Genomic DNA, 71,734 nt, shown 5'->3' with positions numbered 1-71,734 from the left:
CGCAAGTCAGGGAACTTTTTCTCACCCGGATCAAGTTTTTCCATTAGCATCTTCATTATATGGCATTCAGATTGCAGATCACCAGATAAGACATCCCGCTAAGGTTACATCAGCAACTGACAAACTCGGGCGAGAACCAAGGCCGCAGACATCACGGATGAACCAGGAGCAGGTTTCTGAAGGCTCACAGCTCTCGCAGTTAGCTACAACTCTGCCACAAGTGACCCGGACAAATATGTCCACTTCTGACCCATTGCCATCTTCTTTATCTCCAGAATTGGTATCTGCTGCTGGTAATAATTCACCTGCAGGAGAGGAGGCCAACATGGAAGCATCTTCTTCAGATGAACAGCCTGCCTCACTCACAATAGCACATGTCAAGCCAAGCATTATGAAAAGGAACGGAAGCTTCCCAAAATACTATGCCTGCCACCTCTGCGGTCGCCGGTTCAATTTGCGAAGTAGTTTGCGTGAGCACCTGCAGATCCACACGGGAGTTCCCTTCACATCTAGCCAGCAGGGAGAAAGTAATATTTCTTTGTCTCTCTGTAACAACACAGCTGATAAAGATGCCGTGGAAGTGCCTGAAGCAGGGATGATTAGTGACAGCGAGCTGCAGCAGATCTCAGACTCCCCGATAATTGATGGGCAGCAGCAGTCAGAGACACCGCCCCCCTCCGATATCGCAGATATAGACAACTTGGAGCAGGCAGATCAAGAGAGGGAAGTAAAAAGACGGAAATACGAATGTTCCATCTGTGGTCGCAAATTTATTCAGAAAAGCCACTGGAGGGAGCACATGTACATACACACTGGCAAGCCCTTCAAGTGCAGCACTTGTGACAAAAGCTTTTGTAGGGCTAACCAGGCTGCCAGACACGTGTGCCTAAACCAGAGCATGGACACGTACACGATGGTGGACAAACAGACGCTGGAACTCTGTACTTTTGAGGAAGGCAGTCAAATGGACAACATGCTAGTACAGACCAACAAGCCCTACAAATGTAACTTGTGTGACAAAACGTTTTCAACTCCCAATGAAGTAGTCAAACATTCGTGCCAAAATCAAAACTCTGTCTTTACGCTAGAAGAAGATCGCTCCATTCTGCTAGGTGGTGGGGACACAGAAGCCACAGAGACTGATAATGCAGTGTTAGCCTCCATCAAAAAGGAGCAGGAAGCAGTGTTGTTAGACTGAATGTGAAACCTATATCAATTTTTTAAAGTTTCTTTACTCATTTTTTATTAAATCAATTTTTCCTACCCCACCTCTTACCTCACCCCTTGCCATTTTTTCCACCAGCCTCCTTCCCATCCTTTGTCTTCAGCAACCAGAACTGTACTGGCACGTTAGGAAATTGGACTTTGCCTCTCCCACCAAAACAAACAAAAAGCTCTTGCATCAAACCACAATGTAATTGATTTTAATACAAAGGAACGTGTGAAAAAATAATCCAGCTAACTATGTTTATAGTATTAGTTAATCCAAATTTAATAGATTTTAAACAAAATTTAGATTGCTTAAAAGTGTATTTAGATACAATGATGAGTGTAATGAGAAACAGAGTATCAGTTTGGTAAGCAAAGAATATATATATATATATATTAGTTTCCCTGGTAAAAGGCATTTTGAGAAAGATCTGGCAAAGTAAACACCATGCTTTTTAGAAGTCCACATGCAAGTTGATTAAGGTTATAACATAAAACCCTCAGAACTTTTCTCAATGCAAAAAAATATCTGTTCATTGAGTTAAAAGAGCCGAGGGTGTTGGTTTTCTTTTAGCCTTATGTTTTCCTTCAAGTATGCCTTTGGGTATCTGTTTCAGATCATTGAGTCAAGCAAAGTAGTTACTTAGTCAAATTTTGACTTAAGTAGCTGTAATAATAATGTGATGGCAATCTTTATATATATATATAAAATGCTGTATATGTATAAAGATTTTTATATATATATATATATATATAGAAAGTGTTTGTGTGTATATTTGGTACAGGTAAATAAATGCACACATCCTTTTTAAGTAACTGGCCATCTACTCTCAGATTCAGCCCAGAAAGTCTTTTAGTTGTTTGACAAAACGAGTCATTGCACAGGTTATTTTTAATCAAATTTAAAACGTCTTGAGCTGTGTGCATTTTTATTGGCCTGTTGAAGAGAAGCTAATATGTAAGTGGTGTCACCCAAGCTACAAAGGAAACTGGAGAAGTGACATACTGGTGAGCACTGTACCATCATTAGTGCAGCACGTGCATGTGGTGTTAGCTATAGGTTTGAGTCATTCTGGATGAGAGGAGGGAGAAAAGCTTTATTGCTTTATTCAGGCAAGGAATGTCCATGATTTCATTTGGTCTAATGGCATGAGTTAAGAGGAAGAAAAAGTGGTGCAGAGATGTTCTAGCAACAGGGGATCAGTTGGTTTAAAGTGAATCTGTAGCGCTGGCTGGCAAATTCTGCTCTGTGAGAGTCCCGTTCTTTTCAAAGCCAAGACAAAGTCTGCAAAAACTGAAAGGGTGAATTCTGTAGTTTTAGTTACTGCTGATGGTAGCACTGCATCTTTGTGTTAAAAATCAAGTTGCTGATTCTTACTGTTTTATGTAGATGCCCAGATTTTTTGCCATGTAGCCTAAAAACCTAAACTGACAGCAGCAATGAAGCCCACCGAGCAATTACGGGGCCAACGGAAGGCGTAAGCGGACAGAATAAGTGCCCCATCGTAAATGGAGACAGCGTGTGTTTTGGGGGGAGGGGCGGGAGAGGGCAAGTCACAAACCACAGCTCTTCTCTGTGTATACGTTTAAACTGAGTATCATCTTTTTTGTGTATAGTTAAGTTCTCAGATTTGTAAGTTTTTATACATCATTTCATTGAATAAAAACTGAATTAAATGGGATGATTTATTGAGTTGAAGGTGAAAGGTTGCTGGTTTTCAATCTTCCTGAAAGAGCTCTTACTGAATCGGTTTAAAAGCCAAGCAATGTATTCTGTGTATCAGACTAAAGCGTCCGTCATACAGATGACCAAATAGCTCGCTAAAGCTTAAAACAGTAGATTTTGCACAAAGGGTCACTACGTATTTGTTTTTTCCAGTTTATTATAACATGACAATTATTGTAAAATTCATTGTAAGTGGTGTTGAGTTTATTATCTCTCTTGTATTAGAGTAATAGATCTAAAATCAATTGATTTTTACTTCAAAGTATAAAATGTTTTGAGGCAAAAAAGTAACATCTTACAGAATTACTTAGTGTTGCCCATTTTAAAACTTTTTTAGGATCTTCATTTACCAATGTAATTTCTTTAAATGTGTGTTTTACTTCATTTCACTTAGTCTGAAATGCTCTCAGAGCAGGATGAAAAAAAAAAAAAGAATAAATCTTTCTGAATTCAGGGTAAGGTCAGCTTTTGAGGTAGCTGTGGTTTAGGGGATAGTCACAAGTTCATTTCCAAAATGACTACAGCTGCTAAAGGTGCTGCCACCTCAGCCATTAGTTACTGCTTAGTCAGATGCTCTTTTTTTCTCTGAGCTCCAGCCCTGCTCCAGTGCAGTGTACAACAGTTTAGCTCAATTCCCCGGGTGGCCGGTTGTATCAGAAGGGTACACGTGGCCACACCATTTTTTGTGAGGCATGCAGCAGCCCCGGGTCCTTACCTTATCCCTGCTCTCACCACTCCTTCTCCACTGTTTGGAGAACTTGATGTTTGCTCAATTACATGTTGAATTGGCTCAAGTGAACTGATTCCACTGAAAAACAACCGGTCTTAAAAAATACTATTTTTCTGTCAAATCTGTTCCCTATTTTAGCTCTGCAGAGGGTTTCAGACTCATGGATCGTGCAAGGACAGAAGGGAGCAGGGAGGAGGCTTACTGAAGCCAGTGTTGCTGCTGGCAACCTCCAGGAGGAAGAGGGTGGGAAGCGGTGACTCCCACTTGGGCAGGTCCCTCATCTGGTGGGCAGCGTGGCCTGGCCAGCCAGTGTACTGCCCAGAAAGAAGGGGCGGTGCAGGGCAGGGAACAAGCAGCCGGGGAAGAAGTTGGTTATGACAGCACTGCTGCGGCAAGAAATCTGACATTGCAGGCTCGGCAGAGATACTTTCACCTGTTTAAATATATAACACTGTCAGGTAAAGAGGAAAAAAAATCACAATAAAGATATTATTTTTATATGTGTTCAGCTATCATAATGGTTTCTTTTAAATACCCTTTATTGTCTGATGCTCCATAGTGATTTTTAAGTCATTGCCTCTCACTGCTTGAGCAGTTTTGTTCCTCTACAATGAATTAGAAACAGTATAGTCTGGTTATTAACACCTGCATCAAGAATTTGGTTAATTACAGCACAACTGTAGTTTTGTTCAAGCTTCTTTGTTAAATCCTGTCTGAATTACTATTACAGTTAGAGCTAACTTCAGGCTTTATCTTTAAACTTTGGCTCAAATTTGTGACTGAGTTGCTCATCACTCATTCAGTCTGCTCACCCGCTCAAGTTGTGAATCTTCTGCCAAATGAAAGAAGACAGCTTTGCAGGAGCTACTGAATAATCAGTGAAAATCTGCCATCATTCAAGGCTGTGGGCTGGACCTTCAGCCCCAGTATATTTCCAAAGGAGTAACTTCAAAGTTAATTTCCTGGGCATGACGCTTGACAAGACACCTCTGCCTTGACTTCAGAAGTACCAAACACCTACAAATCTATCTGCTCAATAGAAAGAACAGATGATGATAAAGCGAAGATTGCAGTCCTCTACAATCAATATTTTTTGTCAAATCTGTATCAAGTATCTTCTCGGTGACTGGTCTGATAATCATTCTGCTTCTGCTGGGGAGAACTTACTAGAAGATACTAGTGTTACAAACATTGAATAGTTTAAACCGTGCTCCTGTTTACACTGCAGGGCCTTAAGTTCTAATCTTGATGTTTAGAAAATCTGCTTTCTGGCTCTTCAGCTCCAAATCCCATAAAATAATAGCTTCAGTCACAAAAAGTAGTCAGCCACAATAAAAAAAAAAAAAAAAAAAGAGTAGATTTATTTCTGTTTGCTTTAAATAACTTCCTTGACATTACAAAAACTTTTTACATTCATTAACGGAAACCCAGTTGGACAAGAGCAGGTTCTATGGTGCCCAGGGGCATCATAATCCCTTGCAATGGTTTTCCCCAATCTGCTTAACAGCAGGATTACCTTTTAGGTACTTTGCCTTTCTGGAGAGTAATACAGTTCTTCAGTTATCTTCAGCCCAAGCAGTTGAAGACCAAATTGATTCATGCTTAACCAAGTTAAAGTATTTTTCCTTGATTGTACTTCCACACCTTTTAATCTTAAAAGGTAAACACAGCTGAGGGAGAGTTCATTTTGGAGTTCTGTCATTGACCCCGTTATTTATTACTTCCTAAAGTCCACAAATGTTTCTATGTGGCAAGATACTTCATAGCTATGAATGATGAGGAGTATTTAGGCTACTTAAAGAGAACAAATTCCATTTAACATTCCTACTTGAACACTGTAAATATTACACTATTAGTTACAGCAGCATACCTTTGTAATGAAATCTAGGTGATATACTACCAGTGGTGATAAAGGCTGGCTGTTTGAAAAGCCCAGCTGTTGTCCTGCATGAAGCAGTATGTTTCCATTTCTACAGCTCTTGTTTTGTTCATTTGTTTCTGTTTGTAAAAATGCCTGTTGTTGTCACCAGATAATGAAATCCCACTCATACAAAACCAGAACAAAACACAGAAAGAAGCAAGAAGTCTTTTGCAGCACGCCCTGTTAATGTATATTTGGCAGATCATCGATGATCATCTCTAGAAGTTAAAAGAAACTCACTGTCCTTAATTATGGGCTTCTATCACACCTGCCATTAAAAAGGACATATTTTAATGAAATCCAGCCAAAACCATGAAACACACTTCCTCCACAGTACCGCCTTGCTGCCTATGCATCCATGATTTTGAACAGATCATGTGTGCCAAGATGCAGAGTTCAGCACGCTCTTTGTGCAGCTGTCAGTAACCGCTGCCACTCCGTGCAGCGCTGTGATTTTAGCCCTTGTGCCAAAGGAGCTGCCAGCAGAAGGACTTCCTCATATTCAGTCCATGTCTGTTGCCTTGGCCAAAAGTGAAGCTTTTCTGGAACCTTAGGAAATTTACTCAGAGAAGAGAGAAGCAGAGCCACAAAATGCAAGTTAACACAAATGTACACTTACTGTGCCGCTCTGCAGAGTGCGGAGGAGGTACCCTGCCGCTCCAGCGTGCCTCAGCACAGATCCACAGCCTGTCTCCCGTCTGCTTGCTCTGCCAGGCCTGGTTTTGAAGCAGCCCCTAGGCTTTGCAAGGCAGCTTCCTGATAAATCCATGTTTCCTTCAATCCTGTTTCTTAATCTCTCAACCACACAGTTAAAGCACTTTCCATTTTGTTACTACTGTATTATGTAAGTCCAGTTTCAGCAGTGAATTATTTGGTGGATTGTCACAGTTCATTTGGGTCTCTCAAAATCACAGGGCAATGTACGCTGTGAATCAAGCTTTATTTCATGAACTCATTAGGTAAAAATCAAACAAGGCCTCAATCCCCTTTCGAAAAACTAGTCTAAATTCTCAGTTCTCTAAATTGTTGCTTCAACAATTCACACACTCATTAACTCACAAAGGCACTAATCCACGTGTTTATGAGCAAGAGAGTTGCCTGGCCGAGGATGAGGGTGCTCATCTTTCCTCCTGCGCCATGCTGCAGGTGTCCTCTCTATCACCCCAAGAAGCGGGACAGCCTCAGTGGCCCGGCTGCTGGTGGATCTGCTTCCAAAAGCTTTTTGGCATAAGCTGGCATATTCCTGCCTTCCAGCTTGGAAGTCTGGCCTACACCTTTCCTGTGGCTTGTTGCAGTTAGTTCTGAAGACTTTCAGGCCCATGAGAAGCTACCAAACTACCAAACAGCTACTTTTGCAAGGCTGCAGGGACAGCAGACCTCATCTCTTTCTGGCCTCGGTACATGTAGCTCTTCCTGCAGCTGCGCGATGCTGCTCCCCACACACGTCGGGCCTTCCCAGGCCGTGCCTTAGGGCAGCACGGAGCAGGAGCCCGGTGAGCAGCCGCTGTCAGCCTGGGCCTTGTTTCTGCTGCTGCCTTATCGTTGCCTGACTTGATTCAGACTGGCACTGAGTACAGCTGGCAATCTAGGACTGAATCTGCATGTTCCCCCCAGAGCCCACTGAAGCAGCTTAGTATTTCACACGTGCATTTTGTGCACATCCATCACGGATGCAAGTCAGCGCCGTGTCGTGCTTCTTCCTCTTTAACGGCTCTCCAGGCTGGATGGAAGCTCCCCTACCAGGGAAGACAGTGGCTAGAAGAAGCCGCTGCCTTTGCTGCATCAATGTCTCCAGCTTTTGGGGTGTTTATGAAACAGCAAGTATGGTTCTATGCGCATTGGGGGTGCAATCCATGTCGACTCGTGAGAAACCAGTCCTTGGGCTGAAAGGCGAGCGGTGAGTTTGCAGAAGACAGCACTAGATGGTGCAGTTACACCTGCAGCGGCAGGTACACAAGGAGGAGACCTTTTCGCATCTTCAGTGATAAGAAAATATGTAATTTTAAATATTATTAAATTTTATTTTATATTTTTTACATGTGTATATGTATATCCATGTGACATGTATATGTCACACCTGCCATTCAGGACTGACGAAGACCATTTCCCCTCAAAAGGAGTTGACTCCAAATTGGGTTTATTTCATGGTGGCATAGTTAGTCAGCCTCTGCAAGTGCAGCCCTAGATGAGGAGCAGCACACGCTTTTGGTCAGCCCTGAACACTGACACTGGTCACAGCCGCTGTGCTGGCGTTAAACTGCCAGCGTGAGCTCCCCGTCCCAGCAGGAGCACGTCTTTTCCTGACTGCCCTACAAAAGGGTAAAGCCTGGAAAATGGGGAGGGCTACACACACACTGGGTCAGGTTCTTCCACCCCAACAGCAGTACTTGGAGGACGTGAAGGGAAGTAGTCACTCAAAGCATGTGATTTGCATGCGCTGATGAGGAAAGGAAGGTGATGCCCCCTCACCAAACCACCTCCACTCCACTTGCTGGCACACAGGCCTCCACACCCACACACGTACACAGAACACTGAGTCATAATTGTTCAAGAGTAATCTTATTCTGATATGACTGCATTCTTATGCAGAATTTTTTTTTTTTTTAAATCTTATTTTGAGGCATACTTGAGACATCTTTGGCAATATAGATAAAGGAAAGAGACCCAGGACAAGTCCTGATTTGGGTACAAGAACTGAAAATGAGCCCTTGGAGAAACTTCACCCTTGTTCGCCAAGTTTATTAAAGTTCAAAGTTTTCCTGGCCTGCTTACTATTTTTCAGTAAAGGTGTAGGACAATCTGCATTTAAAAAAAACCATGCCCCACGTATGACTTGAAGGGTGTAGGTGCCGCTGTGCCACCCCTCTCCTGTCATATGAGGTCTGCCCAAGGAACACGTTCCTTCCCGCTGCAAGGACGAGGGTCGGTAGCTGCGGTGACAGAGCAGCATTTCAGCTCCGAGCGGCCGGGCCGTGCAGGCCCACCCGAAGCAACGGCAGCCCAACGCGCCGCCTCCCACCCGCCGCCGGGGCGGCGGGGCCTCCCACCCGCGGGGAGGGCGGCGAGGGCCGCCGCGGGGCAGCTGGGGGCGAGGCGCGGCGGGCCCCGGCGCGGGGGCCGCGGGGCGGGAGGGCGCGGGGGCCGCAGGCTGGCACTCACGGCTCGGCGGCGTCCGGCGGCGCTCGGTACTTCGGGCGGGGCGCGGGGCCGCTGCCGCAGCCGCGGGGATCGGTGGGGGCCGCCGGCGCCGTGTGGCGGGCGGGCGCGGGCCGCGGCCGGCGCCCTGGGGGAGCGGTAACGGCCGGCGGCGCCGCGGCAGCCGTCTCCGGGGCAACGCGCGGGCGGGGCGGGGGCGGGGGCGCGGGGCGGGGCTGGCCGCGCACGCGCGGGGCGGCCGTTAGCCCGGCCCCGCCTGAGGCTGCTTTCCCGCTTCCGCCGGGGCCGCCACTTGCGTGAGGGCAGGGGCGCGTCCGCCCCCGGTGCCGGCTGCCTGGGGGGCTTCGTGGGCTCGCCCCACCCGAAACCCGCTACAGGCGTGGGCAGCCGCAATTGAGTCCGTCCAGTTGGTTTGGTGACACCACAGTTTTACTTAAAACTGGACTGACGGGGGGCAACGTACCGTCTTTCCCGCAGGCCAGAGTGATTTTGAGGCCAGAGTACGGCTGCCCTGGGGAGTCCGCGTGGGTAAAGTCGGGTCTCTGAGCAAAGGGCCACGATGTCACCGCGCTTCCCTGAGCTCCGTCTGCGGCGAGCGAAACAACAGCAAGAATCAGCCGAAGGAATCGGCTGAATTCGTCTGCATGCAGAGCTGTGCCGTGCAGAGCGGAGAGCTGATGCGTGGTGAACCAGCAGCTCGAACTAAACAGGGAGGGAATGAGAGACGACTGACTAAGCAGTTACTCAGGAAGCAGCCACCTAAACTGTCACCGTGCCTCTAAGGACACCACCTTTCCTGTTTTGGGGTGGGGTTCGGGTTTTGTTTTGTTGTGTTTTTACATTCTGTTAACTGTTTCCTCTTCAGAGAGTGAGAACGTACAAGGCACAGAGGTAACACCGAGGTATTTTACACTTGCAGAGGACTTTGACATTGCAGAGGTTTCTGTGATAACTTTGCAAGGCAGATAGGTTGGGCAGCTTGCAATGACAACATTTTTCACTATGCAGTCGGACTGTGCCCCCATCTTAAAGCACGAGTGGAGGCAGGGGCTTCTGCCTTTGAATATCTTTCACAGACGGAACTGAGAACACATGGCTTCTGCTCTGCCCACCTAGGGGTAGCAGCGCTCCGACGATGGTGCTCCTCTTAGGACTGGTGCTTTCCCCTTGCCCCTGCCAGCCAGGCAAGAAAAGGTGCTACCAAATGCAGTATACTTTGCCCCAGAGAATGGGAGCACCACCTTCAGTTCTCATTAGCTCGAGGGTCAGAAATCTCTTAGCATGGGATTTAAAATGTGTCTGTGTCTTAAAGAGAAGAGCATAGTAGGAATTTGGAGATGATGGTTGGATCGATGCTTTTTTCCCCTTCAGAAACTGTGAGATGGATCCTCTTGCTCCTAAAGGAGTTGTTTTCTGCTCCAAAAAGAAGTTGTCCTACAGAAATTTGAAGTTATCAAGACCTGTATTTGTGTCTCAGCACAAGTCCTTGGTAAACCCATGACAAAGTCACCTGGTGTTGCAATGTCATAGAAAGCATTTTCCTGCTTCTGATACTCCTGCAAGGGAGGGTGAGGTGACAGCTTACTCCGCGACTGGCCACCCCTGTTGATGGTCTCCTCCAGAGAGCTTACAGGAGCCGAGGTTTTGCATGGTGAGGGGAAACAAGTGCAGCTGCTGCTGCCAAGAGGATTTATTTGCCCCAGCATGTGGCTGCCGGTAGCGGTACTCCCATGCAGTGCCACACCTCAATAGTGGCTCTTGCATGAGAAATGAGCACATTCATTTCCTATGGAAAACACGATTAAACATGGCTCTGAGGACCAAGAAGTAGAGACACAATACCGCTGGCCCTTAGCACTGATGTCTCTGCCACTGAGCATGAGGGAGAGAGGTCATTTGCAAAATAGTAATACTCCAGGCTTTACACTGTCTCCTGGGTAGCATTAAACTGCTCTGACTGAAGCAGGTGGTTTTGCAGAAGTGCCAGCTTGCAAGCACTATAGAAGAGGGCGGTTCCTCAGTTTGTCTTTAAAACCTACCAGGTGAGTGGCAAAATCCTTCTTCAATGCCTGATAGGACCAAGAGGGTGCATTTCTTGGTATCATCCTGCAGTAAGAAATGTATTAAGAATACACAAACGAGTTGCTCCGGCCATTCAGAAACACAAGAGAGGTTCCAGGGAGTAACCTGAGCAAGTCAAACTCCTGCTGAAGGGACAGTTAGGTCCAGGAAGGACACTGCCTCTCCAGCTGACAGGGGTGTTTGTGGCACAGGCTCACACTGCAGCCAGCCACCCGGGACCTGTCAAGAAGGCCGCAACCCCAGCACTCTCTTAGACTGCGGTTTTGATGCAGAAAAGCCACAACCCGGAACAAGTCATCTAAATGTGACTGAGGGGCCACAGTCTGCCCTCCCAAAGAGTTTTTCACCTTGCGCCAGGGCTGGGGGTTTTGGACAAGGCTCAACTCGCAACCAGGGTGTAGTTTTAGGATTAGGGTTAGGACTGGGAGAGAAACAGAGACGGAGCCTCTCACTGGAGTGGGGCTGGAAAGGAGCTGCCGAAGGAAGGGGGAGGCTGCAAGAAGTCGGTGTAACAACTGGTGGAGAGTGTGGGCACGGGATGCTGCCTGTTCAGCTGGAATGACACCAGAGTATTTCAAGCATTGCAGCACTAAACAGAGTGTGTTCTTCTCCCCTTCTTTCTCTGTCTTTTCTTCCGTAATTTCAGCTTCAGTTTTCCCTTTCACCTGAGAGCATGTGCAGGAGACGCCCCTGTTTCTGCCCCTGTCTCCTCATAGGAAAGGGGAGAAGGAGGCGGGGGAGTCCTTGCTGCCCCCCGTGAGGGGAGTGGGTTCAGATATCTGCCAGGACCTTGGGGCAGTTGTGCAGACCTTTGCATGGAGCACACGTGTAGCTGTACTGAGCATTAAAGGCATTGCTTTTTAATGACCGTGACAAAAAGGTGAAGTCTTCAAAAGAGCAACTGTTAGCATCCCTGAATTAATTCTCGTGGATAAAGCTCCTGGCTCTGCCACAGCCTTGGCAGTTGTTCTCTAAGACTGGCATCTCTCCAAATGGCACATGAATGCTTAGTGAATCTGACAGAAAGAAGACAATTAAAAAAGCTTTATTAATGACAACTTACTCTCTCAAGACCATCTTATTTTCCCAAGCAGTTCTCAGAGATGGAGATAACAAAGGTCTCTGTTAAGCAAGTGCAGTAAATAGTCTAGGGGGAGACTACACCTATCATCTTTTCCGATTCAGATTTCACTGAAGTGCAAAAAGCTTTGGGAGTGAGGCAAGCCATGCTTACCAGGGAAAGAAACACTCATGCTCTTTTGGATTTTCAAAAAGCTTTACTAGAGAGGAAGTGTATTTGCCCTCATGATGACCCCATTGCCCAGTTTCATGCTCTTCCTGCAAAGACAAAAATCTCTGTTTTCCTGTTCAAAATTGTTTTTTCTTTTCATTGTTGTTTAATAGTAGTCTTACTGTTATACATGCCTGCATTCTTACACAAAATTCTGCTGTGATTCGGAGCCCCAAATGATGGGGTGTTGCATGGATCCAGGCAGCCCCTATTGCTCTGGTCCCCACCAATATCCCTTCTCTCCCACCTGGACGTGTAGTGAGAGGGGCCATGTAGGGTGGATATGAGTCCCAGTGACTGATACACGTTTATGGTTTCCTTTAGCAGCTCTGGGGGCCTTGTTATGTTGTGGGGTCCATTCCCAGATTGCATTTTTCTTTAGTAAGTTATGGAGTGGTCAGGGTGTTATACTAAAACCTGGAATATGTGGCCTCTGAGATTCTAAAGTCCCTAGCATGGCACATAACTCCTTTCTTATTCTGGGGCAGGGGTAATGATTGGCTCTCTTGTAGCACCTCATTGGGGGCTGTTTTTCTCCCACCTGTGCATCTGACTCCGCAAAAGATGAATTCGTGACTAGGCCCTTGTTTCTGTTCTTGTGCTATCTCTACCCTAGCTGACTGTGGGTGTGTTGTAGCAAGTGTCCCTAGCCTGTTTACAGGTTCCGTGAAGTGGCCACCGCTGAAGACACCACCGATGTGCTGCCCCACAGTGACCTCTTGTGGAAATTTTAACATTTCCAGCTCTTTAGTCAATGTAGCATGAGCTACACATACGGTGGGACTATCGTTTCAGCCTTGTAATAGGCGAGTAGATGTACACTGGAGTCCCTGCCAGATGAAAGCAAACCTCCTCCTATCTGCCACCGGTGCTGGGATCATAAAAAACACATCTTTCACATCGACAGTTGCCATCCATCATTATGAGGATTGACTATATCAGCTACACTGGGAACAGCTGCAGTGAGAGGTTTGGCAGCAATGGTTAGGCCTCCATAATCTGCTGTTAGTTGCCACTTGCCACTAGACTTCTTTCAAGCCATACAGGAGACTTGTAGGGGGAAGAGACTTGCCAATGATTCCCTGATTGCCTGTTCATGGAGTGCCTCCACGCAGATGCCTAGTGGAGGCCATCCTTGGTAAATGCCCTTATCTACCATCTACATTTGGGCTCCTGTGTCGATGTGGAATGTCATAAAGCAGTGGTCATAACTGCCACCATCACCTCGGTACTTGAATCCGCAGCAGAGCAAGTAGTGGCCGCTCTGACTGCCACAGGGTCAAGCCCGGACCTTGTTTTCCTGCATATTCGTGGTCTAGGGTCAGTGCTGATAGATGTAGACATCTCAGAGCTCACATCCCTAAAATCCTCTGCCTTAGTCATCACTTTCTTAAATTGTACCATGTTGCCGCCATCCCTGGGTACGGATCCCAGAGGACTAGCATGAAGAGTCGATGAGGCAAACGGAGCCAACTGCTGTGCAACAGGTGTTGTCAGCCCCTTTAACTGACTCTGAGAGAGCTCTTTAGCTAAACATGTTTTCCACAACCACTTACGCGCAGTAGTGACTGCGGGTGCTCCTCTGTTTCCCCATTTCGCTTTCTCTTTTTCGCACAGAGACAGGCTGGCTCTTTTCTATGACATTTACTTTAGCTGAGGTTCTCCTCTGTTTTTTTTTTTTAATTTGTGGTATACACTAGTATATCTGCTAACATATGCTGGGAGACCTCTTGGAAGGTATTACCACTGAACCCTGGCTAAAGCTAATGATTTCAATGCTCCTTCTGCTCCCTTTCCTATGGGACAGAAATGTCCCTGCACATGCATAACTGCCCAGCGATTTGGCTCTGTGGGAGGGGGTTGTCTGGCACCTGGGAATACAGGAGCTGTTTCTTCCAGTTCAGCTGAACCAGGGATATCCAGTAAGGCAGTCTGCACACTGGCTGCCACGGCAGGCCATAAGGCTGGCATCTAGTAGTTATTACAGGGGGAGGTGGATTTTGTCGCCACTCGCTATTTAGATTTTCATTTGTCATCGTGACACACACACACATATACTTTCTAGACTCACACATAACCAATTGCAGCTGGCATGGTGAAGCAGCTTGTGCCTGCAACACAACATGTCAGAGAGAGATCCAACTTCTGACACTAATAAAATATCACAGCTTGTTTGGGTCTCTTAAATTCATGGGGAACACACACTGTGAATCAAGCTTTTTTGGATCCTTATGGATCCCTTCCAACTTGCGATATTCTATGATTCTATGATTATTTCATGAGCTCATTAGGTAAAAATCAAACAAGGGCTCAATACTTGAGTAGTCTAGACTGTTAATTCTCTAAATTGTTGCTTCAACAATTCACACACTCATTAACTCACAAAGGCACTAATCCACGTGTTTATGAGCAAGAGAGTTGCCTGGCCGAGGATGAGGGTGCTCATCCTTCCTCCTGCGCCATGCTGCAGGTGTCCCCTCTATCACCCCAAGAAGCGGGACAGCCTCAGTGGCCTGGCTGCTGGTGGATCTGCTTCCGAAAGCTTTTTGGCATAAGCTGGCATATTCCTGCCTTCCAGCTTGGAAGTCTGGCCTACACCTTTCCTGTGGCTTGTTGCAGTTAGTTCTGAAGACTTTCAGGCCCATGAGAAGCTACCAAACTACCAAACAGCTACTTTTGCAAGGCTGCGGGGACAGCAGACCTCATCTCTTTCTGGCCTCGGTACATGCAGCTCTTCCTGCAGCTGCGCGATGCTGCTCCCCACACACGTCGGGCCTTCCCAGGCCGTGCCTTAGGGCAGCACGGAGCAGGAGCCCGGTGAGCAGCCGCTGTCAGCCTGGGCCTTGTTTCTGCTGCTGCCTTATCGTTGCCTGACTTGATTCAGACTGGCACTGAGTACAGCTGGCAATCTAGGACTGAATCTGCATGTTCCCCCCAGAGCCCACTGAAGCAGCTTAGTATTTCACACGTGCATTTTGTGCACATCCATCACAGATGCAAGTCAGCGCCGTGTCGTGCTTCTTCCTCTTTAACGGCTCTCCAGGCTGGATGGAAGCTCCCCTACCAGGGAAGACAGTGGCTAGAAGAAGCCGCTGCCTTTGCTGCATCAATGTCTCCAGCTTTTGGGGTGTTTATGAAACAGCAAGTATGGTTCTATGCGCATTGGGGGTGCAATCCATGTCGACTCGTGAGAAACCAGTCCTTGGGCTGAAAGGCAAGTGGTGAGTTTGCAGAAGACAGCACTAGATGGTGCAGTCACACCAGTGCAACCGCCCGGGCATCCCGGCTCGCTGTCCGGCAGCCCCTCACAGGGCCAGGCACTGCACACCCCAAAGAGCATTTCTGTGGCAGCACCCCTATACCGAGGGGCTGCACTGGAAAGCCAAGGGGGGCAGAAAGGGCTCTCGCAGCCCTGTCTTGCAGCAGGCTTGACCCAGAGAGGAGCCCTTTGCATGGTGGGCTGCAGCGCGCTCGAAAGCACGAAGTCCCGAGGCTTGCAGCGGCAGGTACACAAGGGGGAGACCTTTTCGCATCTTCACTGATGAGAATAAAATTTCCTTATACTGTCACACCTGCCTTGCAGGACTGACAGGGACCAGGCTGTTGCCTTGGTGTCACTCAACCATTCATAAGGCAGGAGGTGACACTTTCACTGCTGCTGACCTGCCCTAGTCCTCAGCGTCTTGGCGAGGACACCCTGTGCCATGGGAAGACCTGTGGGAGGGCCTTGGATGAGTATCTGTCTTTCCCACTGTAAGCACTTTAAAGTAATGAGAAAGAGAGAGATATGGATCGATAAATAGATAGGAACTTATATAGGAATAGACATTCTGAAGGGTGAGAGACAGAGCCAGACAGTTTCCTCAACTCCAGGATGCATCATTGTTCTTGAAGCTTTTGCCTCTGTGGAGAAAGGGAAGCCTTTCTCTGGGTCTGGGCATCCAGTTCCTGCTGGAAGAGATGCTGCTGACAGAAGAAGTTGTTGGAGAGCAGCAAAGAACAGCATCCTCAGTGAGCAGTCCCAGGGATGCTCAGGTGTGACAGGTCCCCCTGGCCCTGAGTGAGAAGAACAGGATGGGAAGGGGAAATGAGCCTTGAGGGGGGTGTTTTGTGCCGCCCCCACTCCCTTGGCAGCGCTGCCGGGAGAGAGCCATGAGCTGACAAGCAGGTGGCAGAGAAACTTCAGCGGGGCGGAAACACCGGCGCTTCCCTGCACACTGTGTTCCAGCTGACCCAGGGAAGCGCAAGGCCAAGGGGAAGTAACTGTTTGGTCTTCAGCACCACCCGTCCCAGCAATGGGAGCGCGGCTGCTGCTGTTCCCTGTTCAGGTCCAGAGAGGAAGGAGACAGAGCCTGAGCATGTCCTGCCAGTGGGAGCGTACATGTATGCACGCACATGCGTGTGCACACACACACACACAGAGTACACAAATGTCCAGCTGCTCCTCCAGCCCAGAGCACCACCTTCTGAAGGGGGGTAAGAAATGTTAATTCTCCAAGCATCAGCACTACTACACCCTCTATTTAATTTCCTCTGCTTAAAAAACAGAGTATCTTTTCCCTTTAGGGACACTCTGTTCCCATGGTTTGGTTACATTTTGAGTTTACAGCAGAATCAGAAGCGTAGATTTTTCGCTGGAACATTAAAACAGGCTAACCTCAGCACGGCTCATTGAACAGTCTATTTTAAGCTCTTCTGAGCTGAAGATTCATTAATGTTTCAGACTAGCTCATTTAAAATTCAAACATAACCTTCGAAACTTTGGTCTGTGTCCTGTATCTAGAGTAGGAGCCAGTTAGATGGTTTCTGTTACTTAAGAAAATAGGTAATGAGGGGAAAAACTGAGCTACACTGAACTTTACACTTCACATATCATAATTAGTTGTTCACATACTTTCATATTTCTTGTTTTTAGCAAATTTTAAAAACTCTTACCCCCCTCTCCTCCTGCAGAAAGGAAAAGCGCTAGCTTCACAGCATCTTTGGTTCATTGCTAACTTACTTTAAAGATATGAACTTATCTTTAAAGTGAAGATATTCCTACTTCAAATGTTCATCTGTATGTATGAACGTATTATTTAAAAAGGACTGCATCACAGAGATGCCACCGTGTCCATAAAGCCTTTATCTGCTGCTGTTTAGTATTTATTGATGGACTTTATTTGTTATAAAGCTAGTTTTGTCTCCACTACGTACAGAGGGAACTCACTTCATTTTGGGTTTTTGTTGGTTTTTTTGTTTTGTTTTGTGTGGGGTTTTAGGGAGGTGGGTGTGAGTTTTTTAAGTGATGGGGGTTTGTACATATGTACATACAATACATGAGTTGCTCAGAACATTTCTGCCTGGAGGAGAAGCTCATGGTCACAGCAGGCTCTAGTTCTGGAAAAGCATATCGGGTTAAAATGCAGTTGGCTTAAGGACAGAGAGCATAAAAATTCAATACATAAACCATAAGCTCCGTAGCCAGTACAGTGTATTTCCTGGCTACAGGACAAAAGGTGGAGAATAAAGAAGCAAGATCCCACCTTTCCCCTTCCATTTGCCACCCGTCGGTGCAGAGCAGGATCCGCAGCCTCCAGAAGCTCTCACCCTTTGCCGGCCATCCTGCTTCCCCTGCTGCTCTGGAGGAGCTGTTTTACTTTCCTGTGTTGCCGCAAACAGGTCACAAGTTAATGTTCAATAAAAGCACCCACTTTTTTCAACTTGTGTCAATCTTCTTCTGGTTTTTGCAACAGATTGTGGAGCCTCTCTGATTTTCTTCTAATGCCAAGTCTGTCATAATAAACAGTTTGTTCCCAGTAACAGCAATCTTACATCACTTGATGCATGTTTGTCTCTGCTCCTGCAGTTCTCCAACTGTGCTCTTCTGCTTCCCTGCACATTGGCAGCAGGCCTACATCTCACTGCCACGTTCCTGCTAGTTGTACCTTGCCACTCAATGGGAACAATTAATCAATACCTTACATAGCTTACAACTCAAAATTCAAGAGGTGTTACATTATTTTTCAGTGATCATTGAATCATAGAATGCTTTGGGTTGGAAGGGACCTTGAGAGATCATCTAGCCCAACCCCCCCTGCAGTGAGCAGGGATTGAACCTGTGAACTTGGCGTTATTAGCACCACGCTGCCAAGGTTCCTTGTTTCTACAGTATGTTATAGAAGTATAACAGGTTGGTTTGCCATAGCACATCATCACTGTGCTCCTGTACATTAGCCACAACCAAAAATAGGAGGCTTTGACGTTTTAAGCAAAATCATCTCTACTGCTTAGATTGTAACTTTTGATGCTCCCCAATGACCCAAGCTCTTAACAGGAAAGCGAAAACAAAATGTGATGCCTCTTTTATTGGAAAAATAAATAACGGGAATGTCCAGAGCCTTGAGACACATCAAGAAATGATAACAGAAAGAAGTATTGTATCTGTTCTTTCCATGAGCAACTATTGGTTATGAGTGAAAGAAAACAAAATAGTAATTTCAGCATAGTCAATATGCTGCCATAGTGAATATGAGCCTACTTCTACCAATTGATATCAATGCAGGCTTAAAGGGTTTGTCTGGATTTTTTAAAAATTAAATATGCTTTTGTATGAAGAACTGTAAGCAATACGCCCAGTCTTTGCCACACCATTCATACTGATGCAGGTTCCTCCCCTGCATCTGCGAGGCATTAACTGGCTCTACTGTGGGGAGGAGAGAGGATGTATGAGCCTGAATCCAATTGCAGGATCAAGACAGATTATGCAAAAATCCAATATAAGCATTTCCCCAGCAGGAAGACTTATGCCAAAGACAATAATGCTATTTTGAAGACTGTTCAGCAAATATTCAAGTTCAGAAGATTTCTGGTCAGCTCCAGAATAATGGGCAGGTCATATTTGTCTTTGTAATTCTTAATTGCTCTCATGAAATGATAGCGAAAACACCATCTGGGAGATAAAAAAACCCAAATGTATTTGGGCTAAGAAAAGTTTCCTCTGAATAAACACCCACACTGCCACCAGGGACTGTGGGAAGGCTACCTTTCCAGTCAGCATCTCAAACAGTTTGGCTGACATTTCCCCCTTGCTCTATCTTCCCCAAGCACAGCCTTCCCCCAGAGCTGTAAGTAACCCTCCAGCCTCCTTTGCTTTAGTGAGCCAGCCTTGAAAACTTCACTTTTTCCGGCTGCCTCTTCAACTACAAAAGCAAGTGACATTCAAATCCTGAGGTCAGCCTCCTCCCATGTTTGCCCTCCTCCCTTGATGTCTTGCCAGAGGCTCTTGGCACACACAAGAGGCGATCCCAGCACTGGTGGCTGGGGCCAGATGCACAAGTGTGCGAAACTCACACTTGCTCCCGATGCCATATGGGGCGGAGGCAGCCCAGGACCCTGGATTGCCTTGGGTCTGGGTACCCTGAAGCCCTAGGCATGCTCTACCCAGGTAGCTACTCTCAAATACTGGCTGAGCATCACTTCTCTCTGTCTTTCAGTCTGTGAGCCTCATGGCTACCACTGGAAATGTGAAAGAGAGAAGTGTTAGTGCAGGCGGGTATGTGTCAGGTTTTCTGCTTCATACAGCCATGTCACGCCAACCCTCAGACTGTCTGCTGAAAATCTCCTAGAAATGAGTTTAAAAGTTCACAAGCAGAGTCAGATAGCTCAAGCAGGGGAGAGGAGCCGGCATCACTGCAAGGCCAAGGGTCTCCAGAAGACTGTGACAAGGGGACAGTCGCACGGGGAGGAGGCAGGGATTGTTGTTGGGCTGCTTCCCGAAGGCTTTTTGGGATGTCTGCCTTTCAGGACTACAGCTGGCTTGTAAATTGCTTGCAGTTTTTTTACATACCCTCTTGTCTAGCTGCTTAGAGGAAAAGGCATCTTGCTGGTTATTCTTTCTAGTCTGGTGCCTTTGTAGGAGGGACAGGGACATATCTGTAGGCTAGATTGTGAGGACAGGTTCAAGCTGCTGCAGGACTTTACATGGAGACTGTCCCCAGAAAGCAGCTCCCATGGCATGTTGGACTTCTGCTTCCCTCGTTTCATCATATCATCGGTACCAGCACCAAGGACTGAGGCATGTGAGTTTTTCAAGCTCTGGAAACAGATGTCATTTTTCAAGGAGGAGCAGGAGACACTTCTTAAAAATGTTCCTCCCATTTTAAAGAGTAGATAATTAATTTTTCAAGATGTTGGAGTATATAACAGGCACGGGCCTTTACTACACCCTTATCTTTCATTCTCACTTTTGTAAAGACTAAATTTAGTGTCCAACTAGAAATGACATCAGCCCTAAATTAGATATTAATATTGTGGTGGACAAGCTTCCCTCTTGTTTGCAGCATCTTAAAATGTTCGCAGAGCTAAGAGTTACCCTCTTTTACCACACCTCATCCATTCCCCAAAATCAGGACTCCAAACCCTGTGCTGCCAATCTCACTGGCCTTCTGTTCCACATTGCTCCTCATTCCAAACCATATCCTTCCTTGCAGGGCCATCAGCCTCCTCAGGCCTGCTCCCCTCCCATGTGGCAGTGTGAATGACAAACATCCAGCATGCGGCATCCAGACATGACCATCTCAGGAATCCTCTGTGCTTTTGGCAAGCCACCTGCCCATCCCCAGGCACTTGCTGTATCCAAGCTGTGCAGGTTCCTCAATGAGCACAGCTGCCTCCCATATGCTCTGGATCTGAATGGGAAAGCCAGATCTGCTTCCATAGCTTGAGCTAATAGGCAGGATACTTGAGTTACTGCCAATAAAAAAGCCTTACAAAAGAGAAAACAGTACACAAACCTCCCTGGGATGCAAGAGGTTTGGTCTCCAATCCCTACTTTGATGCCTGTTTAGGGACTTCACGTTAACCAGTAACAGGATAGTACAAATGCATAAACCTTGTAAAAGGACTGGCAGAGATTGTGTGCCTTGAGCACAAAGTCTGGTGGGAGATGCTGGTTTGATCTGTACCTCCAGATGCCAGAGCTGAGCAGCGAGATCAGGCGCCTGCACTACGAGCCTGCTGATGCAATATGAAAGCAAGAAGAGGGACAGGCATCCTGCAGTGTTTCGACATCCCTGCATTTGCTGTGACCAGTGCAGGTAAGTATTTGCAGATACTGGATTTAGCATTTTAGCTGAGACAGGAAGGTAGACATGTAGGCTTTACGGAATGAGTTCAGGTGTGAATCTATGAAAGTCTTTCAAGATACAAATGCTGCTCAACATCCTTAGCCATAGAACATACGACAGCTGGAAAAATTTCATGTTTGAAGTCCAAGGTCTGCGAACATAAATCACAAGCACCTCCACACTTGGTGCCATGAGGAGTATACTGCAGCTAAGCAGAAGTGGGGGAAGCCTAGGAGATAGCAGTTATGGGCCTAAGGTCCTTAATCTACTACTCTATGCCAAATTTTTTGTGGACATTCTTGTTGTTGCTTTGTTGGGTTTTTTTTTTTTTTTTATACTTCAGTTACACCAACGAGGCATATGATTTACTAGTTTTTCATTCTTGCCCACTGAATACTGTTATCTATCTTGAATTTAATGGAGGGGTTTTTTTTCTTCACAGTCTTCCAAAGTTCCTTATTCTTATTACTTCTTCTGAAGTATGCATATTTTATAGAAACTTACAACCAAACCGCAGTTTAATTCTGTAATTATTTCCTTTAATTCACATCAAAAGCTGAATGTCAGTCACCAACAAGTGAATTGTCAGGAGCAAATTAACTCTCTAAAGATGAAGCAACCATCAGAAAATAATTTAGACAAAGCAAGCTGAAAAAACCACCACATACACACATTAGAACAAATTTGTAGTTGTATTTTATTTACTCAATGAAAATCTACCTTAAAAACACAAAATCAAATTCAGTAACCCAATACATTGGATTAGAGAAAGCTTCAAGCTTCTAAGCACAAGCCAGAAGTCACAGTCTCAAGTGAGAGTTTGAGAGGCCAAAGCAATACGCTGGAACAAAGTAGTATCTTTATGTGGAGGCATGCTCCTTGCACCATTAGCGTGGTTTCGGGTGCAGCATTTTTTTAGCTGTCAGTTATAAGAAGAAGCTTTTGTATTTGTTTTATAGTTACATTTGTTGCATTGCTTACCTAGGCCCTGGATTAATGGTGAAAACGGGCAAGTTTAAGCACTCACCTGTCCAATTACTACCAACAGACAATTTACATTGTGGTAAAGCTAGCTTTATTTAAATGAGGTTCAGACAAGAATTAACTTTACATATTATTAACAGCTTTGGAGCTACAAACATAAGATTCAGGATTACACAGGTCATGCTATTGTTATTTCATTTTACCTGCTGCAGTTATTGCAATATGGCTTAACGTACATAGGTATACAATTTGTACAAATTCAGCCAAGTTTGCACTTGCGAGGTGTTACTAAGAGCACGATTAACTTGCAAGCCAACTTAAACCTGTGGAAACCAACCGTGGTTGTTGGAATTGCCCAAAGCTAAGGGGGAAAGCTGCCGCTAACGATGGACAGAGAGAGACTGGATTGTTTGAAACCACATTGTTCGGCTTTAAATATTTATATAATTTGCTCTGAGGTAAGGAAAAATCTTTTGATGCTTCCACGCAGGGCAGCACCAGATGGTGCAATCACACCAGTGCAATCAGTCACATTGCTTGCTGTACGTGCAGCCTCGAGGAGAGGCAAGCACCTGCCATAACAAGAGCATTTGTACACTAAAAGTTGATTTTAAAATAAATTACTATACAGGTAGGATAGTGAGCTATTGTTCAACTTGATGGGCATCAGTTTCACAAAGTGCGATCTGTAACCTTCACTTCAGAAATCAGAGCAGAAAGTACGGACTTGTACCCCATGTTTGATTTTAATGTAAACAACAAAAGAAGAGAACCAACTCCTGTCGTGGACAGACATCCCAGGACTCCCAGTCTTGGGGCTTCTTTCCATTGTTAAGTCACCCTGCTCATTCTGGTCTACAGCTGTTGTCAGTCTACCTTAGGTGAAGGTTATTAAGATCTCAGCACCCCAAAGGTCTCATCAGCTTTTTGCAATCCAAGGCAGAATTCATCACCAAGCCCTCACCCTCCTTCCTACTTCCCCCGAGTGAAGACAGGGTATTGATAGGAGCGGGGAGGATTTCAGGAAATGCAGTGGTGGGAAAGGGGTTCAGGCAGGGGTTGGAAAGGGAGGAAGCTTGTATGCAGAAAGGATGTAAGATGGCATGGGTAAAGGCTTGGAGTGGGATGGGGCAGTGACAAGAAATGAGCAGACTCTGGAATAAGGCGAGGGGGTGCAATTCGAGGGTTGTGGTACCACTGGGGTTGCTACATGAGCAAGACATCAGGGAAGTGTTAAGTCTGGAGGGATCTCAGAAACCAGGGACTGCAAGTAGAAGTGATCGGTGGATCTGACACAGGTCAGGGCTCTCCTTCTGTGTTTAGAAATATCATAGTTCATATCATTAAAATCAGAACTGGGTTTAGGACATACATATAAATATTCAAAGCAAGACAGCCAAGTTTGAGAGATTTTACAATGGGAAAAACCTGGAACAATAAATAGGAAACTACATGTTATCAATTTCCGCTCCAATGGTATCAATTTCCTCTCCAGGCTACTCTACAAAATTCATTTAAGGGTACGCCTAAATGGTACAGAAGTATCATAGCTCTACATTAAAATCAGAACTGGGTTTAAGACATACATATAAATATTCAACACATTACAGTCCAGTCCTGAGACCTGAAGTCTGGAACAACAGAAAAAGGGTATTCTCAATCTCCCTTCAGGCTAAACTGTAGAAGTAATTTCTGACTAAATCAGGCCTGCACAAATACAACTGAAGGACAGATAGAGATGCCTGAATGGGACTGAAAGGCAGCAATCTTGAGCATCTTGCTCAAGAATTTGTGCGTGATCCAGTTCTTGCTGTTTGATAAAGACACATCTGCTACTCAGCCAGAAGTCTCATGTTCTCATCAGTCAGCCCTCCTCTTCCCCCTCACACACAAACTGAGAAGCATCTACAGCCACTCATAGGTCAAATCAAGGCAGCTACAGAAGACGTGGAGGGTAAGGGAGACTGCAGAAAGAAGGTAGGGGGATTCAGGGGAGAGCGGAGGGATTCAAGGAGATGGGACAGACAGGACACACATTAAGTGAGGGGACAGCAATAACTGTGGCACAAGTTTTAGTGGTCTGTCCATTCACTCAGTTGTGCATCTCCAGTCTAAATGCTATATTTTGGGCAGAGGGAAATGACCTTCGAATGGAACACACGTGTGGATATAGCCAACATGAAAGGCATTGTTTTTTAATAGAAATGACAAAAAAAGATGAGGTCTTCAAAAGAGCAGATGTTAACATCCAAGAATAAAGGGTAGTGAATAAAGCTCCTGGTTCTGTCACAGGATTGTCAGTTGTTCTCTAGGACTGGCATCTCTCCAAATGCCACATGGATGCTTAGCACATCTGAAAGAAAGATGACAGTAAAAAAGCTTCATTAATGACAACTTACTCTCTCAAGAACATCTTATTTTCCCAAGCAGTTCTCAGAGATAAAGGTCTCATGATTAGTTAAACAAGTGCAGTAAATATCCTAGGGAGAGACTATACCTACCATTTCTGATTCAGGTTTCACTGAAGTGCAAAGAGCTTTAGTGCATGAGGCACTCCAGGTTTACCATGGAAGGCAACACTCACATCCTTTAGGATTTTAAAAAGAGCTTGGTTAGAGAGGAGGCGTGTTTGCAGATTAAATTCCATACATTAAACACGTGCCATGTGAGCGCGTATCTAGAAAAACTGGAAACCACATTTACTGCCTCCCAGAAATACCACCCTAAACTACAGGCCAAGTCAAAGGCCATTAAAGTGAGGGCAGCTGTACAGAAAAGAAACAAGGTGTTGAGTAGCCAGAGAGAGGCAGTAAAGTGAGAGTGGCCTGTTGGTTAAACTGAGGAGCAATTGCCTTTCGCCAGAATTTAACAAAAAAAAAAAAATTATAGACACAACAGTTTTAGAGACCCCCAAAACTATTCTGGAAAAAGAAGGAAATTGCTGGCTAAAAATGTTACTTACATTCAAGGCCTCAGGAGCCACTGAGTTCTGACTTTGTGGACTATCACAAGATGTTCCTTCTTGGCAACTATCATCCTCCCATGTCTGTGTTTTCCCATCTTCCACTGGCGGGTGATGTTGTTCTTCCTCACTTTCTCTGCATGTTTGTTGACCTGTATGTTGGTCTGCGATTTCCATAATCTGCCCAACTTCTTTTTCCCTTAATTTTGGTGGGTGTATGTCTAGGGGGTCTTTGGTTGAATCTTCTGAAGTACTTAGTTCTACTGTTGATTTCTGAAGTCTCACACTTTCCCTTGAAATGTCTTCAGGGCTAGTAACAATTGTTAAAGAATTCTGACTTTGTCCATCTTTCAGCGTCTCAGAAGTTAACAGCATGTCTTTTGTTTTTTCTACAGTTGCATGGATTTCTGCAGACTCTGTTAAGGTAGCAGTTTTCACTATTCCTGATTGCTGGAGCTCTTGTTCTTTACTCCGTATCTCTTCCTCTTTTACTGGAAGTTGATGATCCACCTGCATACTTTCCAGAAGTTCAGGTGTATTTGGATCTGATGGACTTTTACCTATAGACTTAATGCACTGCTCTGACTCAAAGGCAGCTGACTCTTCTGTTTCTGCAAGTTTGTGAACAGCCGTCTGGATGGCATTCAATACAATTTTTGTACTCTGGGACTCTATTGTCACAGACTGAACAACATCCTTCTCAAATTCTGTGTGGGTGAAAGACAGACTGTCACTTAGAGGAACGCCATTTTGTTCAGGTTGCCCTGTACCCTGGGGCCTCTCTTGCTCCTCTGATATTCCATTAATGGAAGCAGAAATTACTTGAGGCTCAGGTGCTTCTGCACTACCAAGTTCTGCAGTCCCACCGCCTGAATAGTCAACAGTAGTAACTGGGACGTCTTCAGAAGCCATTTGCTCTGGTGTGGTTGCCAAGGGCTGCACAGTTTTGGTTGTCGTGTCTGCAGGCATTATGGTTTCTGCCATGACATGCTCTTCAACTGCTGCAGCTGCTACAGGCACAGGCACTTTCAGAGCCTCCAAGCTTTCAGCTTGTAGGAAGGCTGAGTCAGAGCCTTTCTCTTGCACAGTTAAAACCTCTTGCTGGATAGCAGCTGAACATTCATCACTTCTCACAGCTTCCTGTTTTTCAGATTCAAATACTTCTTTGGCTCTTTCCATCAATTGCTTACTTTTGTTATCTTCTGCCTGAAAGTCTTGACAGTTTGAGGTTTCTACAAGTTCTTGTTCTTTTTCCACAGTCTCTTCTTCAGCTAAGCTGTGTGGTGTTTCACATTTCTTAGGACTTATGTCAGTGAGGACAGTGTTTCCATTTTCAGTGATATCTGGGCATGTTGATGCTAAATTAGATACGCTGTCTGCTTCAATCTGTGTGGGAGCCTCAGTGGCAATGGTATCACTCTCTAAGTGTGTTTCAGTTTCGAGCATAGCATCTTCCATTTTGCTACTTACAGTTTCATCACTCTGGGAGGGGGTTTCAGTTGTTTTTTCTTGGCATTGTGGCTCTAGGACAGGCACAGAATCTTTTTCTGTAATGTGCCTGCCAGCCCCATCCCTCGCGCTCTGCTCAGCATCTGCTTCTGAGACAATTGTTTCTGAAGGAAGGGCAGAGGTTTTTACCTCATTCTGTAGTGGAACCGCAGTAACAGTGACTTCCGTGCTTCTTACTCCAAGGATCACAGCATCATCTGCCTCTTCCTCTCCCTGGGCAGGTGCCCTGCTAGGAAATTCTTTAGTACATGCTTGCGAGTCTAAGTCAGGAATTTCATCTTGTCTTTCAGGTTTAACAGGGACCGCAGTGTCAACTGCGTCTGTGCACTCTGGTCCCACAGTGAGGGTTTTGCCCTCTCCTTCAAGCTGCACAGGCTCTTCAGCTGTAGGCCCCAAGGAAGATGTTTCATCCTCTGTCTTCTCCTGCACCTGTGGAGAATTGCAACAGACCTGTGAAAAAGGGTACGAGCAGAGAGCGACCAGGAATCTTCTGGGTGAAAAAGCACCAGAAGAAATGACCAAAAGGAGGAGCGTTATGGAAAGAGCGTGAGATGATGATGCTGAGGTTAGTGGGTCACCAAGATCCCAGCTTGTGTTCAGTTCCTCAGGACACAGAGCTCATTAAACAAAGGGAAGCCTAAAGCAAGAGACAGCAGACAGCACTTGAAACAAAGACTAAGCCAGGAAGATGGTGGGGAGGTAGGGAAGAATGTAGGACCACATCAGCCATAACAACTCCTGCGCATTTAAAGCTGGAGATAGTGGCGTCATTTCATTTCCTCCCTTTGCAGAGGTACCTCAGCTACAACTGTATCTCTGCCTACAACTGAAGATACCATCCACTATGTATGGTACCATATGGATCACATATGTATCTCAGGTGTTCATACAGTATCTTCAGTCACATTGTGCTGTGCAGGAGCCCTAACGACAATTGTTTCAGCACCTTCAGACCCATGCACACCATCTCCCACTCTATTTCTGTAGGAATCCCATCCACCACTCTCTGCACACAAGCCTCAGTGGCTGCTGCTTCTGGACATCTGTGTGTGCGTCTCACTAGAAATTAACTTCAGTTGCCTCAGACTGCACAAGGAAGGTCCTTGACAGTAATATTGCCACAATGCAGTTCTAAATTAGGTATAATATCTAACACTTGCTGATTTTTATTTTGACGGATCAACCTTTGTGTTATATGTAATACTTACTGCAGTCTGTACATCTGGAAAACATTCATCTCTTGTCTCATCTACTGTCAACTCTGTTATGGGCAGTTTCTCTTGTTCTGAAGGCTCCTGCTTTGCAAACGGCTCTTCCTTGGGAGTGACTGCTTTGATGCTGTGAAACTCTTCATCATGCGATGAAGGTTCCTCTACTGTCCTCTGCACTTCAGATATTTCTTCATGGTCTTCTACAACGGCTTCTTCACATGCCTGCCACTGGCTTTCATCTCTCAATACATCTACATTTTCACATTCTTCTGTGCTTTCTTTCATTGCAGCAGATATTTTACTTCTCTCTGACCCTTCACACAGAACACTCTCTTCAACTCCATTTTGGCCCTGAATGCTCCCTGCACTTCCCTGGGGCTGGAGGCCATCCTCCTTGTGTTCTCCTTTTTCCAAGGACTGTTCAAGCAAAACAGTTTCCTGGCCTACAACATTCCCATCTTTAGCATCATCTTTCACTTCTGACTCTATTCCTTGCACTGTTGTAGTTATAGTTGTTGTCATGGTTCTTTCACTAACCAGCTGTGCTACATCTGCTGACTTTACTCTTTCAGCAACTTCGTGAAGAACTTTTTGTGTCTGTTTGGCTAATTCTTTCAAATTTTGTTCAGTGGCCTCTACTTCTTGTACAGGTGTAACTTCCTCCGTAGTATCTGGGGTTTCTAACTGTGAAACAGCAGAAACCATCTCAGTTGTCTCCTCAGCAAGGGACGCTTCCATTGTTTCTTCAGCGCAGGAAGCTTCTGCTGTCTCCTCCAGAGCTGTCACTGCTTCTGAGGTTAGCTCTAGCTCACTTGCCGTGGTGTCATCGCTTATATCCTTTCTTGTCTCTGGCACCGTCTTAGCAGCTACCACTGCTTCTTCCACAATAACATCCGATTTAAATGTTTTCTCAGTTTCTTTCTCTTCCTCTTCTTTTGCTTGCTCAATGCACTCCGTCAGAGCAGCAGATATCCAAGATGGTGACCTTTCTTCAATACTGGTAATTGCCCTTTCCCCTTCCACAACAGTAACAGTAACTGCATGTACCAGCCCTTCATGTGCTTGCTCAATTCTTAGGGTCTCCTCTAATTTCTCTGCACTCTCTTCCTCTGAGGTTTGTTCTCTCATCGCTTCAGCATCTTTCGCTTGTTGGGCTTCAATTTTCTCCTGCTCTGCTGCTTCATATTCAGATAAAGGAACAACAGCTGGAATATCTGAATCTTCTTCAGTTGTTTCTGCCATGTCTTCTCTTGCTTGTTTAAGCTGAGTTGGTTCTGGCTTTCCATCGGACTTTTTCTTCCTACGTCCAGGCATCAGTTTTCTAAATGGAACCCATGATTCATCTTTTCCAGGCTCACCATCCGATGTTGAATGCTCCAGGCTAGATCCCACAACAGAGTCTTCAGTTCTCTCTTCCATTCTGGTTTTGGATCTCCTTCTTGGAGTGACTAACCTTTTAAATGATTCCCATGTTGAAATACCTTCACCTTCAGATGGGCTTCCAGCTTGTTCTGGGGAAGAATTCCCTTGTCCTTGATCGCTCTCCTGAGAACTAGTAAGAATTGCATCTGTTGCTGTTTCTTTGCTCTGTCCAGACTCTTCTATTTTTTGGCTCTCTTGACTGAGCTTATGTTCTGTTTCTTCATCAGATGATGATGATTTCCTGGCTCTTTTCTTTGAAGAACCTACACATATAAAAGCTTCCCAGGACACAGAGGTGTCAACCTTTCTTTTGGGCTCTTCTGTGGTTTTCTCTGGTTTCTGGTCCATCCCATTTTCTTTTAATTCTCCCTGGTTTTCATCAACAGCGTTTTCAGTTGCAGACACTGCAACACTCTTTGTCTTATCGATTTCTTCTTCTTTATCACTTTCAGAAGGTCTTCTGACACGTTTCTTGGGAGTCACCATCTTTTTAAATGATGCCCAGGGTGTAACACTTTCTCTTTTTCGCTCCACATCTGAAATTGCAGCATCTTCATTTTCAGTGACCTGCATTCCATCTACAGATTTTTCCAAAGAAGGAATTTCATTCATCTCCTCAGGAGAAGAAGCAGAACTCTCCCCCTTTTGTTCCTCTGGGCTATCTGGGGAATCTGATAAGTGCTGAATTGGTTCACCCTGTTCCCCTAACTTAGATTCTTCTCTTTTGCCTTTATGCTTCTTTCCAGACAGTTTTTTTAATCCAGTACCCGTAAAGAGTTTCTTTAAAGGGCTGCCTTGTAGTTTAATTTTTTCTTGAGAAGACAGCAGTTCAGCTTCATTTGTGATACCTTCTGGAGGCCTCTTTACCGCTGCCTCTTCAGGAGTTACCTCTGTGGTTATTTCATCTGGTTTGACAGTATCAGTCATAACTATGCCAGTTTTCCCCTGTAATCCTTCATCAGCGGGTTTGACTGACTGTTGATCATCCTCCATGTCAACCGAACATTCAGAAGTAGAAAAGGACTTCAATCCAGGAGCACCCACAGTCAGTTTTGTCTCATGTTCTTTGCTATCTTTCTCCTCTGTGGTTCTATCTGGAGCCTCTCCTTGTGCAATGTCTTCTGCTGTGGGTGACATTTTCAATTCTGCTTCCTCTGTTTTTTCATCAAATGTTTCTTTCCCCAGTGGAGCAAGTTTATTTTCTTCTCTTCCTTCAGTTTTTTTAAGCTGTTCACTAGAAATTTCAATTGCCAAAGATCCTGCCTCGAGTTTCTCTTCAGAGGATATTTCAGTTCTGTCATCTATTTCACACTTCTCCATTGACTCCACTTCTTCTCCCGCAGGGAGGACTTCTGAGGATGTTTTCAATTCTCCATTCACACTGTCAGTGATAACAGGTGCCACTGACCTTGTTTTTCGTGGTTTCTCTGTCACCTCACTTTCTTCCTCTCCTTCTTCAGTTTCTTCTTCCTTTTTACCAAGATCTTCTGAGACTTCCACCAGTTCTTGATCATCATCTTCAGCTTTTTTCAACTTTGCACTTTCTTTAACAACTGCTGCTGCTACATCCTCTTTTTGTCCCTGCTCATCATGCTTGATTAGCTCTTCCTTCTCACTTGCTTCAACTCCTATAGCTGCCACAGTCTTTTCTGACTCCTGCTTTTCACCTTCCATTTGGTCCTCATGCGCTTCAATAGTTACTGCTGTCACATTCCTCTCTTCATCTTGCTTCTCGAGCTCAGATTTCTCCTCCTTTTCACTGGTTTCAGTTGTTAATGTTGCCCCCTCTTTTTCTTGCTCCTCTTCTTTCGTAGGAGACTGTAGTTCATCTTCTTTAGGCTTCCTAAAACTCTTCTTTTTTCTAAATCCAGTCCATCCCTGAGTAAAAAATTTTCTTAATGGCGATGCAGTATCAGTGGCTAAGGCAGCTGACTGTGAACAGATCTCATTTGCTTCTGGTGTTTTAGGAGATTCATCTTCTGGTTTTTCATTTTTCAGTGTGTCTTTGGTGTCGTCTTCTGCAGAGAGCGCATCCTCAGGCATCGCTATTTCTTCCGAGCTGACTTCTTTTTGATCATCAGCTCCTTCAGGGGCTTGTGTTTCTTTTTTTACAGTAAGCAGCTGAACTGGTTCCGATTTTCCTGTCTTTTCCTTCTTTACTGTGAATCTAAATCCAACAAATTTAAAAACCTTTTTAAAACCCAGATCATAAGACTGTGGCTCAGATGTATGGTCAAGGTCTTCTGTGTCTTCTTCTGAAGACGGCAACTGTTTAACTGTATGAGCATCCTCTTTCTCAGCATCTACACCGTCCTTGGTGTTTGAGTCAGATGGACTTGTCTCCATAGTTTCGGTGTCTTCCTTCAAAGTTACACTGGAATGTTCTGTCTGTCCAACTGTTTAAAAAAGAGAAAAAGAGAGAGAAAAGAGTGAGTTCCCTTCTCAATTTAATGTTATATTATACCTTCATATAAATATACTTTTTTTTCCCCCATTTTTATCAAACTGTCCTAATCAGACATGTTCTATTATCTGTATGCCTCTTCTATGTGCTACTATTAATTTTTTTTAAGGACTAGTTTTTATTCTAAGATTACTATAATTCCTTTCCTTCCTCATATCACTGCATGGGTCTTTCCAAAGTTTATCTGCAAATGCACCTTCCGAGCTTATATTCTCTCTCTCTCCTTCTTTTGCAGGTTTTTTGTTGGGATTTTTTGGGGGGGCGGGGGAGGGGGGTTGGTTGTTTGGGGTTTTGGTTTTTTTTTTTTCTTTTTTTACTTTAAGGCAAACTTATGTGAGAAAAAAGTTAGTTCTATCCTATCATTACTCAAAGAATATACAGAACAATATATGTAATTATTCCTGAAGCAAAGCTCAGTATCCTTTCCATGCAGAGAGACCTCTGAGGGAAAAAGAAAAAAGAAATTGAGAAGTCTGTTGGTCTAAAATGACAAGAAAAGGGGAGCTCATTTTACAGCTCTGTCCCAAAAGAATAGTAAGATGTGAAAATGTCCATGGGAAATTTCCTATTTTTCTGAAAACCTGTAAACCCCAAACCAGTTACATTACAACATAACATATTTGTTTTAAAGATCATGAATCTTGGAATTCTCCCATACATCACATCACAACTATGGCCAGACAGAAACTTCACCTACAGCAATTCCACACCACTTAAAATTAATGAGGTTGTTACTATGCAGGCAGGTAAAATCCTACCCTCCACTGCTCACAAGGCTGTGTTCGCATTATCTCTTTCTTGAGCACCGTCTGAGTTTTACCTTCAGGACACTGGCAACTACCCTTTCAGTCTTGCTGGGACAATTTAAGTATTATCATTCCCTCTGGCCATGAGCTGCCTAAGTTCACAGACTGGCATATACATTAAACCCCCTGAAATGCAGCAGTTAAGAAGCCAGCACACATCCAGTTTAAAGCACAAAATTGCAAACTCCGCGTGCCCCAAATAAGTAACTTCCGAGGGAAAAGGTGGAAAGGAACAAGGACGCTAAGCCTTTAAGTTCTGCCATTTAAACACAAAAAATGAGCAGGTAAAACTGCTGTTGCCTATAATGAGAATTTTAATAATAGTAATAACTGTGTGATGAACATGCCTGATGATGAACAGGGCAACATGTGATGATAAAAATCTATGGCACATTCAAGACATTCAAAAGATTCTTGGGCTTGGATACTGCCAGGATTTCAGTTTAACATTGTCCTTCACCCTTGATTTGTGCAACAGGGGAAAGTGCAAGGGCACGAGTGAGTGTGCTCTTCTCTCTGACCAAACGTGTTGGAATGCTAAGATGACAAAATAAAAAAAAAAAAAAAAAAAAAAATCGATGTTAAACAGCAACATCTTGGGAGAAGGCATGGCCCCTTTCTTTTCAGCTGTACACGCGCTACCTTCAATGCCCAAAGGCATGCAGGACACAGCTTTCCAAAGTACATGCATCACTGAATTCCCCAAAGTGAGCAAGTTTTTATTTGATCCACCTTGTAAGTCAGATCTGACTCTGCAGTTGGCCCTGCTTTGTGCAGGGGCTGGATGACCTGATCTCCAGAGGTCCCTTCCAGCCCAGATGCTTCCTTGATTCTGCTTGCCTATGTCCCCTTTGAGAAGAATGGCATCTTCATAAGCACGTAGACAATGCACTCTAGGTAAGGCTGAAACACAACGGAATAATAAGCAGAACTAAATCTACAAGAATACTGGCTTCTAATAGCTATGTAGAGGGCAAATTATGTTTGTATTCACTATCAGCAGCCTACTGGTTGTTGTTTCTCAGTTGACATAAGCAAAGCTTTTTAGTTTTCACTTTATCTAACAGTTTAAAATTATTTACTTTAATTGTTAACTCCTAATTCACTTAGAAGTCTGACCTCTGAAAACACCCAAACTCCCTGAACATTTTAAAACAGAGATGTTCAAACCAAGTAATTTTTGAGGGAGCGGGGTAAGAGAAATGGACATTTTTCTGAAGCAGCCAGGATTATTACTCCATTGGTAATATACCTCTTGCAAACACCAGAACACTCCATGAGCAAAAATAACTTGCTGCAAGAACACTTCAGTCAGTAAAGGGAAATAAGGTTGTAAGCACAGCCAGAAGCAGCAATAACACTTCTGAACTCTCTTTTCATTTTAAGATGGTTACCAAGGAAAAACACACTAGGGTACATATCACATATTTTATAATCATTTAGTAACAGGTACTTTAGAGTATATTAAAGATTATAGAGTATATTAGATACAGACACCCAAATAGATAGATAAAGGTGTATTAATTCTTCTCTTTTTCCTGGGTGAAGGAGGTGATATTTCTTCCCTTTGTCTACACTACAAGTATTTTTCTGGCTGAACCACCTATGAAATTAAACACTGACCATTTAACGTTAAATAAAAATTTGTGAGCCAGGCCTCTTAGCATCTCTGGTGGAAACAAGGTCTACAGAGCCTCCCTTCTCTTCTTCTTCAGTCCTGCATTAATGCCAATGTGCTTATCCTTAGACATACAGAAATCTCTATCTCCATCTGACACAACTCAGACAAAGGTAGAGCAAAAAAAAAATGGGGCCGAGAGCCAGTGGGAGAAGCAGGAAGGCATTAGGAGCGGAAGAGAGTTCAAAAGACACTCGTGACTCATTGCAGGCAGCTGGTGGGCAGCTAGAGACACAGCTTTCTAAGGGTTCCCCTTTCCTCTTGCAAACAGACCCTGGGAACGCAAGCTTACCACTTTGAAAATCCCGAGATCTCAAAAAAATATAAAATGTTGCAGTTGAGGCTGCATTTCTTCTTGGTTTTTATTTGTAGAACACAAATTTACTGTTTAAGAGGAGTTTCAGGGGTTTACAAGTAAACAGGATTACTGCAAGAGGGGAATGATACAGAATATGAATGTGTGAGGTATTCTATTTCCAAAGTGAGAGATAAGATATAAGACTAGTCTATAAAGGCATCTCTTCACATTCATGATAAGCATTCAAAGGATTTTCACTTATTCTAGTTATAAATCGATGTGTTCATAACACCCTAAGACAAAGACTCAGTATCTGTAAAATGCTCTGCAGGTGAAAACAGCTGCATAACTATTACAAAATCTGCAGGTATGGGTATGTATTAAGATAGCAAAAGCAATCATAAAAATAGAGAACACAGTTTAGAGTCACAGTGATAAGCTTTCAAAACTCTTAAATCAGGCTGACAGTAATTAGGTCTTCCTTCCAAGTCCAGCAAACTTGCTACCTTGCAATGCTTCATTGAATCAATTGCAGAAGAAAAAACTAACAGAAATACTGACTGAACACATACTTTTAATATCAGTCTGAAAAGCTGCAACTATGCTACACACGTCACACTTCCATCACTCCCTCATAGTGCACAGTGGGTGTACTTGGAGGCTTAGTCCAGGCACTACCCCTTCAGTTCCACAACAAAAAGCATTGAACCTGTCCAGAAGGTATTTCATCCCCAAGGTAACACAGAGCTTGGATGTCAGCTGTTAAGTGACCTGCTGCTGTTACTCCCAGTCTTTTTGTCTGCTGCTTTCCCATTTAAATCACTGGAAGAGTCATTTAAACTGCATTTCTGATGCCCTTCCTCAGCATTTGAGGAGAGAGATGCCATTCAGGAAGTGTGCCTGCGTGCTGCCAGGAGGCTGCCGCTGTTGCGTGACAAGCCTGCAGTGCAACATATATCCAAGTCGCACTTTCACAAGATACGCCCCAGAGAGCATTTTTATATCCAGTGGGGCACAAAAGAAACAGAAGACCCGAGAAGTCAACTGTACAGGCTGAACTTTACATTTAGCAGTCGGATTCTTTAATGACGTTTTTATTAATGACATTCTTCGTGCCCAAACATTGTTAGTGCACTTCTGAATGCAAAGCAAACCCTGAGTAACTCCACTTTGAAAGCTTTGGAAGTTATTTACACAAGGTATTGTTTTTCAGAGTACTGTAGCGTGTCACTACCACAGGTATTTTGGCAAGACAACTAGCACTTTCTGAATGCATTTATAGAATTTGAAAGCATCTTTACAAAACACAGGAGAGCCTCATCAAAATACCTCCCAGAAAAAAAAAAAAAATCTAGTAAAACACTGCTATGAATACAATTTCTTTAGGTCTGTCCTGAGCAGGGCTGCACTTCACCAGCTATGGGTTAATCAAGGAAAACAATACAATAAAAATATATCCAGAGGCAGTGATAAAATCATAGGTCGTATCATAAAATTGATCCACTTCACTATTTAAAACCACTATGCCTAAGAACTAAAGCTGAAATTCTATTTTAACTGCTTACATACCAGTTAAGCTTTCAAACATTTTTAATTGAATCAAGGTGCTGCTTCTGTTTTAATAACTGCAAGCGCTTTGTTTTATTCTGAAAGAAAGGGAATCATAAGTGCTTGATTTCATAGGTAGCTTAGTCCATGGTAAGAATTTCTTCCTGCTTCATCAGAAGTATACTGATCAGACGTTGGAAAATTAGTATTTTCAGAATGACTGAATTCCCATCTCATGCCATTAAAAATGAAATTAATAAATAACACTTCTCTTAGTAGGCTAATAGACACTGTTGGCAGCGCAACTTAACTGCTCCCACCATCTCATCTGTCTCTAGAAGTGAAAATGTGTTTCTCCCCTGGTAGTTGCCAGAGGGTTAAAAAAAAAAAAGCACTCTGACTGCAAGAGTTAAATCCACAACACTTCATGTGCTCGCAGCCAACCATGTCAACATCTGGAGCTGGTTGACTTTTCCCCCTAAGGATTTGCAGCACGGCGCTGGATTTTTTCCATGAATTCCCTACATTCTCAATCTCTCAGATGGATGTCACACACACCCTGCGCCCGCCTCACAAACTCCACTGGCCACCGAAAGGCTCCAGAGGACTTTGTGCTGTTTTCATTTATTCAATGTTTAAGTATTTAGGGCCAAATCATGCTTTCGGTCACATACACAATATTCTCAGTAGGTCTGCATAAGCATGAACAAACACCGAAGCCATAAGGCTGAAGGGGTATTTTAGAATCATTTGCCTCTTGTATCTAGATTTGCCAGGAATACGACTTGTAAAAAACCACCCACTGCTCTAAAACTCACATGACACCAAAACAGGAGATATACCAAGCTTTTATTTGTTAAATGCAGTTTTCCCTTAACTGCACAATTCTTCTAATTATTAGTAGAAACATTTAATGGCAAAGTCAAGAAAGGGTAAAAACTGATAAAAATGGAGAAGCAGTAATTAAAAGACAAAACAGTCTGAAAGGACAACATCTATGAAAAACCCGTGCTGAATAGATTTATTTAGAATGAAGTAGCTATTTGGAATTATTAATGAAATCGAATACTTTATAATTAAAAAAGGCAAGCTGTATTTTTAGTTTTTCATTGCAGAGTGCAAGAATTGGACATTATACCACAAATCCCGATTTTTTTGACCTCAATTTCAGGAGGTTGGTTTTAATAAATCAAACAAACACCCCACTCACTTTGCAGTAACAAAATTAAGCAGAAGTATGTCCAGGTGTTACCCTTCTAACACTTTTTTTTTTTTTTTTAACTACAAGGTTTCAAGTCTGTGGCACTGCTGCTTCTTGACAATATATTTCAAAAATTCTTCCTTCCTTTCCCTACTATTCACAATAATTTCCACTTCAATGTACCAATACTTCTTTCATGGAAAGCACATGCTACTTCCTTCCCCATTCTATTCACTCAATTATTTGAAAGGACTGACTTGCTGTGTTAATTGTAGGGAGGGATTTCTTTCAGAATAATTAAATAATGAGGGAGGACTTACAGACATTTTTGCACACTAAATTTCACAATGCATACACAAACTTCATGAGCTTTCAAATCATGTTCTTCTTTCAAAGCGTTAAAAACAAACACCATTAAGTTCTCTGGTACTTGGGTGGCAACTGAAGAGTTAAGTTTAAAAATTTCACATAGTTTTGTGTCCATTTTTAAAAAACAGAAAAAAAGGAAAACATTGCAAAATAGCTGCAGTTTTTCACGGCTTAGAACCCTTTAAGAAAGCAAAAGCAACGTCCCCAGAAAAGGACATTGTACATAACCTCATGTGAAAGTAACTTAAAAGAAAGCACAATCATTTCCGCTGTGATGCCATAACATTCCTCACAAACCTTTTATTTTTAGAAGTTTTTGCTTTAGCTGTACTTGCCTGCTCCAACCTAGAGACTAACTTCTCAAATTCCAGCAAGGGAAGTTATACATTTCATTCATTCAAGATTTTAAGATATTTCTTCTTTCATTTCAACATTTCAAGAAACAGCACTAAAAATCAAAAAACAGTAAAGCTCTTCTAAAGTTGTTTTGTTTGTTTGTTTTTAAACCAGAAGGATCACTAGCCATGGCTTGGATATACAGTTACTATAGTTAAAGATTCTTCATTAAAAGAACTCACAGTAATAAACTGCTCTCTAACCAGTCCAGCTGTTCTGCTTGGGAACCAAACCAGCATGCTACAAATATTCATGAAATTTCACGGTTACCCATGCTGTCCATGTCTCATATTCAATAACTTTGTTCCGCTTTTTAAAGTAAAATGTATTCACCAAGCATGAGATAGATGCAACACTAGCACTTGAGTATGGGGGGGGGGGGGGGGGGCGGCGGCGGGGGGGAATTAAAAAAAAAAAAAAAAAAAAAAGAAAATCAATCTGCTCCGCTAGGAACAAGGACAGGATAAGCAATATAGGTCAGTAAATGTTGTGACCTTTTTGAGAAGCCCAAATGATTAATAGAAATGCACAATGAAAAAGACTGAAAATTTTCTTTGTCAAAAAGACTGCATAAAGAGTAACACAGGCATCACTGACAAACTCACCACAAAGGAGACATAGCTGCATCTGCATGATATCTTAAGACACTCCCGCGTACCAATAAGGAGAGGTACTCTGTCCCTTCAAAGAAATGGTAACTTGTGCTACGAGCTAGATGCAGTTCTTGCAAAACTTACTGTAGAAGCAGTTGTGCTGCGGTGAAAATCCAAGTTTCCACAAGAATTATTTAATAAGGAAAACCTCAAATGATCAAACTGTGCAAGCCTATAAAAAGATTGCTTTTGCAAAACAGTTTAACCTTTAATTACTAACAATAAAAGGAAATTAAAAAAAATAGAGAACCCTTGAGGAAAAAGACTCAGCATGCGATAAGCTCATTAAACAGCGAGTTTAATGAAAACCCTATTGCTAACAGCGGCAGGATAACTCCTCCCCTACTAACTGATTCAAATCACGTACAGTCCTCCCCACAGCCAGCTCCAAGTGGAGCCGGACTTCTACAGGCTTTGTTGTCAATGTGTATTGTAATGCTGAAGTATTTTGCATGAATAACACCCACTATTTATTGAATTCACTCACTAGCTCTAGTAAATAAGATAGAACATAAATAATCATTAATATGATGAAATAAAAATTATTTCCTAGATTGCTAAAGACTTACATCATCAATCTGCGAGAAATTCTGATGCATATTAGTTATCTTTAGGAAACAAGTGGGTTTTGTTTGTTTTTTTAAAATTTCTTAGTGCCACTTTGTTTCCCAGAGAAAGATACAAGTTTGTGCAAAACCAGCGGTGCAAGATACCGTTCTTTCCTTTTAATTCTTTGCTCCTCTAAATACTACCATCTTTTCAGAAAGCCCAATTAGTTTACGGTGTTAGCTCGCATACTTAGTGCATGAGCCACTGACTTTCTTAAATAAGACATACAGAGTTCAATGCATCGAGTTTTTGGTATCACAGGCGGGGATCCTGCCGCCACACACACGTGCGTACACACACACACACCCCCGCCACAGTGTTCATCTCTGGATTTTGCTTCATTAAAATTGAAACAGCTACAGAGTAACAACGTCATTTCTCTCATGCAAATATTTTTACAGCGTATAAATGATGCCAACTTCTACGTTTCCTTCAATTTCACCAAGTTTAGCTCCTAAGATATTTCACCGGGTTATTTCTTGACTATCATATAGCATTGTATCTTGATTATCAGAAGAGCATCATCAATACTGCCACTATCTTTCTGCCTTCTGCTCCTTCCTGCTCCTCAATTTCAGATACTGTGTCATACTCTGGTACTGCAGAGGCAAACCTAGTCAGCATCTTCCAATCTACAAAAGCCTTCTATTACAAGTCCTGCATCAAACGCCTGACCGAGGTGACAAGAAATTTTAAAATTTCAGCAACCTGCACTTGGAAACGGTTCCGATGGGGATGAACATATTTAAGCCAGACCCGTTAACTCCTAACGCACTGCCCGCAAACCTAGCGTCAGTGCAAGAAGGCTTTCGGGAGTGGAAGGGGCACCCCGGCGCGTCACGAAACGGCCGCAGCGGGGACCCCCGGGCGCCCCGCACGCAGCCCCCGGCGCCGATCAGCGGAGGGAAAAATCAGAAGGAACGGAGGCGCCCGCACGTTCGCAACGCCACACCGCCTTACCCGTCATCGTTAGGGTCCCCGGCATTTCTTAGGTGACGCCGACCACGACAAACTCCCTGCTCGCGCTCTCTGGGGTTCCTCCTCCGCGCGCGGCGGGGATCCCGGGGCGCGGGGCGGGGGGGAGCGGGGCCGGCCCGGCGGGGGAGGCAGCCCGGGGCTCCCCACGCCCCGCCCCCGCCCCGCCCCGCGCCCCAGCGCTTCTCTCCCCATCCTGCCCGGCGGGCAATTAATCACACAATCGCAGAGTCGGTTAGGTTGGAAAGGACCTTTAAGATCATCCAGTCTAACCATTAACCTACACTACCAAGTCCACCACTAAACCAGTTAAGGGTAGGGTAGCAATTTCGTGTTTCCTGGCTTGGTGGCTGCATTATTTTTAATGCAAGTAAAAACTAGGAATCATTAAGATTGGAAAGGATCTCCAAGATCATCAGTCCAACCATCAACCCAACACCACCATGCCTACTAAACCATGTCCCAAAGTGCCACGTCTACCCGTTTTTTGAATGCCTCCAGGGATGGTGACTCCACCACCTCTCTGGGCAGCCTGTTCCAACGCTAGACCACTCTTTCAGTAAAGAAATTACTCCTAATATCCAATCTAAGCCTCCCCTGGTGCAGCTTGAGCCCATTTCCTCTTGTCCTATTGCTAACTACTTGGGAGAAGAGACCAACACCCACCTCACTGCAACCTCCTTTCAGGTAGTTGTAGAGAGCGATAAGGTCTCCCCTCAGCCTCCTCTTCTCCAGGCTAAACAACCCCACTTCCCTCAGCCGCTCCTCATAAGGCCTGTGCTCCAGACCCTTCACCAGCCTTGCTGCCCTTCTCTGAACACACTCCAGCACCTCAATGTCCTTCTTGTACTGGGGAACCCCAAACTGGACACAGTATTTTAAGGTGCCGCAAAGGATCTGTCTTCAGACTTTCGCTTCAAGTATTTTTTTTTTTTTTTTCCCCTCTGAAGAGAGGGGATGCCAGCTCTGCAGTAAGGAATAGCCACTTCCTAAACAACAGAGCACTTAGCTCCCGCTTTTGTAATGCCTTCTCGATGCAGTTTGCCACAAAGTATCCAGTCCAAACCTCAACACATGCTAGTTAAAAGCCCTAAGTAGTTTACCCCTCATAAACACAAAACCAACCCCATACAAAACTCTTTTGTTTCTCCATACTGAAACACTTGCTCCTTTGCCTATTAACCGTCACCCAGGGGCTGGGGTTTTCTTTGCTTGTTTGTTTTCCTTTGTTTGGGTTTTTTTAAATTGAATTCTCTACAACCTAATTACATTATAAATTGTCTCAAATTTGGCTGGTAAGGGTTTCAGAAAGGTATTACTCTGGATACTTGTAGTAATGTAATGCTCCAGCAGCTCTTACTGCTAGTAAAAAGGGATGCAATGTCATAAAATAAAATGTAAAGGATCAGTAGCCGATATAGGTGACTTCCTATCACAGGAACAGTATTTCTATGGAGTATGTTGGCTATCTCCAAAGTTTGGATGATGCACAGATACTTGGGCCAGCCGTTCACAGCTTTTGTCTGTGGCTCTGATTGCCAGCACCAACTTCACAGTTAATTTACCAGACTTCCCAGTTAATTTAATCCGATAGTGGCAACTTTGATGAGTCTGGATCGTCTCTCAAATGGTCTTCTGAATGTGACATTCAAATAATGACAACAAGAACAAACCAACCAACCCCCAAAAAACCCTTCAATCGTAAACATTCCTTTACTGTAGGCAGTTACCTGTGTTGCCTCAGTGCTTGGTGTCATGATGCTTTATTTCTGATTTTATAGCCTTTGCAAACAAGATGAAATAAAGAATGAGTGGGGAACATGAAGTGTAGAGCTAAAATGATATATTTCTCTATGTGGGAAGATTTGTCTGCATGGAGCATTTAAGAGATACCTCTTCCCCACCTTTATTCAACTGCCTAAAGACACGTGGACCAGACTCTGTAAGGTCCAGAGGGGTGGATATAAACAGTTATGAATATCTGAATGTAGCCTTTGCTTGAAGAACTACCTTTTCAGTGCTTGACCAGACAGGTTTTATTTGTCTCTGTGGATGATGTAATTTTCAGCTATTGTTACCAGAAAATACATGCTGCATCGCCTCCATAAAGGGCTTTTTTTACTTTGAGAGCAAACCCATAGAATTCTTTTCCCTTTCACATAAACTATGCTACCATGTAGGCTTGGTTCCACAGACAACAGTAGAATAAATCCCAATTAAAACAGCGACATCACACAACCACATGAGAGATGACTATCAAGGAAAGCAAAGACTTTTCAGGCAATCTACTCGCATACGAATTCCTAATGCTATCTACGTCCACAACACATCATGCATTTGGTCACATGTAAGTATCGGCATTCGAAGGGAACATCTCCCTACTTGTTCATTACACACCTTAGGAACACAATTTCTGTACAACTGAAGCTACAACCCAGAATTATTCAACAAGAATTACAATCTTTGACTATTAACTTGAAATTCATGCCCTTTTAAAGGCCTTCTCTGTTTCCCTGATCCAGAAGCTGAATACCAAAATGAAATCTTCTGACATTTCTTCAAATCATCGGGTATTTTCTCTTCCTTCATGACTCTGTTTAATGAGTATCCTCTCTCCATCCCTATCCACTTAAGAGTAAAATTTTAAAGAGAAGGAGTGTTTATCATGAGTGAAAGATAAAACACGCTGCATGCCATTTTTACAGTGCCAAAAACCTCTACCAATATAATTAAAAAATAATAAGCACAAAAGCTCAGCATAAAATACGGCAGCCTTCTATTGGGATAATAGTGTCATGGCAATTAATCTGAAGGCACGGCAAAGAATTGCCTTTACTAGAATTCAAACCCCAAAGTACACTAAGGGCTACACAAATGCCTTAAGCTGCTCTACAGGCTGACACTGAAGAATGTGCTCCATCCTACCCTTTCCCCATCCCTCTCCTGCTCTCTCACACCAGCGTTAGTTGCCTGCTCTGGCTGAAAGCTATCCCTCCCTCGTGTCACCCCTGCCAAAAAGGTCAGCGTGCAGCGGGATCGCCGAAGCGGATCTCTCACCGTGTGGCTGCGAACAGGAGCAGAGGGAAGAGGACAGCAACAAGAGGCTGATGAGGGCAGGAGAGGTGGGCTGCCCATTTGCACAGGAGAAAAAGCAGCACATTTCTGACTGTGCAGCAAGGCAAGAAAGAGATTCCCAGGACAGAGCAAACAGGGGTGCCTACGATGAGAAAGGTTTTCTGGTCAAAATGCAAATCTGATGAAAAGCAGTAGGAAAGGGAACTTCAATCAAGGTAGAGCCAACGGCTCAGTAGCCTGTCCCTTCCTGCGAGTTCAAAATAGTTTGTTGTCATTAATATCACTAATGAATGAACATAAAAGGATTTCTGCCCTGTGAAGGAAGAGACAGGCCTATGCAGCAGAAACTCCTAGTGGAAGTGGAAACTGAGCGGTTCCTTCAGGTGAATGGTGATTGGCAGCAGGCAAGCAGAGGCACCGCAGGGTGCGCCGAGAGCAGAGAACCACCCCGAGGGGGAATGGGTAGCATCCCTCACCACCAACACAGACAGCTTCAATCCACAACCCATTTGCTATCTGAACTCTGCTATAGAGAAAATGTGTCCCAACAAAACAATGACCTAGAAGAAGCACTTGAGCAACCAAGAGATCACTTGAGTAACTAACTACCTGTTCTCTAGGAGACGGCTAGTTGAACCCCATTTCAACTTCTCACTCCATTTAGCATCCAGGCCTCTACGGTCTGCCCATTGAACACAGGTTTTTACTTACCATTTGTTCCAGCAGCCTCTGCTTGCTCTCCAGGTGGTTCTTGGAAGGGTGAAGCCACCTCTGGCTGCTGCCCATCCAGCTCCTGAGGTGCTGTAACAGCTCCTGGCTCCTGTGGTGAGGCATCATGCTCCAAACTGTCTTCATTAACATCAGGTACTGGTAAACTTGCATCTAAAACCTGCATGGTCAAGTATTGGTTGAAGGATGGTAGGGAAGGAGAAGGGGGGAGGGTGTAAAAAAAAAAAAAAAAAAAGGAACATCAGTATTAGGCCAGGGTTTTTTTTCCCCACAGAATATTGTTCTTTCATTCTCATTTTGCATATATACATCCAAGCATTTTGGGAAATAAATAGTTCTGTGCTTCTGTGTAATAGTTCTCTTTTTCAAAATTATTACCTCTAATCCGGGATGATTTTACTGTTCTCCCGCATGAAATAGGTGGAAGAAGCAAGTCTTACAGACAATGGCCTATAACCTTGTGTAGCAATTGCTTTCTAGCATGAAGGAAAACTCCAGGATCACGTGAATCTAGCTGATGGAAAGATATTTTTCATTCTTCAAAATGTCTGGCACAACTGCTCTGACATATGCATGAATCCTGTCTACATTACAGCCTTTGGTATCACTCCTCTGCTGATGCGCTTATCTTATCATCATAAACAATACAACTACAAAGAAATCGAACTATTCAGGACAGAAAACAGAATATAGATATATATAAATCCCTTGAGGAAATTCAGTGAAACTGTGATTAAAACTAGAATTTTTGGGCCTCAGTTATTAGGCAGAGATTATTCTTATGGGGGGAAAAAGTTTTGCAATTCTTTGGGACTCTGCACTATAATATTTGATTTTTCTTTTTTTTTTATCTGCAAATATGTTTAAAAAATAATCACTTTTTCAGCTTCCACATTTGATACCTTTTAATTATTTTCAGAATTTGGATTGGCTTGCTATATAACAAGGAAGATACTTTCAGAAGCATGGTTTTATTTAAAAAGTATCAAATGTGTTGTGGTCATTAAAAAAATACTTCCTTGCCCTTTAATTATTTGTTTAATTAACTAGTTTTCCAACCCATTGTATTGCCTTCCAACAGAAGCCATTTCAACTAATTAACCATGTCTTAAATCTCTATTCCTGAAGCATAGGTTTAAAGCTCCTCTGGTAGAACAGCAAACCTTAATTACATATCATTGTCTTATTACTCAGCTGTAGTCCCAAAATACTGCCATTGAAGCCCTGTTAATTGAGTGAAGGAACCACAGATACATCCCATCTTTCAGTGTAATGTAACATCCAACTCTTGAAGCGCCAAACTGGGATCAGAAAGATGCCACATTCCTGACGATTCTCTTCCAAAACCCACTAAAACAAGCTTCTGAAGGGGGAGATCCATTTATTTATTTTTATTAGCAATTAGCCCGCTGCAACGGAATTTCAAATCAACATACAAAGTGCCAGGCAAACAGCTTTCCTCTTATCATTCAATCCCCTTTTCACGCGCCAGGCGGGATCTGAGGGAAGCACCGTACCCCCGCTTCCACAGGCAACAAAGTGTGCGTTCGGGTTCCCAATTTTCAGTTCAGAAGCCCTTAATTAAGCCAAATTGTTTCCACCTGGCATTGCTGCGCTCCTCAAAGCTGCCTTTCACAGCCACATAATCCACCTCACGAAAAAGGACCCCATTCTGCTCTACTGCCAATACCACAGATGGAATAATTTGGCTTCAGAGTTTTCACATGCTGAGACCAGATATTAAATAGAAGAAATACGGAATGGCTCAACACTCCGATTACATTCCCGCTTCTCACATCATCCTTCTCATAAATCTAAAACACAGGAACTCGGGAGGAATAAAAATGCCACACCACTGAACAAAGGCATGTAAACTCTGGGAAGCTCTTCTGCAGTTACACACAGCATTAACTGAATGGTAGTAACGGATTAAAGACTAGCAACAAATAGACACAGAAAATAACAACCTAATTCTTAAAGGGCTTTGAGATTCTTCAATACAAATTTATTAAAGGACTATTAGTATTTTTCTTAATAATAAATTTTACTCATTCATTCTTGCCAGACAGCTGCTAGTCGTGCAAACACAAGAACCACCTTAACTTTACTGGCTCTAAGGGCACTTGGCTATCTGAAGATAAATCCATGGATGGGTATTTCAGGATGACACCCTCAGAATTAGCACCAACAATTCTTTGAAGTCACAAGGAAGGCAACAGCACTGAATATCTTAGCACTCCTCACTTTATTCAAAGATTTCCTTGCCTTTCTTTCCAAACCTCCCCCAGTCAAACCACTTTAAAGCTCGAGTCATAGGTATAGACACAGATGTAGAGACACATCAAGTCTACCATTTGCCTAAGTGCCTAATACGGACCTGTGGGCTCTGCAAGGAACCAGGGTACAAAGGGACTGGGTACCCCAATGCAGTACAACTTATCTCCTTTATAAATTGAACCCCGAGAGTTATGACAAAATTTTAAGTATGGTAACGCTTAATAATCCCCCAGCTTCGAATTTATTCTACAGTCATGATGCATTCAGGAAAACAGTGACCATATATCACACCAAAGATTTGTGACCAAAATTCAGAAGTCACTGGATCTAGCAGATAACCCTTTGGATCTGTAAAATGCTGCGATACCTTCCAGTATGAAGAACAGAATTAAATGTAAAAACATTACTAAACGCAAGGCTATAAGCAGTTTTTACTACCAGCTGGTATAATTATAATCCCTGTTCACTCTGTACATAAATTCAGTTTTGAAAGCAGGACCCAGTCACAACCGAGTAAAAATGTAAATACATGAAAAACCTCAGTATTTTCAAATTTGAGGAGACCTGCAGTATAACCCTACCCTGCCAGGGAATAGGGACATTTTTACCCCAGTCTCTTGGGAAAGAGTTTGATGTGATTCTTGGCCATAGGAAGGCAAATATAGATTTTCAAATCAAGTGTTCTGCTTTAAATAATCAAAACTAACAAAACAATAGTATTTTTGGCAAATTAAAATGTGTGCAAAGGAGAAGACAGTATGCATCTTTGGGGGGGAGGGGGTGTCATGTGAAGGGAGACACAACAGCATGATTAGTTTCAAAAAAATTTTTTTCTGTTCTGAGAAAAGTTGCTCAGGCTCTTTATGAGGGTCAGTGCAGTCTGTCCAACTGCATTAGTCCTCAAAAGAAACTAATTTCAATTTTCACTTACATTACCTGCTTCATTTCTCTGAAGGGATCTAAACCGCAATTTAGTCCAATTATGTCTAATTTAGTGAGCTGTGTTCTTAATTCCATTGAGAATAGTTGTAAAGCTTAGACAAATAAAAAGTCAAAGTTTAGAGAGATGGGCGAAAACCTTAAAGACAAAATTAACAGTATTAGGCATCTCATTCAGCTCTGTGTATTTATCTACAGGTAACAAGACATTACAGTTGGCAGGTTTATCAACATTTATCAGGTTTCTGTGGCACACATGCATCGCTCTCCTTTGACTATTAATTTATGAATGTGTTGTCTCATAAAGACAAACCGAAGAGACCTGGTTATCCAGTTCACTGATCCTTCAGCTTCTTCATTCCCAAAGCAGAGCACCATCAGTGAAGCAACACTTCAGCTTCTGTCATGCCACTACTATACATCATGCACGTATTTTCTGTTACAGATTTCCCTCGTATCCACCACAAAGGTGGAAGCAGAGGGCAGACACACAGCTAATGAGACTAAAATGCATAGGGCTTGTTGCCCACGTCACTCTAACCAACAGCTGCTTCTGCTCCATTTTGCATGTAGCCTTAGGTCCAATTGTTTGACCCCATTAAATGAAGGCAAAATTTAAGATGTATGAAGAAAACTAACACAGAGATTTACATGTGATATGGATGAACAGCAGGTCCCTGACCTCTCACTCTACGTTAGCACACGCTTCATTCATGCGCTGCTCTGGAGGGGCTAGCAGCACCCAGCTTCTTCCCCCACCAGCAATCACCATCATTCCCAACATTCCTTGTACCAGACCCAAATCATTCCAGGGATTCCTCACACCAGGCCCAAACGCACCAGAGTTAATTTTGCCTCATTCTGTTAATCCTGCTACACTGATTCTACATTAGATTACTAAAATAGCCAGATCCAGCTGTCTGAACAACTGAGCAAACTAACATAATGGTCTCGAATATTTTCTCCTGAAGTTAGATTTTGAAACTTTGGGAAAGCTTGCAGCACTGTTGGTCTGCTCTAAACACACACTGCTTCATTAAAAAGATCTTCAAACGTCAACATTTGGAAAAAAACCCCTGAATTTAGGTCATTCCAACTCTTTGTTCACAGCAGTTTGTCTTGTTTTGCATTAGCTAAGGCATTAGAGATTCGTGGGACACTGCAAATTCCAGGTGGAGAAAACATAAGGCCCTTACTCTGTAAGGCACCTAACGGCATACTTAATTTCAGTACCGTATTTCCAGGTGACATCTCCTACAGACAAAGCCAAGGGCCTTCTCCTTACCTTTCATTGCCTCAGATCTATCCTCTTCTGTCCTAACTCCCAGCCTGACTTCGTTGTGACACCTCCTTATGGATGACTACCCTTGAAATCCACATGGCTGAAATAAAACCAACAGTTTTTGCTCCCAAATCATCTCTGTGATCTCTTTTTGCAACCTGTGAAGGAAGCATTACTCCCAGCCTGTCATTCTACTGCACACCTTAAGCCTGATCCAACCCGAGCTCCTTCCCAGGTCTCGCATCTTCCAGCGCAGCAGTCCTCGGACACCACCTTACCTAAGCATTCGCATAGGCACAGCTCATCCAGATGCTAAGGGGCAGTTAGAACAAGGGCTTGAGCACAAAGCAAGTTACTGTCCTTTCAGCAACAACAGCCACAGCTTGCATTTCCAACCAGAAGGACTTTCAAAGACCCGACACTCCTTTTTGCATCTCTTTAGCCTCTATCACATCAAACACGAGCTAATTGCCTTGGCTTTCAAAGTGCCCAGTCACTCCCTCTATCACTTCCCTCTTATCTCCTATATGACTAAGAGGTTATTTCACGCTTTTGGTGTGGATCCATGACACCAATTTCCATTGTGCTTTTTTCCATTGTGTTTCCATTGTGTTTTTTCCAATTAAGCATTTTTCTGCTTTCTCCCCAGCCACCCTACAGGCATGGGTGGACCTCCAAACCTTATCACCAAACTACATCAGCCTCTTCCTTCCCAGTCGGAAGAGAAGTACTTAAAGGGAATCAGACCCTGCTGAACCAGGAGAACCCTGCAGCCTCGTCATTCAGACCAAATACCTCAAACCAGGGGCTCTCAGAGATGCAGTCTAGGGATTTTCCTCTGGTACTTGACTGAGCCTAGTTTTACCATTGCTAATGTAGTACTTTCAGGCTGACTCGGCTCCCTCACCAGAACGCAGTTGTTTAAACAGCAGATGTAAGTCTGTCCCAGCTGTTATTTGTCAGGCACTCAGACAATAAGACACTCTGACATCTCAGCTGGTAACCTCTTTAGAAGAGACAGTTCCAAATATTTACTGTCTAGCAGACACTTGCTCTCATTACAACGCAGGTAGCGTAATCAAGTTACTACTGAGAAATGGGAACCATCCCGAAAACACCATTTGAATGACTCGCTGCTCTCGAGTGGGGGCCCTTGCATGACAGAGCAAGCCAGGAACGCACCACACAACATTCTAAAGCCATCAATTCCCACAAAAGATTACCTCTGCCAAACCTAGGTATTGCTGCAAGAATAGCTTATCAGCATGCCAGTATTTTTTAAAAATTTCCCTACGCCGGTTAAGGTAGCTGTTCCAACACAGCTCTGCTCCCTCAGCAGGACCGCAAAAAGAAACCTGGATTAAAACTGGTACCTTGAGCTTCTAAATAAAATAAAAGCAGGGGGGTGATCGCAATTGCTTTAGCTGAGATGTTGGTAGGATGACACAGCTCTCCTTGCATCACCCACGTGGCTTGTAGTTGCTTTCCGTCCCGCGGGACCTCGGAGGGCACCACTGCGGAGGCAGCGCCCTGGCGTCTTTTTCCAGCTCTCCCTGATGCTCAGCATCCAAATCGGCGGTCAGGCGAGAGGCGCATCACTGCTATGAACAGAGAGGGAGCTCACAAGATGGTGGTGCCTGAACCTATCTAGCCCTGCGCCGCCACCAACAGAAGTGTCACCCAGCTCCCTGCCCAATCCGGGTCACGAGGTCCTGCCTGCTCCCCTGCACCTGCTGCCCGAGTCCCAGAAGCCAACACATCTTGCTAAATCATCAGAGAACGAGCTTGCCAAAGAAGCTGAACAGTTTTCTAGGGGGTTAGCTCCTTGAAGAGCCCGCCCAGTGCCCGAAGCAGCAGAGGGGAAGCTGCAGGTGCCCCTGGGAAGAGGCAGGAGCACAGGGCCCACCCCATCAGACACCGCAGTCCGGCACACCGGAGGTTTGTCTGGTCTCCTCTGTGAGGCTAAAAAGATTGTGTTCCTGCTTCTAACACTATTATTATTGAAGTCTGTTAAATCCTTCTCAGGCCAAGCTTCAGGCCTCTGTGCTGCTCAGGGCAGTCTGACAAGGAGGTTTCATAAGCAGACAGGGTCTACCAGCTCACTGCCACCAGCAAGGAAAGTATTTTACATTTCCCCTGTTCTGCTGCAGATCCTTGCCTCATAGGAGTCAAATGAGCTCACTAACACTCCAGGGAACTGGCCCAGCAAGAAAAGCATCCACTGTTTCCTGAAGGGTTAGTGAGTTTAACCTGCATACGGAAAGGAAAGGCAAGGACCAGACACGGTGCGAGGTGGGACTGCATCATCTGGGGCAAGACACAGAAGAGGGACAGGGGAGGAAGAAAAGGAGGGGGGAAAGAGTACTGCTGCTCAAACAGCAAGGAGGCAACTCCACCAGATACATCAGCCTTCTGTGGGACCACACCCCGCCCCTTGATTTCAACAGGACTTTGGGTGTTGATCCGCAAACCTGATGAATTCAGTTCAGGCATGCGAATGGATTAGTTCCTCTGGGATCTGTCACGCTCCTCTGCAGAAGGGTGGCTGTGCAAGATAAGGAGCAGCTCCTCCACTGCCGGAGTTTAAGCCTTGTCTGCTACTGTAAAAAACCCCACCAGTTTCAAGTCCCAGCAACACGCCGGGCTGGAAACTCTGGAGCTGCTTTATGCGTAATTCGCCAGCAACTTGTGAAAGGATGGGGTGAACAGCTGAGGTCCTAACCCGCTGAGCCCACATTTAACCTGCAGTGCCTGCGAGCCAACACCCAAAGGCTTCTAAATATCTCTTGCACCACAGACCAAGTGCTTTACAGGGTCTCTGACATCTCCTGGGCTGCAGAAGTGAGAAACAATGAAACATATGCTCCCCCTTCCAGTAACTAAGACACCTCAAAAGCTGGTATCCGGCCAAAGAGTCACATGTGAATAACAAAACAGCTTAAAGACTATAAACTGGGCCCTTTCTAGAAGAAAAGGCAAAGAGATTTTTCATTTTGTACAAAATACAACTATGCTGCAAAGGAAACTTGCTAAGTATTTCGAGGAATTTCAAGTGACAAAAAAGCACAACTGCTGTGAGATTTTATAACCTAAATTGTCTAGGCAACTAGTCTAATATATTTGCGATTGACTTGCCAAGGCTCACTCAAGTTGGATGCCATTAAAGTCAGTTTTCAAAGTTTTTCTTCTAAAAGAGGGGGTTGTGATAAGTGTTTTAATTTGGAAAGTGCAAGAAAGAAGACCATCCTTCAAAATGTCCCCAGCGTATCTTCTGCAAACAACTTAGTTCTACGACAGATTTCTCCAGGGGCATGGCAGGATCTGGTAGTTTTCAAATTCAAAGGGCTGAAAGGAATAATGATGAAAAATTGCATCACAAACCTGCACAAAACTACCTTACTGTAGTAAGAACAGACTAAATGAGATGCAAAAGAAAAGTATGACTAAGCTTCATCAAAACTTGTTTTTCATTTTATTTAATGTAATGGAAGGGAAAAATAGTTGTTTTAGAAGAACAGCAGTAATACAACTTCTTAGAGCAATGAAATGATAGAACTTCTGCACCTTTAAACAGTTCTACTTAAATAACAAGGTAAAAAACTATTAGAAAACATTTTTCCTAAAGTGTAGAAGGCATAAAACAGTATTAATAATAATCTGTATTTGAGAACAGTATCAATAGTATTCTCTTTTTTTTGGGTCTTAGTTCCCATAACTGGATAAATATGGCTATGAATGTCATATCCCTTCTTGCAAGTCATACTGTCTTCATTTTTAAAAAAAAAACAACAGTAGCCAAATGCTCGCCCTCTGTAAATTCACTCGTGTCCAAATTTCAGCATCTGAATTCTAAAATTGCCCAACACGACTGCTAAATATTTTGTTAACCAACACCAATCCCTAACGCTTATTTGGTTAAAAAGAAAATAAAATCAATCCCAGTTAATTTAAAGTTCATTCTCAATGCAGTTCTCAAATCTGTCAAAACACGCAGAAGGAGGTCTAGTGGCAGCCAGGAACTATGGGAAATTCATCTTGAAAGTTAAATCTGAACCACAAGGTCAAAGAAACAAAGTCAGAACTAGTTCTCAAGCTCTAACACACCCACACACCAGCTACAGAAAGTTCTGAGTAACCCTGCTCTGAGGACCCAGACTCTGAAGAGCCTGAAGAAGGGGATCTCGGTATAACGTGGTATTATTTCTCTGCTAACAAACTAACGTCTAGCCCCACAGCAATGCTGTGTAAACACGTAGATGCACATAACCTCCCTTTCAGTCCCAGAATCCCCCAAACGCGCTTATTCCAGAGGGATAAATGGGTTCATTCATAATCTATTTTTAAACACCAGACATGCTTTAAAAGATTTTCTTTCAATTCTTCAACGTCTTTATTAAAAATAACACATACCTAGAGCTCCTCTACTCCCTACTGGCTGAGAGTTACCGAGTCACTCCCCTGTCCCCCCCCCCCGTACGCGCTGTGACACCCGGGAGCACCAAACCCATCGCTACGGCCCACGCCGCGCCACCACCGCCCCCTTCCCCGCCCACCCGCGGAGCGGGGAGGGGCGGGGGGGCCGCGCCTCAGGTGAGCCCGAGGCTGGGGTGGGGGGGGGCAGGCCGGGGTGGGGCGGGGGGACACACGCACACACAGACCCCCCGAGGCTGCCGCCCAGCTGGGAAAAAAACACTGCAAAACCGGCGGGCTGGCCGCACCCCCCACCTGCATCCTGGGAGGGGAGAGAGGATTGGGGGGGGGGCGGGGGGGCTGCGGAGAGCCCTGGGTGCCGCTGGCAGCCGGCTGCAGGACCGCAGTCAGGAGATTTTTTGGCGCAGACCCCGCCGCGGGTGGGTGCGGTCCCCCCCACCCCCCACCCCGCGACGGCCGCACACAAAAGCGGCGGCGGCCCCGCTGCCGCCCGCGCCCCCCGCCCCGCCGCCGCCGCCGGCGGAGTTTTATGACTGCGGCGCTGGCCATGGCGCAGTCCCGGCCCCGCCGCGCCCGCCGCCGCGCCCCGGCTCCCCGCCCGGCCCGGAGGGTGCCCGCCGGCCGCGGCAGGTGCCCGCCGCCGCCGCGGGAAAGTTTCCCCGGGCCGGGGGTGCGGCGGGAGCCGCCGCCCCGCGTCCCCCGCTCCCCCCCTCCCCTGCCTCACCTTGGCGGGCTCCGCCGGCGGCTGGGGCCCCGCCGCTTCTTCTGCCGGCAGCGGCTCCGGGGGGGTGCGGGGGGGCCCGGCGGCCGCGGCCCCGGCCCCGTCCTGCGGGGCGGGCGGCTCGGCGGAGCTGCCGGCGCCCATGGCGCTGCCCCGCGGAGCCGCGGGCGGGGGCTGGCGGAGGGCGGCGGCGCAGCCGGGAATGAAGGAGCCCGGCGCTCCGCAAACTCCTTTAGGGAGCGAGAGGAGGGGAGAGAGGAGGAAGAAAAAAAAAAAAAAAGAAAAGGAGGGAAGAAAAAAAAAAAAAGAGCGAGCGAGAGCCAGCGAGGAAAATCACCTCCTCCCCTGGTCCCCCCGCCCGTCTGCCTCTTGCTCCATCACATGAGCAGAGCCCCGGACACGCCTTGCAGCATCAAATCGGGCTGATAAGGAGCGGCCAAGGGGGGCAGCGCCCTGCCCGCCGCCCCCGCCCCCGCCCCGCCGGCCGGGGGCCGCTCCCCTGCCGGGCAGCGCCGGTGCCGCCGGGCTGGGGGCACCGCCCGAGCCCCGGCCCTGCGCGGCGGCAGCGCGGCGCTGACTCAGCGATTCGGCCCCCTCCCCGGGGCCGGGGCCGGGGCCGGGGCCGGGACGAGCCGCCGCCCGCCAGCACCCCCGGGGGGCTCCGGCCCAGGGGCTGCGCCCCCCGCCCGGCCGCGCTGCCCCGCACCCCCCGCACCCTTCTGCCGGCTCCTGACCCGCGGGCTCGGCTCCGGGGCCCCCAAGCCCTCGGCGCCGGGGGCTTGCAGACCCCAGCCGTGCTGGGCCTGCCTGCGGGAAGGACGTCCAGATTTCAGCTGATGCGGAAAAGTAGGGTCCTATGTCTTAGGCAACTTCGGAGAAAAAAAACCCAAAACGCTTTTTTTTTTTTTTTTTTTTTTTTTGTTACGCTGGACAGGTTCTCTTCTATTAATTCCTGACAGATTGCATGGCATAAGCAAGCAAAGCAAAGAACAGGGTAGTTTCTCTCCTAGCCCAGAACACACAAAGCTTCTTTTCCCATGCCACAAAAGCAGGACCAATGTGTACGTAGGCATGCTCTTACCCAGTACTTTGCGAAAGTATCAGCAGGGAAATAGCACGTACATGAAAATAAACCAATCACAGCGTGCCAAATGGGTAGCAAACGGATCCGTTCACACTGTTCTTCACCATAAGTGTAAAATCTTTTTTTTGAAACATGTAAATCTGTCCATCCTCTCTGGAGTTCATGGTTAACATCAGGTCTGATCTGAAGAGTTCATAGTACATACTATAGAAGCATATACCATTTCCTTTAGAACATTTAAACCAGTCCTCACCCACCAAAACACTGGTTCATTCAGGAAAAAAAGCATTCTTTTAAAAATCCATTCTACAAATTGCCTGATCTCTGCATACTGGTCATTTTTTTCTCTAAAAAATCAAGACATATCCAGTCAATGACTGAAAAAGCCCCTGCAGCAACTCCCCTTAGCTAATACGAGAACCTACCAGAGTCGTCGGTGTTCAGCAGAATAAAACCGCTGTCATGGATCACGCAGATGGAATCAACATCCCCCCCTTTCTGCTTAGTCTCACTCATTTTCAGATCAGCCTTTTTTCTTATGGATGTGTGTGTGTCACAGCAGGAACACGTTGTCCTAAAGCCACTTACCTGCCCAACAGTTTTCTTAGTATTTCATTATTTGTTCCTCATCTCCGGGAAGTTAGTACTGGTGCATTTGTTTTACAGGAGAGCAGGAATAGTAAGAAGGGAGTGAAAAATCAGTCGTGTGGTCACCTGATTCAGGAAGGTGGAAACAAAACCCACCAAAAGTGGTGGTTAACCCCTAGGCTTTGCCGGGCCGGAGCTGCTGGGGAGCCGCACGCCGAAGGGCAGAGCACTCCAGTCCTCTCTGCGGGACCAATTTCTAATGCGCTCTGGCCTCCAGCAGCCTTTGAGGCCAGAGACACGGAGCACTTGGGGCACCTGGCAGCTCCAGAGAGAAGAGCCACAGGTCTGAGCTTTCAGTAGCGTCTGACCAAGTCTCTGTAGAACTTCCCCGTAACCACCTAATGCTCCTGGATCACCCCTCAGCCAGCGCCCATCACAGGGGAGCGAGGAGCCCTTTCCCAGCCTTTCCTGACTGTCGTCCTTCGAAGCCCATGTCTCTGGTGGAGGAAGAGCCGGCACCACCTCCATTCCTCACCGAATGTGCCTTTCTCCCTGCCTGCAGCCGCTGCTTTCCAGGCATTGAGCGCTGAAGCCAGCCCAGCTGCTGCAGGGCCATCTTGGGCTCCCCTTCAGCCATGGACCTTGGGCGCAGACACAGAGGTCTCCTGGGTTTCGGCGAGGGGAGGGCCAGCCGTGGGGCTCAGTGGCACACGGAGTAGCCAGGAATGGTGCGTGCGGCAGGGGGGAAGATCAAGAATTTGCCAGGGAGTTTCTCAAGAAGGGCAACGTGACATAGTTCAAGGACTGTGCCAAATCATTTCTCTTTTCACTGCTCATTGACCACAAAATGCTTTCTTTGCAAGCAGCTAGAATACAGCCTACTTTCTCCATTCTAAAATTGCTCTTTAGGCCTTTTGCTCGCGCCCGGCGCTGCCTGCTCCACGCACAGTGGTCTCAGAGCACAGCTGCTGCAAACACTGCAGCTGAGTGAGACCACCCTCAACGCCCATCCACTGGTCATTTTCTGAATGCAGATTTCTTCCTTTCTGCCAGAACTCTCCAACTACGTCTACATGATGAAATAAAATGTGCTGGGGACTGCTTTCTGGTTTTAAGGTCGAGCAGTGCAGCATGGCTTGGGTGGACATGCCTAACTTCTCCCCTCTCCGCACCAGTATTGTCCCCGCAAACTTGAGGCACAGGCAGCCATGGGCCAGTGTCCCGGCCCTGTTCAATCCCTGGTATGGGCACAGCTTCTGTCTCCTTTCCTTGTGCATTTATTTATTTGCTTTTGTTTTCTTTCCTGGAGCAAATATAGCATAGGGACCCTTAAGAGAGATATCCAACGTCTCCACTCTGGTCCAGAGGCTGGTCGGTTCCCATTTAGCCTTTCACGATGCTCTGTACCCTGTCTGTACAGAAGGTCTGACTCTGGCATGTCTCGGCGTGTGTTTCTCTATCTTCTGCCTGCATGCTAGAGCAGTTACTGTCCAGACCTTTGCCCTGAACACTGCAACCGCCTCTTGCTATATCGAAGTGTTTTTCAGGCACGAAGTCTGTTTCTCTTGACAGCCTTTCCAGTGAAGTGGAGTCACATATGGTTCAGATGATCCTCTTATTAAGTCACAAAGTGTTGGCGCTGAGGCAAGAATATTGAAGCTATTGACAGAAGTATGCATATGCACTTTTTAGGATGAAGCAGAGGAAGCTGAAAAGATAATAGTTAAAGCGCTACTGGCATGTTATCTAGACCTATTTCCAGTGAAACATCTTTGAGGAAACTCCTGCTAAGAGGTCCAAGCACAGACCACCTGAACAGCGGGACAATCTTTTAGCATTGCAGCTAGCATATAATTGCTTTAAACTTCTTTGAAATCCGGATAAGTTTCGTAATGAGATTTAAAATGCAGAGTCTGTGGACAAGGCTTAATTTAATTTACTTACTTTTAAAAATGGTTACTTTTCCAGAAGCACTTATAATTGATATAACAGGTGCTGATGCATTTGTGAAGAAGACATGAACCACGTGTCTCAGCCAGTGCTGGTGAACTATTTTCCTGCCATGTTCTGCCTCATTCGAGATTTGCTGCTGCCGCTGGCTCCAGCTGCACCTGAGGAGCAGCGGGGTATCCAGGGATTCGGCAGCGAGGTGGAGATGGGAGGGCTGGTCCCCAGCATCTGTGATGGAGAACGGGGCCGCCTGCCCAGCCTGCGTGCCACGGGCTCCTTGTATCTGATCCCGGCCAGCTGCTCACAGGTTTGTGCAAGACGGCGACTGGGAGGACTGGCAGCTGCCTGGAGCCCTGTTTACACGAACCATCTTGCTGCTTTTATCAGCGGCGGAGCTGCACTGGGATATTTTTGGCATAAAAGCTAAGTGGAAACATATCATATAAGTGTTCTCGAAATGGGAAGCTCTTGAGAACATACCTTAGATCTGGATAGAGAATATAGTGCTCTGACTTCACCTCAGCTGTATTTACCAGCTATCTTCAGCTTTTTTCCCCCCTTCTTTTGTTCAGTTGTGATAGGAAATCCCAGGATGCTGTTAGAAATAAATGCATATGCCTGAGGAGCCAATATGTATCAGCCTAACAAAACACCGACGAGTGTAAAAGGAAGAAAATGATAAAAATAGCCATGTAAAAATAGTTTGCTTGCAAGTAGCATTGATAAGGCCATAGGAAGAAACGACGAGAAAGGAATACGTTTTGCAAATTTAGCTGGGAGAAAACCTTTTCTTCACTTCCCAGGAGCTAACATACCCCAGAAAAATCACACTGATAAACAAAACGAACAGAACCTCTAAATCTAAAATGTTCACACGATGGAGGTGATCTGGATCAGAAAAGACCAATTCGTGGATAAAGACACACATCTGTGCAATTTAAAAAATAATGGCAGTAGCAGAAATTGACTTTCAGTCTTGAATTTGATGATTATTTCAGAGAAGGCCATGCATCTGAATAACAGGTGTGTCATCCAGTGCGTAGCTGCACACTACTGCAGGACCCAAAGACCACTGTTGGACATCCCGGAGCCGTATCAGGAGAGGCAGACCCAGTCTGTAGTACAGTTTCTCTCCTCACCAGTTCCTCATTTACGCTGGTCTTCCCAGGAGGTGTTGGACAAATAAGTTAAGCTTCAGTAGTCCAACTGTCATCACCTGCCCACGGGCAGTTCTTCACAGGGGCATGGGACAGGGCAAGAGACTGCGAAGGTCCATCCCATTGGGAGTCTGGCTGAAGAGATGCACAGCATGGCCTGGTCACTGCCCAGATGATGCTGTCTCAGCCCTGTAAGAGCTCTGGTTGCTGGACAGGCTCTGATCTGTCCATATAAAAATATTGGCATTTCCAGGAGGCAATGTTTTGGTGTTCAAGCTTAAAAGAGACAGTGGCTGAAAATTCTTTCTTCAGTGGGAAAAAAGAAAAAAAGATTGATTTATAAAGAAGAAAAAAAGAAGTATGCTACAGGACTTTTCTTTTCAAAGAAGGAAGAAGCTCGGAAGACTCCATTTCATCATTCCCCTATGATGCCGAGTTGTCTGCTTTCCTGCTAAGGAGAGGAAAGCTACACCTAGGCTGTAGTACAGTTTCATGTTATTCCAGGCTGTAGTTGAGTTTTGTGCTGTTAGTTTGGTAGTCATGCAGTGTAATAGAATAAATAACGTGGTGTGCAGGTGCAGGGACGGTAGATCACCAGTGTGGACACCAGCTTACAGGCAAGCTTAGTGACAGTGGCAAAGATGGAAGAATGTGACCTCCACTGCAGTGTTTTATCTGCTGCACAGATAAATGCATCTCCCTAAAAAAGCCTTTCAGGCAGTGCTCTGAGGAAATTCCTCATCAAGGAAGGAATGCCCAGAGGAGAGAGATAAAGAGGCACAGAAGGTCCCTGTAATGCCATTACCCCATTGTCCCAGCAGCAGGTGACTGAAGCTGCTTTGTCTTCAGGAGGAAATCCCTGTGGCTTGGGATGGGGACCACTGACCTTTTAGAAATGCCTTGGCACTGCTGACATTATCAAGAATGCCAGGGTTCAGAGGCAGCAGGTGCTAAAACACCACTCTGAAAATTAAATTTGAATCTAGAGTGGGCTCAGAGAATAATTTAGGTTGGAGAGGACCTCCAGAGGTCATCTAGTCCAAACTCTTGCTCAGAACAGGGCGAGCTGCAACCTTAGATGTGGTTGCTCAGGGCTTTGTTCAAGTGAGTTCTTGCTCCTCCTTGCCTATTGCCAGTGCCTGCCCCATATGTGCGCATCAGTAGGTGAAGAAAACACCTTCCCTCTGTTGCTGGCAGTGATACGCTTCCAGCCTCTGCTGCTGAGGGACTCCCCTCCTCTCTCTGCAAGCTGGGGTGTCACCCTGAGGTGCCCGCCCTTTGCCAGTAGCCCCAGCAGTCTCTGCCAAGCCTCTGTATCCCCATCTCTCCTCCCGAAGGCTTGGTGCCATGAGCAGGCTGTACCTCCCTGAGGGGAGACCACCGACCCTGCCTGGACAGGCACCTGGCTCTGCCCACCACCCGGAGAGCCGTGTCCCCTCTCAGGAGCCCCGTCCCATAAATAGGAAATGGGATGTGAAGCTGCTCTGTGCACCCCTCCTAACCCCCAGACTACCTGCCCCCCCCCCCCCCGGCAGTTTCGCATCATGTTTTGTGGCTCCTGGCCGAGCCAGGAGACATTTGCAGTGTGGAAGCTGCAAAGGCCATGTAATCTTTCCTCCCGTGACGCAGTCCCCAAGCAGGGTCAATCAATCTGGGAAACCTCTATAGCTGCAGGTAGGAAATGGCAAAATGTTTTCTGGATTACAACACCGGCAAACAGAGCAGAAAAACAAATTTAAAAGGAAACAGGGACCACCAGGATCTTGCCTTAGTATTGTCACATTCTTCCTCTGGCCTGAGCAAACACCGTCCTGCTCTGCTAGTGCCCAGCCAGAATGATGCTGCAAGGATAATTTCCCTAGCCTGTTACCTTGACCTGTCTCTCCGCAGCATTCCTCTGGCTCTCCATCAAGCACAATTTACTTGTCTTTGCCTTCCTCATGCAACCCCACCATATTTATAATCTGCCTTTCAGTATTGGTGATGGTCACGGCTACCCACCTCCTTCATTTGCTTTTGAGATTTTCAAACAAGAGCCTCTATGCTTTGCCTTATGCTGCTCCTGACGCCTGGAGGCAGTGTCCTTCAAAACCTTCATTAAATCATGCCTTTGACATGTCGTCTACAGAAAATGGGCCAGCAGTTCGGTAGCAACGTGGCTGACCTATGATTACTGATTACTCAGCAACATTATTTCCTTATTTCCCTGTCTCCCTCCATCGGCCCGTCTGTATCTATTGCAGACACTTCAGGCTTCGCCTCTGAGAGTCCCCGCTTTGCCCCGACCCCCTGCCCGCACGCAGCAGACACGCTGCGCTCGCCCCAGGTTTCCATCAGCCCCAGGCTGGTGGGGGGGAGGTCCGGGCACAGAGGGGTCCCGTGTCCCCGTCAGCGGCCGGGTTTTGCTGGTGAGCCCCTGCGCTCAGGTGGGCAATGCCTCCTCCCTTTCCTGGGCTGGTACATGCGGTCGCTGAACTGGGGGAAGCTGCGAGATCTGCTCTTTCTGCTGCTTTGTAATGAGATTGTAAATTCTCTGATGCAAGGAAAGTGCTTTTGTTCTGCCTGATAAATGCCGTACATGGGGGGGGAGGGAGGGTGTGTCTGTCTATGACTCGATGTGCCTGTTTCTGCAGTAATACAAACAATAAATAGGCCTTAGCCGTTTATAATTTTTGTCGTGAGCAATCAATAGAAATTTTAAGCTGGTTGCTTGACTGACAAAGTACAAAGCAGCACCCAAACTTTTAACCAGAAGCTTTTAACCTTCTGTCAGTGTGATAAAAAATAAGCTCACTTCCAGAAAAATAACCAGAAGAAAGATAGCCAGAAAGATAACCGTCATCTTTCAGACTTCTAAATAATTCCTGAACTGGGACTCCAGCTCAAAGCATTTTTTAGCCCCTTTGTTGTCAAGGCACATAAAAAAGATTACTGATGCGGGAAGGAAGCGAGAAGTAGAGGGAGCGCAGATCATTTCTATAACCCAGGTTTTGTCTTAGTCATTGTAGAAGAGGGCACTAACACACCTGACAGGCGGAAACTTTCGGCGGTGGTGAGAACTACCCACAACCTTCGTGTGGGTCTGTGCATTAGTCTTGGAAGATAAAAAATAGAGAGCCTCTGGGGTGGAGACAGAAGCCTTTCTGTAAAGCATCACATGCAGATGTAAAATTTAGATCACCTTTTGCAGTTTTAACACAGGAAAAGGTAAATGCCTTTCTCAAATTGTCTCCACCTTTAAGAATTTATAACAGTAGTAGCACGTAGTCGGTCGAGCCAGTAAATGCTCTCTGCGCCTGCATTGTAACAGCGGGGACAATGACACAGCTGGTGTCGTTTCTACAGCCGGCCAGGCTGCCACTGCACTTGAAGTGATCCTTGATAAGATTTCAAGTGAAAGAAGGAGAGAAAGACAGAAAGAAAGAAGGCAAGGAAGCCTCCCCCACTTCAGATTCTTCAGGCTGACCTGTCAGCTTCTATGTTACTACATTTGGACTTGAATTTCTCACCAAGGTCAGAGCGGATTAGAAGCCGCCTTCATATCTGACAGAAATACTACTCCCCGGTGAGCAAGGGGGTGTAGCTCCAGTGTCTTTAAGTGGAAAGAAAAGTTTGGTCTTCTCCAACCAGCAGTGTAGAGTGCATGGGGCCCTCCCGGTATCAGCTCTGATCGGTACCAGCGGGCCATCTTCTGTCCGTAATCGCACATCCTCCCCCTCTCTGTCTGGGTCTGAGCAGCAGGCTTGAAAAGCAGGACTGAAAATACCAGAAAAACATAACAAGATTTGAAAGATCATATGATCATCTCATGATCACTGGCATTCGTTTCTTCTTATGCTGTTTGCAGGAAATATAAAAGATTTTTTTCTAAATCACCCTTAAATTCTAAACAGCAGAATTATGTGCAGCCAGGCAAGGGCTTAATTTCAGGAGTGACCTCAGGACTCACATTTCCTCTTGCCTGAAGCTCAACTCACATTTGTAGGGAACTTGCTCAGTGGGAGACATGTTTTTCTTAAATGTTCAACAGCTGCATGGAAGCTAGGCAGCAGGAGAAACAGAGGGGCAGGCAAAGGATAAAAATAATAATACTGTATCCCCCCCTTGTCTCTTAAAACTCTGGTTCCCTCAAATAAAAAGTAAGAAAGGAAAGTCTGAAAATCCTGATGTGATGAGACCGAGGCCCATAGGATGAGTGGCATGCCAGAGGTCATAAAGGAGCCTGAACAAAGCACAACATCCATAGTCCAGCCGTGTTTACAGAAATGTCTAGCTCCACCAGAATTAGTAATTGGATGCCAGAATGCAGAACAGCTAGAGGTTTTTTCTCAGTACAGATCTAAATAGCACAGTGCTGAGGAAACGCAATGTGAAAGCAAAAGGGACACAATTTTATAAAAAGTCTTTATTTTAGAGCAGAATGGCAAAGTAAGAGGATTTGCTGAGGAAGATGTTTGGGGAAGATGTACAGTACCAGAAAAGGAAGGAGACTGTACTAGTCAGCAGGTGACCGCAAAGCACTGAAGGTCAGCGTAAACCAGAGTTTGCCATTTGGCCGCTGGACTTCCTGTATGCCATTTTACATGTCACAGATTGCACTTGCACTCCTTTTTTTCTCTGCCATAGTGACAGTCTACAGCAGTGAGAGCAGCTACTCAGGGTAAATCAGAAGAAAAGTTTCCCTGGTTTACCTTTCCTGTGTGGGGTGCCTCGCTTAGCTGGAAATCAACTTTTGTGCAGCTCACAAATGGGGAAGAAAGGGGAAATTAAGAAGGGGAAGCTAAAGAGGAAGCAAAGAGGAAAGAGAGTCAAAGAAGTGGGGAATGGCAGAAATCAGCAGAGAAATAGGGATGATGGTTAAGGACTCCAAAGACAGAGGAAGCAAAGGGCAGGTGGGAGGGAGGCAAAGAAAATCAGTGGGAGCCCAGAGGAAGCAATGAGGATAAAGGAATAAGGAGAAAAGAAGCAGAATTTTTCAAAGATATAATATTTGGTTTGAAAAATGAGTGCAGAATAATCACAAGAGGTTTGACCTATGCTGACACTGATGTCATATCAACAAGCCCTTTCAGGCCAAAATCAGGAGTTGTTGCCTCACCTGTGTGCCCGCAGCCCTTCCTCAGGTCAGTAGGCTGACTGCTCGCCCAGCGCGTGCCCATGTCTGGCGGTGGGGAGGCGATGGAGATAATGCTGACAGAAAGGAGTCCCTCTTTCTCTGGCCTGACTCCAACTACAAGACTAGGCAAGCTGAAGATACTCATCCTGTTAAAGGTGATAGAACTTCCAAAAACAACAATTAACAATTTCAAGATATTCTTCCAGGGACCAGCGAGACGAATCAGAGCGTGCAGGGTTTACCCTAGAAGGAGTCGAGGTCTCTCAAAACACGTAGACTCAGACTCAAGAGCACGCGGGTGTCTGTCAGGCCGTGGAGAGGAGCATCGGCTGCGTTTCTCTGGCCCTCCCGGGGAGCGGGTGCTGGCAAGAGCCCAGACTGGGAGGTGGAGGGGTGCTTTGGTGTTTGAGTAGTCCGTAAATGACTTCCACCTGACACTGCAGAGGGGCATGGCTTGGGGACCAGAAGAGCGATACCTCTTCTGCATAGAAGTGTTGCGTGCTCCAGGCATGGCAGCGGCCCTATGAGGAAAGCAAGACTTCGTACCAGCATGGATGCTACTGCATAGCTTATTTCTTGTCGAATCAGAAGTTGTAAATCACTGCTGCATTTGTCTGTACAGACTTCAAAATCGTCCGGTGACGGTGGCATAAAAAAATACCTTTCCAGCAAAATATGAACCCTCTGGCAAAGCTTAAAAGCGGTTGTTTTGTATAACTATCCTCATTTTCAGACCTGTCCTCAAATCCCTTTGGCCACTGTATGTAGCAACCTGCAAACCGCTGCATTAAGAGTATGGCCAGTTAATATGGCCACTACGTGATAACAAAACTCAAGTGGAGTTTACTGACGTTTACTCTCATGAGTGGTCAGTACTGACCTAAATCTGCTCCCAGAAAAGCTGGTTGCAGGACAGGAGCATTCCCAGAGGACTCTCAGCTTACATTAGAGACGTGGTCTGTGCCTGGCAGGCATTTGTCAGCACCAGCTCTTCACTAATAGGTGCACAGGCGGCGTACAAGCCCACCGGTGGGGCAGCGGGTCTTCCCGTGCCCGTTCCCTGGGCAGGCAGAGCTGCCCGTGCCACCTGGGTGCCAAGGTGCTCACCGCTCGCTGCTCCGGGGGCTTGGGAAGGTCCCCGTTCCGCCGGCACTGGCACAGGTGTGTGTTGTCCTTCTAGCTGGAGCCCAGGAACTTAGCACCTCCTTTACTCATCAGCAGTGTCTTCTCAGTGTAAAGTTATCCAGCCTGGATTGAAATAAGTTAGCGAGTCTTTGAGAAGGGCTGCTTTCTAAAAGCATGTTACTCTTTTCAAGTCTGAAGTGCTAGGCACACCAGAAAGTCGGAGATGATAAGTTATGCTTTGTGTGGGTTTTTTCTTTCCGTACATCTTTCAAATGACAAGCTGGGACCCCGCACCGGACTTCATGGGCTGAGCCCTGCAAATGATGTCTTTGAGCTTCTGTGCCACTGTGTGCCACCCGTAGAGCTATAGACAGGGATCAAACGGTGTGACGAAAATTATAGGTTAAGGCCAACCTCTCTGTCAGCTTGTGACTCGGAGGTCAGAAGTGATGAGAGCAGAGGCACGGTCCTGCTGGATCAGACTGAAGTCTGTTTAGCTCAGCAGTGTGACATTGATACTGTTCAATACCGGATTATTACAGGGGAAAAGATTTCTTGACGAATGCTTATGAAATCGCTTTTTATTTTATAGGTTATGTTTTTGCTAAGCTCTGTTATGTAGTGGCTGACAGATTTCTTGAGGAATAAAGTGTTGCTCTTATTTTTTCTCTCCCTTACTGCGTATTTTAAATCTGACTTCCAGAAACAATAAATATATTTGGAAACTACCCCAGACTGTGTTTTTGTGGTGTCAGGAAATAAACCTGGCAATGGAAAAAGTGATAACGTCTTCTAGGGTTTTAACCACCCTCCATCTAATGTTATGATTTTGTAATTTTAGTCTCTATTTCAGTGAGCACTAAATCTCATTAAACTACATTGCACATTACTTTAATTTCAAATCCACCGGCCATTTACCCCAAAGCATGTAATAATGTGACTACCTGCCGTACCCGAAAAGTAATGTGAGACGGGGGTGTAAGCTAGCTGATTGCTGTCTAGACATCCGCGCTGCAGTATCAAACAGATAGTCAGATTGCTCCTCTGTCCCAAGGGGTTTATCACATGATTATCTGATCCCTTTCAAACAAATGGTGTGTGTGCATCAGTCCAAAAGGCAATGTTAAGGCTGCCCGGAGCCATATTTCTGCAGGTTCATCTAAAGGCACAGGCAGGAGATCTCGTCCCCTCTGAGGGTCAGAAATGCTGCAGGAGTTGATTGCCTTTACATAGCTGCTGTGGCTTCCCATCCATCAGCTCTAAGAATATTTTTTCCAGGAGGGGATGGTGGTGCAGAGGCAGAAATTCCCTGCAAATAGGGTGGTGCTGAGGAAAGGAGTCCCCTCTCTTGTACTTCGGTTCTCCAGCACAGGACTAAATACAGCATCGGTGGCACTTTACATTGTCCTTGTGAGGCTTGGGAGCATCTGCCTGCTGCATCACACTCAAAACAAAAGCTATGCCTTTTTGTTTGTTTTTTAGCTCTGGGAATTTTTATGGGGGGAAGCAGTGCCCCTAGCTTTTACAGGAACTGATATTTTTATGATATAAGAGAAGTTCAGTTAGCTGGTAACTTTGTAGATATAGTATAACACTTCATGAAAGGGTAAATGCAGACCACTGACTGAGAGATGCATATGATGGTTAACTATACGTACAGTGTTAGTTAATGAGGATGTGATCTATGGCCCTAGTTGAACCATGGCCCTGCTTCAACCACGGAATCATAGGAATGGAAAAAATCATATAAAATCATCAATTTTCCCTCTCTGGCCCAAGGGAGGATCAACTGTAACTGAGCTATTCTTGACTGCTGCTCATCCGTCCTGTTCTCAAAGACCTCCAGTGACGGAAACATTTCAGCTTCCTAAAATAATCCCTTCCCGCCCCATGGTGGAGCCTGGTGCCTGCACAGCACCCCCTCTGCTTCTGTGGGAGGCCAGGGGTCTGCCCTGGAGCCTGTGGAGAGCTTTAGAGAAAGGGAGAAGAAAGGTCTTCGCCGCTCCTGGGCTGTGCTTCAAAGCTACGCTTCTTGGCAGCACCACTCTCGTGCATAACATCCACTCTCCCCCTTCCCCGACCTCTTCTGCCTGTCCCCCACATCACGGTTTGCTGCTCCCCCTCAGCTGGTGGTGCTGTGACATAAAGTGGATCCCTGAGACCATCTGCATTAGGAAAAAAATACGCAGTTCCCCTGGCCAGTGGCAAGTGGTACTGGTGGGTTGGTGGACTGGAGCACGGGAGGGGAATGGTGTCCAGCACAGGGAAGGTCAGAGTGGTTTCACTGGGTTTTCTGCTAGGGAAAATGGTCATGGAAGGGGACTCTAACTCACATTTCTCACCAGTTAACTAACAGCAACTGGTCTTAATTGGGATATTCCAGAGAGACTGTTACACTTAATCCCAGTCTTCCAAAAAGCACCCTACACTTACACTTCACGGACTCCTTTCTCAAGCACATGTAAGAAGACCAGTCTGAGCCTCAGCCTCAATAAAAGCATTTCAGATGCTTTTTAGAAAAGATGCTGGTCCATGTCATGAAGCAAGCCATTATTAAATATGCCTTACATTAACTTTGATCGTAGCAACTCAAAACCATTGAGATATTTTTGAGTACCTGAATTTGCTATTTTTTCCCTTTCTATTGAACTGTGTATAACCTTAAAAAACCTGACTTAAACAGTTTTAGGAAAGAGAGAAAGAGTACCTCCCTCAAGCCCAGCCTGTGGTGCTTGTTGGTGATGTTTTGTTCCGCAGCAGTGTTTCGCAGCAGAGATCTGATGCTCAGCATCGGTGTTTACAGTGGAAGAGCTGACAGATCCATAAATACGGAGACTAACAAGCACAGCTATGCTCAAAATGTTTCTTTGTGAATCACACACGATTTTCTTATCCAAACTGAGGGAACATCATGTTGCTAATGTGGTACACAAGGTCATGTCAAATAGTGAAGTATAATTATTTTCTCTTTGCTAGTTTTTCTTTCAATGCCATCACGTTCCAGGTCCAAATGCTGTTCTACAATGTCTCCCTTGCCAGTTTTCCAGGTATCCTTTATCAGAGACATTTGTCTATCCTTGGCCAGAAACAAATGGGTTTAGGAGGAGATTTTTCAAAAGAACAAAGCTTCTTTGATTTTTTTTTTTAATACCACAAAATGTTCTGTTTGAAAGCAAGTATTCCAAGAACCTAACTATTAGTTATGTCCCTGCTCTTCTGACTAACTGCAGTATCGCTAGAGAAGTTGCTCAGGTGGGAGAAGCTAATGGATGGGTTAATGTAAATGTTTCTTTTTATATCCCTCCATTTTTCAGCCACTGGGTTATATGAGATGGAAAGCAGGGTGGATTCAGCAAATGTTTACTCAGTTTGCGCCAGTTTTCCAGCATGTCTAGACTCAATAGGAGAATCCACAGCTCTGCACTTGAGCATGTGGAGCAGATGAATAATTTAGTTATCGGTTATTGAAACCCAATGAAAAATGCAAGCAAAATGGAGAAAGACTAAACGGCGAAGTACCCTGTTTTTCAGGGGGCATCCTTAGTTACAGTGTAATGTCCCAGTGTAATGTCCCATGGTGTCTATCCAGGGAGGAAATAGTTTGGAGCATTCCATTAGATAAAAATATGTAGCCAAGAAGAATTCCAGCAAACGATAATGCTCTGCTACAAATATGTAATATGAGTTCAGTACAGTCTCTGCAAAAGCAATCTTAATACTCTTAAATTGTCGGGCTCTGACTTTTATTCTCCCTGGTCATTATAAACATCACCAATATATTTTTTTTTAAGTATTTCCAATGATGTGGGATGAGATCTCTGGAGACAGTAAAGACATGAGATAATGTGGGGTTACTACAGATGCATTTAGTCTTCAATGCAAGGATTTGTTTAGTGTCTGTAAGAGCTCTGATTTTATAATGCCACCCGTTTTTCAGAGGAAAAAACATTTCATAAGGTTTTCTGATCCAATAACCTTTCTGATCCAATTGTTACAGAAGCCAAAGTGAAAAATTAAACTCTGAATGCAGAGAATAAATATTGCTCTGCATAATTTTTCTTGAGTGACTGTTAGTTTCTGGGGGCTTTCTAATCTTACTGTCTTGTATAATCAAACATGGCAAGGAAGTGCCACATAAAATTTAGTGTCAGTATGAACTTTAGAAAACAAATGCGGAAACTTATTTTTTTTCTTTTTATTTCTTTCTTTTTTTAAATTTTATTTAATTCTGTTTGTTTTGGTTTTAACAAACTTTGTTGTGCTTGCAAATGCTCACACTGAAATACTGTGTTGGGGCAAGGGAGCCAGAATTGGCAGTGACTGCAAAAAGTTCAGCTGCAAATAAAAATTAACCTGATGTCTGTTTACATAATCTAGGCAAAATACAAAAAGTAAACACAGAGTATTATGAAATAGCAATTAAACTGTCAGATTCATTCACTTCTAATAGTCCAATAATATAAAGTGTTTTTAAAAACAGACTTTTTAATCTGGCACCTTTTCTACTCAGGAATGTTCTGCTGCAATCCAGAAATGCAGAAAAGCATTACGCGTGTCAATAACTTAACCAAAGCAGGGGAGATGTTTGAAGATATCTGAAATATGAATTACATGAGATAAATCTGGCATTCCAGGCAAAGTGTGACCATCTTGTGAAGCTGGAAATGTTAGACTTTACAGCTTGGTCTGAGAGAGTTACCTTTTGTACAAACTTCACTATAATCACCTGTAATTCACTAAAAAAAATAAAATTAATTCTCTTCAGAAGAGATGAACAGAGTTTGTCTGAAACAGTATTGGAGACTTGGGAGACAAAAAAAAAAAAGACTTTTTTAATGCCTGCATCTTGCAGGGGAATAGAAATCTGGTACACCAAGAGAAAGGCTAAATTGTCTTGTCTGTATTAGGGTATATATAATTCAGATCACCAGCACTTAATGACAGCTTTTAACAGCAGGATTTCACCACTTTTAAAATATGTTCTGAAAGCAAAAGGTTCAGGATGACCTTTCCAAATTAAATGCTAGAAGAATGTTTTCCTGTGAGAAGACCCTATGGGTTTCCCATCTTCTTCAGGATGTTGGGACCTTCTTGAGAAGCTTGCCTGGTTCTGGAGGGGGGTGCAAAAGAGGCCATCAGGTGGCAAACCCGATGATAAAACGTCCCATGGAGGGACAACTACCGGGGGAGAAGGGGACGTGAGTCTTTCTATAGCTAGTTTCAGGAAACACTTTGAGAAGTATGAGGAGAATTATCATATATTTTTGTAGATAACTTTCAGCCCTGTCTTTCCAGATCATAAATATCTGTCTACAGGTCAGTTTAACTTTAGTAGCTTGTTCAGATTAATATTAACTCTTGTACTATTATTCCACATACATTGTTATACTCTTGTGTGCTATGTAGTAGTTGTTATGTTATAGCCATGATAGTCTTAAGAATTTAAGCAAGCTGTGGGTTGTAGGGAGAAAGTACATTTTCATTAGACTAACAGATGTTCCTGGAGAAAAAAATAAGCACGTTTTTCATCATACGAGCTCCCTTCAGAGCTACATGATTTTTTCAGTTAAAATACTATTTGCAATGAAATGTTTCTCTTCAGCTCTAATAATCTTTATACTTTGTAATATAGCCTATCACATGGCCCATGTTAACTAGCTAAAATATTTACTTCTGTTTCTTACATGTATATGATTATAATATTCTCATGCCTACCTGACAGTTTGCACTGATTTAATTGTCAGTTTGACCTGAAGCCACTGAATTAAGCTAGTGCAAAATCGTTGTGACCGCTCATTTGAACCAGACTGATTTGATTTGGCCAGACTCAGGTAAGCATCGGTTTAAGCTAAACTGAAATAAGTCATTCTCATCTGATTTCATGTGGGCTTCGTAACAATATATCTGCTTTGGTTAGTTAGGCTTGGAGTTTGATTTCACTTTTTCTAAAATACCGGTTTTAATACAAGCTTTCTTGCAGGCATAAGCATACCCATTGTGGTACGCTTGTGATGGTGGCTGTACTAATCGAACACTCCTCTACACCTCCAAACTCTGTCCCTGGCAGAGGCATTGACCCACTCTGATGGTGCCGATACAGTGGCTAGATCTGGATTTACTGAAGCAAGAAAGGCAGGCTAAGGGACATGCGGGATGTGCGGTGCCCTGCCACTGCCCCCAGCCCTCTTACCATATGTTGTGTCCTTATAAACTGACAAAGGAGCAGTCTCATCTCCAGTATTCACGTTCAGCTGTGTCTGGCCCTGCAAAAGCTACATCTGCCCTCCAGACTTCGAGGGCGATGGCTGCAGCAGCCGGGGGTGTGAGGAGCTGTGAACCCACAGCCACGTCTCTGTGTCAGCAGAAGCATCTCAGATGGACAAGCCACGCTGCCAGATTGTCGTATTTACTGGGGTAGTTTCTTCATCTTGGGGAAGGGGTGGTTGTTTTACCCACAATGTACTGTATGATTTAAAAAAAATTCAAAACCAAAGCAGTGAAGCCGCCAAGGTTTTAAAATATTCCTATGCTGGAAAAACACTCCTATTGGAAACATGTCAGTAGATATAGAGAAGTCCTCTGCATGTGCTCACACAAGTTAGCATTAATCTACTTAAATTGACTGAGCGTATGATTTTAGCTCACTCATAGCTGTGTCACCGCTGAGACACAGGACCTATAATCAAACACCCCCCCCCCCCCTTAAGAGCATTATTGGCACTGTGAACTCTTAGCCAGGAGGAGTCTGATCTTTCAAGGTTGGATGCAGTTCATCCCCAAAGTGAGACCTATTCACATGCGTTAGCCTACACTGTTACGTATTGCTGCTCCTGTTATTTGCATGCTGCTTTTGAAAACATTATGGTATTACCTGCAGTGATGCCCGGGACAAAAGGTGGCCAAGCTCAGAGGAGCAGTATCCCTCCCAGCAGTGGCAACTGCTTTCCTAGGAG

General features: G+C 45.0%; 2 protein-coding genes across 2 annotated transcripts in view; one reads left to right on the top strand and one right to left on the bottom strand.

Annotated features, from left to right (window-relative positions):
• The window catches only part of ZBTB2 (zinc finger and BTB domain containing 2), a 9,227-nt gene extending 6,312 nt beyond the window's left edge, over positions 1–2,915 (top strand). Inside the window, exon 3 of the mRNA XM_075707346.1 lies at positions 1–2,915. This exon is cut by the window's left edge and continues 165 nt beyond it. Within this exon, the coding sequence (XP_075563461.1) occupies positions 1–1,198 (1,198 nt within the window). The 3' untranslated portion in view covers positions 1,199–2,915.
• Positions 2,916–24,550: 21,635 nt separating this feature from the next.
• AKAP12 (A-kinase anchoring protein 12) lies at positions 24,551–53,905 on the bottom strand. The gene is made up of 5 exons (XM_075707701.1): positions 53,765–53,905; positions 44,094–44,271; positions 27,886–31,706; positions 25,169–27,106; positions 24,551–24,559 (listed from the first exon to the last, which is right to left on the bottom strand). Exons 1-5 carry the CDS (start codon positions 53,903–53,905, stop codon positions 24,551–24,553), a joined length of 6,087 nt encoding a protein of 2,028 aa, XP_075563816.1.
• Between the last annotated feature and the right edge of the window lie 17,829 nt (positions 53,906–71,734).

This window comes from Pelecanus crispus, chromosome 3 (genome assembly GCF_030463565.1).
Source record: "Pelecanus crispus isolate bPelCri1 chromosome 3, bPelCri1.pri, whole genome shotgun sequence".
NCBI classification, from domain to species: Eukaryota; Metazoa; Chordata; class Aves; order Pelecaniformes; family Pelecanidae; genus Pelecanus; species Pelecanus crispus.
Note: the sequence above shows the minus strand (reverse complement) of the source record. Positions and strands in the feature narration are given on the sequence as shown.

Excerpts from the sequence above, each read along its gene's own strand:
- AKAP12 (XM_075707701.1), bottom strand. The coding sequence starts at position 53,905 with ATGGGCGCCGGCAGCTCCGCCGAGCCGCCCGCCCCGCAGGACGGGGCC. Across the intron at positions 44,272-53,764 it reads CGCCGGCGGAGCCCGCCAAG|GTTTTAGATGCAAGTTTACC; the intron begins GTGAGGCAGGGG and ends TTGACCATGCAG. Across the intron at positions 31,707-44,093 it reads AGAGGCTGCTGGAACAAATG|TTGGACAGACAGAACATTCC; the intron begins GTAAGTAAAAAC and ends TTTTTTAAACAG.